This window comes from Arachis hypogaea, chromosome 16 (genome assembly GCF_003086295.3).
Source record: "Arachis hypogaea cultivar Tifrunner chromosome 16, arahy.Tifrunner.gnm2.J5K5, whole genome shotgun sequence".
NCBI lineage: Eukaryota > Viridiplantae > Streptophyta > Magnoliopsida > Fabales > Fabaceae > Arachis > Arachis hypogaea.
In genome coordinates this window covers 141,453,263-141,522,909 of record NC_092051.1, presented here as the reverse complement: position 1 = coordinate 141,522,909, position 69,647 = coordinate 141,453,263, and the positions used below count along the sequence as shown (strand labels likewise).

Here is a 69,647-nt window from a genome sequence, read left to right as displayed (position 1 = left end):
TATGAACTAACATAAAATTATAATACAATTTATTTACGAAAAAATAATAAAAAAATTAATATTAATAAATATAAAAAATATCCAAACATTTGATTAAAAGTATGAGTGGTTAATTATTATTCATTATTAATAACATTTTGTTCATAAGAAAAAATAAAAATATAATTATTCAGATTTAGATTTTAGAAGAATTAACGTTATAAGTTACAAATGATCTATTTTATTATAAATTAATGAATTAAACTAACTAATATAATGAATTATAATTAATTAATTGGTATAAATTATAATAAATTATATGATATTTAAGAAGAAAATAAAATGAATAGGAAGAAAATAAAAAGAAATAGAAAAGATAGAAGACTACAATAAAATAAATTGAATGTGAGATTTTTTTTTTTTTTGTAAATTTCATATTACATCCGTTTCAATAATAATAAATAAAAATACGTCAAATTGATATGTAAGAGAAAATGATGAAATAAAATCATAACATAGTTCTAAAGTAAAAGCTTAAATTAGACCATAATATCATTGTACAACACAAATTAAAAGAAATTTCACACTACAATATACCACACAAACAGGTAAATGACTTAATTTTAAATACGAAATTTTGTTTATTTATGCATACATGATAATACCATGGTTTATAAATGCTTCAAGAATAATATATCATATATTATTCTGAATGATGAGCACGGGAGTTGGAGAGTGTGTGGTGGTTTGTGTCCATGATAGTTGCCTTCTTGCGACGACGCTTCATAAGAAGAAAAAGAATTGTTATAAAAGTTATCTAATGAAAGAGTAATTGGTAAACAAATAATATTTTCTTCTAGCATATATGGTCTTTTATAGTGGTAAAATAAAAATAGAAGGAATAAAAAATATAATTAGTTGGTACAAATAATTAATTAGTATAATTGATTTTATTTGATTGATTGAATTCAAAAAAATAAATTAAGAAACAATTGATTGAATTAATTAGTTAATATAATTAATTTATTATAATTGATTGGATTTAATGAATTAAAAAAATAAATAGAAAAATATAGAAGACAATGATTTTTTTTAACTAAATTAATCTATTAATCTATATTTATTGTATTTAGTAATAAATCATCTATGTTATTATGTACCTTATAATTAATGAATTAAAATAGTTGATATAATAAATTACAATTAATTGATTGATATAATTATAATAAATCGTGTGATATTTAAATATCTAATCAAATCAATTAGTTGATATAATTAATTTACTGTAATAAATTGTATTCAATGAGTTATAAAAAATAAATTAAGAAACATGTTCAGAAATATGCCACGTCAACTATATCATTAAGTGCAGAAATCTAATTTTTATATAATAGAAATAAATTAAGAAACACGCTCAAAAATATGTCAAGTCAACTATATCATTAAGTGCAGAAATCTAATTTTTATATAATAGAAATATACATTCTTATATATGTTATCAAAATATGATTTATTCCATTAACTTGCCAAATTTTTTTAATTTGTCACATATATTTAGTGTGGAATTATAATTTTTTTTAAAAATAAATTTAGAAGAGAAAATGGTGCTTTTATTTTGGAGAGAAAATGAATTCATGAAGAATTGACACCTCACTTTCATTAGTTGATTATATATTAAATATTAATTTTATATAATTATAATAAATATATTTTTCTAAATTAATATAATCATGCATTATTCATTAAATGCTAATTGTAATATAATTATAATATAATTATAATAAAGATATTTTTTTCAAAATAAATTTAGAAGAAAGAATAGTTCTTTCATTTTGGAGGAAAAATAAATTTATGAGAAATTGACATCTCACTTTTATTAGTTAGGAAAAAATCTAATTTTAATATATTATTTAGTAGAAGTAGATTATTATTATTATTATTATTATTATTATTATTATTATTATTATTATTATTATTATTATTATTATTATTAAATGATTAAAAATATTTTTAATTGATAATTGGTAAGTAGTTTAATAATGACACTCCTCTCTCTTCTATTTGTAAAATATACATTCTCCTCCCTTATAACTCTTAAAAAATTTCTCTTTAATCCATTTTAAATTTTTTGTGTTAATTAATGTTAACTTCATCCATTTAAAAAAAAATTTATAAAAATATTCTTTAGCAAAAAATTTATTTTTTGTCATTAATTTTTCTTACCAAAATATTTTTTAATAAATTATTTTTTATTAATTAAATTGTATTTTACCAAAATATTTTTAATAAAAATTTAATAATTAAATTATTTTTTCCTTCAATAATTTTTTAATTATTAAATTATGATTTTACCAAAATTTTCGTTAACAATTATTTTTATATTTTATTATTAATTTTTTGATATTAATATATATTATTTTAATATTAAATAAAAAATAATATATATTGATATCGGAAAATAAGAGAAGAGAATGTACATTTTACAAATAGAGAAAAGGAGAGTGTTATTTTAGCATCTCTTAAAAAAAGAAGTGAAATTTTCTCTAAAAATTAATGTTTATTAAAAAAATTCAAGAATTTAAATGTTGAACTAAACAAATTTTTTAATTAAATAGTATTATAATATTCTATTTTTATTAAATTAATTTAATATATATTGTTCTTTGAGATAAAATTTAATAAAAAACTTATTATTGTGAGATTAAATTTAACAAAATATTTTTTTACACAAAAATTAATAACATAATTTTTTATTTTATATGGAAGCAAACATAATTTTATAATGAGTGCATAAATCTATATACAATATACATATATACTTTTTAACACTTTTTAAAAATGGTAGTGGGGCCACTTGCGCCCCCCACCCCCGGCTCTGGGTACACCCGTCCCTCGTATCCCCAGTGCCGGTTATGGAAAATAATTTTTTATTTTATATGGAAGCAAACATAATTTTATAATGAGTGCATAAATCTATATACAATATACATATATACTTTTTAACACTTTTTAAAAATGGTAGTGGGGCTACTTGCGCCCCCCCACCCCCGGCTCTGGGTACACCCGTCCCTCGTATCCCCAGTGCCGGTTATGGTTTCCGGCTTTGAAATGAGGATTTCGCTGGCCAGCTCCTTGCTTTAGGAGATCATCTAATTCCATTTGTTGTATAGTTCGTTGCCTCTTAACTGCAAGCATCATATAATACTTTCTTGAATCAGTTTACTGTGCTATGAATATCTCAAGTGTCTCCGTTCTAAGCCGAATTCAAGATATAGAAACGGGTTTCAGAAAAGAAATGACAAACCATTTTCGGCTGTAAAAGTTTAGGGAGCAGCTGTTGGAATAAATTAATTTCAATAACCCAGATCATCCATATTGAATCATCAAAAATATGTCATATCATAATGCGGAAGCGTCCTGAATTCATAAACATGAATCATACGATCGGAAGAGTTTGGATCTTGTGGTTCTTTCGATCTTCCTCAACCAAAGCCTTCTGTATTCCTAGGAGGCTGAACTGCAACTCTTTTGATGGGGAAAGAGTAACAAAGGCGGCTTTGGCATATTGGGGACCGAAACCCTGAAAGTCTATTTATATTTGAGCATGGCACCCATTAAACCCTTAAACCCAAATAAAATAGTATCTAAAGCCCAAAAGATAATATATCTAAAATCCAAAAAGATAATTATCTAAGGAACAAAAGATAATATCCGGTTTTATTCTCATTTAATTCCAAATCAAAAGTAATAATGACTTATTCAATTTAGCATTTATATAAATAAATGAGATCATCATTATATAAGTCATTTAATTTGAAATAGCATAATTTGTGATTATAATTAATATATGTATTGCCCACAAATAAGTTAGAAAATCAAATAATTTCCTAACAATCTCCCACTTGGGCTATACATATATTATTTATTGACATAATCACATCTTTATAAACTTTATGCGCGCATCTGAATGCTATTTCTCTCATTACTTTAACAATCTGGTCTGTCTCATACATTAGATATGGAACTATTGCAGCTTTTATCACATTAAATGCCGTGACTAAACCACGACAATCACCATCCTAATATACTTAACGACATAGATCAAATTTGGATGAGTAATATAGAAATTACATGCCAAGTGATCTCATGCATGTCTATTTTCAGCAGGTCCAACTTTATTGAGATCAAACACAATACAAATATTGCAAAATGAACATTTCATATAACATGAAATAAACCATCAACTTAATTCTGCAGAAAAAATAATTCAATTATCTGTCATAGGACATATAGCATAAAACTCCCACTAAACCAAGGCATCACAAATATTGACACCCATCCGAGCAGTGTGCTCATAAAAAAACTTTAGGGGTCAATCCCTTGGTAATGGGTCTGCTAGCATACACTCTGTTCCTATATGTCCTATGAAAATCTGGTTTTTTCTTAAACTTTCTCCTTAACAACTAAGAACTTGATGTCTGTATGCTTCGATTTTGTCAAGTTTTTATTGTTATTGGAGTATAATACTGCTGACTTATTGTCACAAAATATCTTTAATGGCCTTTCAATGTCATCTACTATATGAAGCTTAGTGACAAAGTTTCGCAACCATATGCCATGACATCGGAATCAAAGTACCTAATGATCTCCAAATTTTCTGATCTCCGATAAATAAGCATGTAATTCTTTGTTCTCTTTAAACAACGCATTACGCGTTTAACAGCTATCCAGTGATCCATATCCGGATTGCTCAAGTATCTACCCAACACTCCCACTATAAATGATATATCGGGATGCATGTAGACTTGAGCATACATTAAATTCCCTAGTGCTGATGCATAAGGTTTATCATGGATTGTTGTCTTCTTAAGATCATTTTGGGGCATTGCTTGAGATTAAACTTGTCTCCTTTAACTACGGGTGTGTCCATTGGTCTATAACTTTCTATGACATATCTACTTAAAATCTTTTCGATATAGCTCTTTTGTGACAATCCAAGAATACCTTGAGAGTAATATCTTAGTATCTCGATTCCTAATACAAAAGAGGCATCACCAAGATCTTTCATTTCGAATTTGTTCGATAGAAATTTCTTAGTTTCATGCAACAAGCCTATATCGCTACTGGCAAGTAGAATGTCATCAACATGTAAGACCAAAAGGATGTATTTACTCCCACTGAACTTGCGGTATACACACTCATCTATAATATTTACCTCAAAACCATGAGGTAATGACTTAATTAAACTTGTGATACCATTAACGGAAAGCTTGTTTGAGACCATAGATGGATTTCTCCTTTTTTCTATTGGATCTCCTTAATGACACTTCTTGAGATTGTTGAGCTTGCTGAATGGGTTGGGGTTGAGGAGGATTCTTATTATTTTCCTGTACTGTAGCAGTATCTTGAGCAACAACAATATTCTCATTGTTCTCTTGTACTGTAACTGGATTTACAGTAGGATTCTCATTGTGCTCTTGTACTATAACTGTATCTTGAACAATAATAGGCACAAGGTCCTGATAATTGTCAGTTATAGAATCCTCATCAAAAGCAACATTCCTAATATTTCCTTCCCCCCAAACTCAACATCCTCAAGAAATCTCGCATTTTCCGTCTCAAAAATAGACCTTGATGCAGGATTATAAAACTTGTACCCCCGTGAACGCTCAGCGTAACCAACAAAGTAGCAACTGATTGTCCTTGAGTTCAATTTTCTTTCATGCGGCCTATAAGGTTGCGTCTCAACTGGACATTCCCAAATATGCAAATGCTTTATACTTGGCCTTTTTCCAGTCCAAATTTTATATGGAGTTTTGTTAACTGCTTTGCTTGGCACCCTATTAAGGATGTACACTGCGGTCTTTAAGGCTTCTCCCCAGAGTGATTCAGATAAGGAAGAATGACTAATCATACTTCTCACCATGTCTTTAAGAGTTCGGTTCCTTCGCTCTGCAACACCATTCATGCTAGGTTTGCCTAGCATGGTGTATTGTGGAACAATACCACACTCCTCTAGGAAAAGAGCAAAAGGCCCGAGACGTTGCTCACCTGTACCATCATATCTTTCGTAGTATTCACCACCACGATCAGATTTGACAGCTTTAATTTTCTTTCCAAGTTGAAGTTCAACTTCAGCTTTGAAAGACTTGAAAACATCCAAGGCTTGGGACTTTTCGTGAATTAAATATAGATACCCGTAACGAGAGTAATCATCTATGAACGTAATAAAGTACCGTTGTCCATTCCAAGAGACAGTAGGGAATGGGCCACATATATCGGTATGTATCAGTTCTAAGACATCTTTAGCTCTCTCGGCACCTAATTTCCTTTCGTTTGTCCTTTTTTCCCTTTATGCACTCAATGCAGACTTCAAAGTCCGCCAAATTTAGGGGTCCGAGAATTCCATCCGACACGAGCCTCTGAATTCTCTGTTTAGAGATGTGGCCTAGGCGTTTGTGCCATAATGATGCCGAATTCTCATTCAGTTTTTGTTTTGTACCCGTTTGCAGTATTTCATTATTATAGGAATTTAAGTTAAGCCTATATAGATTATCCACCAAATGACCAGAGCAAATATTATTCGAATTGTAAAAGAGACTGACTTTATTGTCTCCGAATGTACAAAAATAACCTGATTTGTCCAAACGAGAAACAGAAACCAAATTTCGTCTAAATGACGGTACATAAAATGTCTCTAATAAATCCAAGTAAAATCCACTCGTGGAACATAATCTAAAGGTTCCTATAGCTTCGACTGCAACTATATTGCCGTCTGCCACGTAGATGTATCTTTCAGCATCACTTGGCGGTCGGCTCCACAGGCAACCCTGCATAGTGACACTTACATGAGTAGTAGCAGCAGAATCTACCCACCAAGTATCAATAGGTGCATAACTTAAACTAGCCTCAGAACAAACGAAAGTAAGAATTATACCCTTCTTTACACGCCAAGTGGCATATTTGGTACAATTCTTCTTCATGTGTCCCACCTTCTTACAGAAGAAACAGGTTGAAACTTGATCCTGTTTCTTAGCCTTTTCTGCTGAGAAAGCGCATCCGCAGTAGTATCACGCTTTCTTTTATACTGAGAAGATAAAGCCATGTGAGCACTGAATTTCTTAGTAAAGAATTTCTCAACATCCTTTAGGAACTGTTTGGCATCTTTATCCTCAGTAATTGAGCCCCGAAACACCTCAGAAATTGAGCGTTTCATGATCATAATGCTCATTCGATTGGATCTCTCCCACTTCTCTATTTTAACCTCATTAAGGTTTTCCGGAGTGGAAGTGGGTTTCTCCTCTCGAAGAGCTATATCTAGATCCATACAACCGAGGACAATCTCCACGGTATCTTTCCAAACTTTAAAGTTTGAACCATTCAGCATAGGAATACTGCTAATTTGTGCTGAAACATTGGCAGCTAAAGCCATAGTTTCTGGATTAGAACAAAAATAACATACAGTAAACATTAGTTAATTAATGGGAAAAAGATCCATATTGAGATATCTAGCACAACATTAATTTTCAATCTTTGGATAGAAAATTAACTGTAAGTGATACTCTCATTGCAGTAATCAAATATTGTCAAAATTCCTGTCACACATTAAGTCTTTCTTTGGACCGACTTAATGCGCACATGGAGACTTAAACTTCGCAACCTATTTATTACCGCATATATTTTCTATTAATTGGCCAAACAATAACCTTCCTTTGGGCCGATTATTGACTGCATAATTAATAAAAAATAAACAAAAGTGTGCAATGCTTATTATTTGGCCAAACAATAAACTTCCTTTGGGCTGATCATTGTCCGCATAAATAATAAGCATTACTTTATTCTTAATTAGTTACCCATATTTACCATGAATATGTGTATGTAATTCGGCCAAATATAGGTCTTCCTTTGGGCTGACCAATATTCGCATGAATTACATAACATCATATTCCTTATGTTTTGAATAAATCAATTTTCACAAAAGAGGCTACTTTGGCAGCATAATGTTGAATCAATTTATTCTAAAACTAAATCTTTGTAAAATAGATGGGTATACTAATCCAAATTGTTACTAATTTCCTTATGTAACAATAAAAAAAAATACTTTATGTAACAAAATTAAAATGCTTGAATAGCATAAAATCAATAAACACAATATAAAATAATCATATAATATTGTGACCTCCTTAGTTATACACATATTTAAATACGAAAATTGTCAATATTAGTGTGAAACAAAATTAAATTCACAATATATCATAAAAGGAATTAAATTTTCCATAAAATAAATATGTATAACACCAAAACAATAACAATAAAAAAAACTTAATCCTTAATATTCTTTAACTTTATACATTTAGACGTACCGAAATTATATACGTATAAAACTTAAATTCATATTAAATTCAAAGAGGTTAGTCGATTCAAAACCAAATTCCATATATTTAGCAACTTATTATCAATTGTTTTCTTCCTTTAAAAAAAACGAATCCATAAACAAATAAAAAAAGGTATATATGTCTGCATGATTATTATCTCCATATATATATTACTTGATCATGTGTTAGGACGCAGTGCATTCATATATACAAACACATCACTTTAATGAACAAATAAACCAATGTATAAAGAAAACACTAGAGTCCATGTGTGCACATAAAAAATAAATAATAAACTCATCAGATCCATAAAATTAAGTTGATCCAAAAGGAGAGCAACCACGCAAATATATATTGATCCAATGAGATTAAAATTTAATATTTTCAATGATTCAATTATGAATGGCTCTGATACCACTTGTTGGAATAAATTAATTTCAATAATCCAGATCATCCATATTGAATCATAAAAAATATGTCATATCATAATGCGGAAGCGTACCTGAATTCATAAACATAAATCATACGATCGGAAGAGTTTGGATCTTGTGGTTCTTTCGATCTTCCTCAACCAAAGCCTTCTGTATTCCTAGGAGGCTGAATTGCAACTCTTTTGATGGGGAAAGAGTAACAAAGGCGGCTTTGGCATATTGGGGACCGAAACCCTGAAAGTCTATTTATATTTGAGCATGGCACCCATTAAACCATTAAGCCCAAATAAAATAGTATCTAAAACCCAAAAGATAATATATCTAAAATCCAAAAAGATAATTATCTAAGGAACAAAAGATAATATCCGGTTTTATTCTCATTTAATTCCAAATCAAAAGTAATAATGACTTATTCAATTTAGCATTTATATAAATAAATGAGATCATCATTATATAAGTCATTTAATTTGAAATAGCATAATTTGTGATTATAATTAATATATGTATTGCCCACAAATAAGTTAGGAAATCAAATAATTTCCTAACAGCAGCAACTTTTGTGTTTTCTGGCCAACACTTAACTATCAAAATAAAAATGAGTGATCTCACACCATTAAAAACAATATTGATGACCAATTGATAGTTATAAAATATCAAAATTGCTGCCCTAGCATTCCTCTTTTCGGCTCCTCCATCTCTCTTCTCCCGAAGATTCTTCTTAGCGGCTTCTATCCTCGCAGCAACTTCCTCTAAGTACTTCGATTTCTGAAGTACAGGAAACTATTAGAGATGCCTATAATCTGTCAAGTTTTGCAAACTTGTGTAGAGATGTTTTACTTACAGCTTGCTGGTCGACCGGAGGCTTCATTGTGACTGTACCATTCTCTACTTCTTCCCCTGCCTTTGGCTCGACATTGCTTTTTGGCTGCATGCTTGATTTTGGTGGTCTGCCAGGACCAGAATCAGCGGCTACCGGTCTACTTGGCTTCACAGTGGGTTCATTTTGCCCATTTTGTGGAGGATCTGAAAAAAATCCTGATTAAGACATGGGGAATTCGAATACAGAACCGAAGAGTGAATGCTAGATAGTCTAAACATAAGAAATTGCAAAATCAACTCACTTCCGATATCAATCATGCCATCAAAGAACTTTACATCGTCCAGATACGAGACATACAACAAAGGGAAGTAGAAAAATATCAGTTTCTACATAAATCTAAGTTCAAAAAAGGGAGGAAAAAAATATTAGGGACAGGTAAAATACCTGTGAGAGTTCAATTGAACCCGTTGAAGCTACCAAGAAAGCTCCTTCGTCCATAGGAGGTGATGGAAGTCCTTCCTCTTCATAAACAACTGATGGATTTACAGAATCTGGAATGCCTTCTGATCCTATAAACATGTAGTAAATTCAAGCATGAATCAAGGTTCAAAACGCAAAAAAGCATCGGGTATTCGGGATTATCTTGATGGTTGTCACACAAAGCTAGATGAACGTTTGATACCTACAATAGCTGTGGCCTTGACCCACTCATCTACTATTTCTTTCCAATCTCTGTAAATCAAAGAAAAGATATTGTTACATCAGATAGTTGTTCACTTGTTCGGTATGAAAGTGAATATGTTAAACAGATTCTGCAATTCAACTAGTTCGCTAATACGAATCAAAACAATAATCGCCAACTTCAAAGCATACAAGATGTGAAGTATGAGTCATTTGCCTAAGCATCCCATCGTAGATTGAAAGATAGCATCAAAGTTGAGCATAAGGGACAGTGGGGGTAGACATGGTTTGGATTTTTAAAGATCCAAACAACGTCCATTCTAAAACTAGTTTTATAGTTCATGAAATCAAATTAAAACCGGATTAAAGAAAAAAACTAGTTTCTAAACTGATTCAAAAAACAAAAATCAGTTTTAAGTTAGTTTTAATATTTAAATACGATTTTACATACAAATCGATTTTAAATTTGATTTTTTTTTTAGTTCAAATTTAAAATCCAATTTTAAAATAAATTTTTTAAACAAAAAATACAATTTTAAAACTAATTTTTAAAAATTTAATTTCTAAACCATATTTTTTTCTACTAAAAATCCAATTTTAGAATTGATTTGCTTATTTATAAACCTAATAACAATAACTAATTTATATAATATTTAATTATTCTTAAAATATCAAAAAGAATGACATAAGGCATTCAAAATGAACATTCTGTTAACATAAGACATTCAAACTGATAATATAATATACTCAACAATCTCTGTGTGGAAAATTGATGCAGCCACTAACAAAAGGTTGATTCGGTCAGTTTCGGATACAAAAATAAAGTCAGCAGTTTTTTTATCAACTCCTTTTCAGCTTCTATGGATAACAGATTTATAGCTAAATTCTTTCAATATTTTTGGGGGACAATTAAAAATGATGTGATTAAAATGGTCTGAAATTTGTTTTTTGGAGGTAAAATTTTTAAAGCTTTTAATCATGTTTATATCTATCTTATTTCCAAAGTTGATAATGCTAGCTTTATGAAGTATATTCGACCTATAAATTTTAATAGTGTTTTTTTATAAAATTATCTCTAAAATCTTAGTACACCGAATATAACACAGTCATGAATATAGTGATTAATAACAATTAAAGTATTTTTGTTAAAGGGCGGCTAATTAGTGATAATGCTCTTATTGCTCATGAGTTTATGCATTTTCTGAAAAATAAGAGATATGGTGACTGTGACCTAACTCTAAAACTCGATATGAGTAAGGCTTATGATAGAGTCAAATGATCTTTTGTTTGGGCAATGATAAAAAAAAGTTGGGTTTTGCGACAGATGACTTGATTGGATGAAAGAATGTGTGACAACAGTTTCTTACTCTGTTACCGTGGATGGTCAACCACATGGTTATTTTAAACCATGTGGAGGGTGTGTCAAAGCGACCCTTTTTATTTATTTATTTCTATTTTGTGCAGATAGTCTCTTCCATCTGCTCCATAGAGGTAAACAGAGACAAGATTTTTCTGGTTTGAGATTGAATCATAGATGTCCTAGAATTATTCATATATTCTTTGTAGATGATTCAATTTTATTTAGCAAAACTACAATCATTGCCAAGGCTTACTAAATATCTTACAGATTTATCAGAGTATAAGTGGCCAAGTAGTTAATCTAGACAAGTTATTTGTTTTTTTTTTTCAACAGAAATACACCGCTTCAAATCCGAAACCAATTTGCTAATCTTCTTATGGTTCCGCATATTGGGAATCAAAATAAGTATTTTGGATTACCATCAATTGTTCAGTGGTCTAAGAGAACTACTTTCAACTATATTAAAGACAAGGTCTGTGAGAAACTCCAACCATGGAAACAAGCTCTACTTTCTCTTAATGGTAGAGAGATTTTGATAAAAGTAGTAGTTACAATAATTTTCATTTATACTCTAAATTGTTTTCAATTGCTTGATACTTTACTAGAGGAGTTATACTGCATTATCTTACAATTTCGGTGGGAACAAAAATATAAAAAACGTAAGATGCAATGAATAAGTTGGCAGATTACTTGTAGAACTAAAAATTAAAGAAAATTAAATTTTAAAAATCTAAAGACTTTCAATCTTACAATACACTAAACCGGCTGCTTAATAAAATCTACAAAAATAAATACTACAAATTTACAAATTTTCTAGAGTAGAGACACTTAGACAGATTGAATCGGACATAGTGTTTTTGGTAAGAAAGAGAATAACAGATTATAGAATTAAAAAGGTTATTTCCCCATTCAATTACATCTGAGCTTGATCTTTGTAAGATCTTTTTTAAATTTACCCTGTATATAATCCCTAGTGGATCGTTTATTACATTGATGAAATATTTTGTTGGATTAAAAAAAAAAATCCCTGTGTGGCATTTAACCCCACAAAATGAGTGTTCATAGATATGACAAAATGGTCCAAATGATCATTAAAGGTTTACAATATGATATCAATCAATCTTAACAGCAGATAAGAGAAAATCCCTTCTGTTTCTGGCACCATTCCTACCTCAATATTCATCACACACATGAAATCACTCATGTCAAATTGCCATCAAGAACAAACCAAACTACCAAACCATTCATCATGAAACGCAAAAAACTTAACAGCAAGTTAGATTCTCAATAGCAGGCCAATAACACCATACACAAATAATATGAATGAATGCATTCATCAATTAACCAAACGAATATTAGTGTTTCCTTATTGAGAAAGAAACTGAATGAGCTGAAAGAAAAAAAAGGCTTTTTGCCAATTAGGTAGAAAATATGCATCCATCTCCTGCGTCTCCATGGGGGCTATCATACAAGTTTGTTGCTATAGTCGAATCTGCCCGCCTCATCTGAAGTAAACTCTGGATCTCGCTTTGCTTCAGCTAGATGGGATTTAACGAAGACTTTAACTTCCTATTAGACTGCAACTTAGTCGAGGTAGAAGATGAATGGCTTCTCCTGCTTTCAACTTAAGAATGGACTTAAGAGCTGCTGTAGGGTCTTTAGTCTTAGGATGCTTTCAGGCTCTAACACCGTATAATCTTTAGCAATTAGCACAACGAAATGAGCAGATTAACAACTGAATCGGTGACGAGATGCTGAAGAACTGAATCGAGTAACAGTCTAACAGAGTCGCGCACTATACCTGAACGGCGGAAGGGATGGAGCTGGAGGCGAGCAGTGCTGAAATTGACGGCGACGAGAGGCAGAAGACGACGACAAGGCGATGGCAGGGCTCGCAGACGCAGAGTGGCGGACAGAGGAACTCGCAGCTTCAAGCTCTGGGAGGTGAGGAAGGGGACGTACCGTCGCAGCTTCAAGCTTCCTGCTCCGGTGCTGGATGCGGCGGAAACAACAAACGCCGGCGGCGGAGAGACCATGAAGGAAGAGAGCAAGACCAGAGTTTCAAATCTAAAATTAGGGTTTTTTCCTTAATTTTAGATTTTAATTTAAAATTGTTTAAAACTTTAAATGATTTGGATTAAAAAATCAAACTATAAAATTGATACAATTTGATTTTTTTTTAATAGTTTGGTTTAAAATGGATTTAAAATCTAAAAATCTGGATTATTTTGCAAAGCTGAATGTCACGGTCTTGGACACACTTCAACACTACCGTGCCGGCACTCGGACTTACTCAACCTCTTGAGCTAAGACCAAGTCAGCCTAACCCTCAATACTTAGCAAGAAAGCTAAGAATACAAGAGAAAGGAAACTTTGGTGGAAGAACACTTTATTGCTCAAGTGTGGTTACAAATGATTCACACACACAAACTCTAACTGTCATCCCTATTTATAGCCATCCACTTCCTCAATGGATGGTTAGGATTAAATCTAATCAACGGTCCAAATTAATCATCCAGAACCTTCTTTACAAATATCTATCCTACCATAACTCTCTAAATATTTCTAGATTATTTCATACCACTCTTTATACTTCTATATACATCTATACTTTTCTAGAATACCATATGACCTTCCAGAGTCTTCTAGAATCTTCTAGGGTATTCCGGGACCTTTTAGGACATTCTAGAACGTTTCGGAACCATCTAGAGTATTCTCAAACACTCCATAAAACTATACAAACACTGTTAAATCTAACCTTCTAAAATTTACCGTGACATTTTCCCCCATCTAATGCGCAGACGTCCTCGTCGCGTTCTGTTCATGATAGCGCTCTAGGTGTTCTTGGAATTGCCACAGATCTTCGCGAGTTTCCCAACTAGCTTCGGTTATCGGGAGCCCTTTCCACTTCATCTCTCATTTGAGGCCAATAATAAGAAGATTCAATGAGTGCCAAGGTCCTTTGCTGACCTTGGTGACCAGCCCACTTGGTGTCGTGGCATTCCCTCACTAATTTTCTTCTTAGATTTTCTCATTTAGAGACGTATAGTCTTCTCCCTTTAGTGTAGAGAAGGTCGTTTTCTAACCAAAATCTTTTGGTCTTACCTTCTCTAGCCAACTCCACCAACTTCTTGGCTAATGGATCGTGATGAAACCCTTCCTTGATGATATGCATAATATCTCCTTCAACCATAGAAATGGCCGCTAACTCAGCCTTGTGACTCAGCGTATCTGCTACCACATTAGTCTTGCCTGACTTGTATTCGAATTCGAAATCAAACTCAGTCAAGAAGTCTTGCCACCTAGCTTGTTTGGGGTTTAACTTCTTTTGAGTTTGGAAGTAGCTTGTAGCCACATTGTCTGTCTTGATGATGAAGTGTGAACCAAGCAAGTAGTGACGCCAAGTTCTCAGACAATGCACCACCGCAGTCATCTCCTTCTCTTGGACAGTGTATCGCCTCTCTGTATCATTCAATTTGCGACTCTCAGGCAATAGGATGTCCTTCTTGCATCAGAACTCCTCCAATAGCGTAGTCAGAAGCATCAGTGTGGACTTCAAACACCTTTGAGTAGTCGGGTAGTGCTAGTACTGGTCCTTCTGTGATAGCAGCCTTCAACTCATCAAAAGCCTTTTGACACTCCTTTGACCATTCCCAAGAGTGATTCTTCTTGAGAAGATCAGTTAATGGTGCAGCCTTGGCGGAGTATTCCTTGATAAACCTCTGATAGTAATTAGCCAACCCAAGGAATGACCTATATTCAGTTACCTTGTTTGGAGGTTCCCACTCTTTGATAGCCTTCACTTTTCCTTGATCCATGCAGAGAGTTCCATCTTTAATGATGTGTCCCAAGAAGTGGACTTCGTCCCTTGCAAAGGAACACTTTTCCTTCTTCACATATAGGTTATTCTCTCGCAAGATCTTGAACACGGTTCGTAAGTGTTCTACATGTTCTTCCAAAGTATTGCTATAGACAACAATGTCATCCAAGTATACCACTACAAACCGATCAAGGTAAGGTCGAAAAATCTCGTTCATCAAGGTACAGAAGGTCGCAGGAGCATTGGTCAAGCCAAAAGGCATCACCAACCACTCATATGATCCATACCTCGTGACACACGTGGTCTTAGGTTCATCACCATCAGCAATTCTCACTTGGTGATATCCTGACCTCAAATCTAGCTTTGAGAACCACTTAACTCTACCAAGTTGATCAAACAAATCGGCTATCAAAGGAATGGGGTATTTGTTCTTGATGGTTACCTTGTTAAGTGCTCGATAGTCAATGCATAGTCTCAATGAACCATCATGCTTCTTTTGGAACAAGACTGGTGCGCCATAAGGTGCCTTCGATGGACGGATGAAGCCAGCATCTAGCAAATCCTTGAGTTGCTTCTTCAACTCATCGAGTTCTGGCGGTGCCATCCTATAAGGTGTTGAGGCGGGCGGCTTTGCTCCTAACTCCAATTCAATCTTGTGGTCCACCTTCCTCCTAGGTGGTAGTTGTTTTGGCAACTCGGGAGACATCACATCCTTATTTTCTTCAAGGACTTCCTTGGTTTTGGGAGGAACGTCTTCTCTTTTGGATGTTGACTCCTCTTGTAATAGAGCCAAATATGTAGTCTCTCCATTCTTGAACCCTTTCTTGAGTTGCATGGCAGACAGTATCGGTGGCCCGCCAACTGTAGAGACTGTAGGGACCATGCATGGAGACCCTTTCTCCATAACGCATACTACGTCGTAGTATGGCATAGATATTATATTTGCTTTCCTTTGTAAATCGAGTCCGATGACTATTTTAAAATCGTCCATGGGTGCTACTGAGAAATTCACAAGGCCCTTCCAAGAACCAAGAGTCATCTCAACCCCTTTTGCTACTCCCTTAAGGGGTTCACCCTTGTTATTCATGGGTTTGAACTAGCCATTCTTTTCGGTGATCTTCAACCCAAGCCTCTTTGTTTCATCAGGCGTGATGAAGTTGTGTGTAGCACCAGTGTCGATCATAGCCATGACGGGTTTTTCATTGATAAAGGCTTTGACATACATCAAGCCTTTCTTTTCTATAGTGCTTGCCTCTTTGCCCTTCACAGCATTCGTGTGTTGGATAGATCCAACACACTCAGTTACTTGAGTTTGAGCTTCTCGTTCCTCGGCGATAGATGCCAAAGTCCCTAGCTTGGGACAATCCTTCATTTGGTGTGGTCCCTTGCGCACGAAGCATCCTCCTTTGGGCACGAAAGCTTTTTTCTGTTCTTCGTACTCTTTCTTTGAAGAGTATTTTCCTTCCTTCTTGGTTGAGAAACTCTTTCCCTTGTCTCTCCCACCTTTAGTAGAACTAGGCTTGGAGGATGACTTGGGTTTAGAGTCTCCCCTATGATACTCAATGAGTGATTCGGCCACCACGGTGGCCTCGTCGACATCCTTAACATTCCTTCTTTGTAGTTCTTGCTTTGCCCAAGGTTGGAGTCCATCAATGAAGAAGAACAATGCATCCTCTGATGCTAAGTTGGGAATTTGAAGCGTGAGAGTAGTGAACTCCTTTACGTAGTCGCTAATCGTACTCTTGTGCTTCAACTCCCTCAACTTCTTCCTTGCTTCATAAACCACATTCTTAGGGAAGAATTGTCTTTTCAACTCCCTTTTGAAATCTTCCCATGTGGCTATGTTGCAAGTACCATTTTCCATATCTACGCACTTTCTCCTCCACCACAAAGTAGCATTATCAAAAAGGTAGAGAGATGCAGTGCGTACCTTTATTGCTTCTTCGACCACCCCTTGGCCTTCGAAGTACCTCTCCATTTGCCATAGGAAGTTCTCCACCTCGCGAGCGTCCCTTACGCCCTTGAACTCCTTTGGCTTGGGGAGATCAATCTTTGTCGTCTCCCTTATAATGGTTGGTCGAGATTTTGCCTCCTCGAACCAAACTCAAACTTCCTCAAATAGTTTTAAGGAATTCTCAAGCTTCTCTTTAATTTGGAGCATGCTTTTTTTGAAAGCATCTAGTCCTCCTAACACATGAGCCTCGAGGGTCTCCTTATCATGTTCTATCCTTTGGAAACGCTCATCCATAGAGGATAGAACATTCGCCAACACAGAAACTCTCTCTTCTAGGAAGTTAGAGTCCTTACCTCTAGGCTCACTTGAAGAATGAACATTCTTGCCTCCCCATTGAGAAGGAATAGCATTCCTTCCCCCTTTGAGACTCAATATGCTCTATGGTGATACTAGAAGCCATACCCACAAATCACTTGTGCTCCCTCTCGAACCTTGCTCTGATACCAAATTGTCACGGCCTTGGACACACTCCAACGCTACCGTGCCAACACTCGGACTTACTCAACCTCTTGAGCTAAGACCAAGTCAGTCTAACCCTCAATACTTAGCAAGAAAGCTAAGAATACAAGAGAACACAAGAGAAAGGAAGCTTTGGTGGAAGAACACTTTATTGCTCAAGTGTGGTTACAAATGATTCACACACACACAAACTCTAATTCTCATCCCTATTTATAGCCATCCACTTCCTCAATAGATGGTTAGGATTAAATCTAATCAACGGTCCAGATTAATCATCCAGAACCTTCTTTACAAATATCTATCCTACCACAACTCTCTAAATATTTCTAGATTATTCCATACCACTCTTTATACTTCTATATATATCTACACTCTTCTAGAATACCCTATGACCTTCCAGAGTCTTCTAGAACCTTCTAGGGTATTCCGGGACCTTCTAGGACATTCTAGAACGTTCCGGAACCTTCTAGAGTATTCTCAAACACTCCAGAAAACTATACAAACACTGTTAAATCTAACCTTCTAAAATTTACCGTGACATGAAGCAAGTTCAAATATATGATAACATTAGAGTAAAGTACCAACCCGGTCCCTGTCCATTTTTCAAAATGACAAGACGAGCCTTAACCAAAAACACGTTCCATTACGGTTCCTGACCTTGTACTCCGTCTGCCAACCCGGTCCTTCTGTCAGTTTTCCGGCGAAAACTCGACGGAAATTGCTGACATGTCAGGTTAAAAAATGGACAGGGACCTAATTGTCTCTAAATTTAAATTGGTTAGGGATTTATTTGTCCTTATTATTCTTTAAACAATATTTTTAATTATATTTTTATTCATTATATTAATATTCTTTTTTTAATAAAGAAGTACAAATTAATTAATAAATTATTCAAATTTAAAAATATCATTTATTATGAAACCAAATAAAAGGGTTTGTCTCTAGTGGCAATAAAGATTGAGTGGCTAAGATGGCTAAGATCAAGAAATAAATAAGAATTTGACATGTGGCAGAGTTTGGAGTTGAATGAGTCATGATTTGACCCTAATAAACATGATTGCTAAACACAAAAAAAAAATAGCTACTTTTCAAAAAGATCTTAGTAATACTTAAATTTAAAATGAATAGATAAATATAAACCTGTGATTAAATAAATTAAAATGTGTAATTAATTATTATTTATTATTCTAATTAAATCTTTAATGTATAATTATATATTTATATATATTTTCATGAATTTAATTTTGATACACTGTTAATATAAAATAATTTATACGAACATTTAATAATTATATATTATCATATCAATAAAAATAATTATTTTTTTATTAACTGTAAAAATGATTGTCTAAAAAAAATATAATTAAACAACTATATAAAATATTTTATATTATCAATATAATAAAATTAAATTTAATTTTTATTAATAAATCTTTCTTTTAATATATATTTCACAAGTATGATATATTTAAAAAAAAAAAGATATTTCATCATCATGTCTTTCTTTTATTTTTATATTAATTATTAACTAATGATTAGTCAATTTTCTTGATAATATTCATAACTTTATTTTTTATTTTTATTTAATTTCTTAAGTTACATTATTATTAGTTTAAACATTTTTGCTATTTTCCTAAAAATTTAAATTCAACGCATATTTAGAAATTTTTTCATAATTTTTAAATCAAAATTTTAATTCAATTTGTTAAGTTAAATTGTTATATAAATCATCATAAATTTATTATCCGTATGTGTAAAATTTAAATTCAAAATTTTATTAAAAAATTTATCATAGTTTTTAAATTAAAATTTAAATTTACTTTGTTAAGTTAAAGTATTAGTTAAATCACCATAAATTTATGATCACTGTTTTTTAATTTTTTAAATTATAAAGTTACAAGGTATTAATATTTTTCTCTCTCTTTTACTGTTTTAAATTGTGTACTTTATACGTTAGTTTATAATACAAAATCTATCTACTAATGCTACATACCACATGTCATCTATTTATTGAATGGTCAATTCTTAATCATGTTTGGCCACCATTCTTTTGGCCACCAGAGACTCCCCCTTATTAAAATCCATGCATGGCAAACAAAAATCTATTAGAAATAATCCATACTCGATAAGCTTTCGTGCAAGTACGGATACCTTTGAAGCATGCTTTCTAAGAGAATTAACGGCCTTTCCAATCATAGTTGCGTGGCAAAGTGGCAAAGGTAACTCCAAGAATTAGAGAACTCGCCAAAAAACTAAAGCAAAGAATGATTGAATTCACAAACCTTGAGACAATCAACAGTGAGTTCCATCAGTTGCAGCCTCCTCAGTAATTCAAACAATACTGCATCAGACTGTTTTTACAAGAAAAATAAAATAAGGCCAGCATAAATCAGGATCTCCATAGAACACAAAAATTTAATAAATTATTTTTTATTAATTAAATTGTATTTTACCAAAATATTTTTAATAAAAATTTAATAATTAAATTATTTTTTCTAAGATACCCTTCAATAATTTTTTAATTATTAAATTATGATTTTACTAAAATTTTTGTTAACAATTATTTTTATATTTTACTATTAATTTTTTGATATTAATATATATTATTTTAATATTAAATAAAAAATAATATATATTGATATCGGAAAATAAGAGAAGAGAATGTACATTTTACAAATAGAGAAAAGGAGAGTGTTATTTTAGCATCTCTTAAAAAAAGGAGTGAAATTTTCTCTAAAAATTAATGTTTATTAAAAAAATTCAAGAATTTAAATGTTGAACTAAACAAATTTTTTAATTAAATAGTATTATAATATTCTATTTTTATTAAATTAATTTAATATATATTGTTCTTTGAGATAAAATTTAATAAAAAACTTATTATTGTGAGATTAAATTTAACAAAATATTTTTTTACACAAAAATTAATAACATAATTTTTATTTTATATGGAAGCAAACATAATTTTATAATGAGTGCATAAATCTATATACAATATACATATATACTTTTTAACACTTTTTAAAAATGGTAGTGGGGCCACTTGCGCCCCCCCCCCCCACCCCCCACCCCCACCCACCCGTCCCTCGTATCCCCAGTGCCGGTTATGGTTTCCGGCTTTGAAATGAGGATTTCGCTGGCCAGCTCCTTGCTTTAGGAGATCATCTAATTCCATTTGTTGTATAGTTCGTTGCCTCTTAACTGCAAGCATCATACAATACTTTCTTGAATCAGTTTACTGTGCTATGAATATCTCAAGTGTCTCAGTTCTAAGCTGAATTCAAGATATAGAAACGGGTTTCAGAAAAGAAATGACAAACCATTTTCGGCTGTTAAAGTTTAGGGAGCAGCAACTTTTGTGTTTTCCGGCCAGCACTTAACTATCAAAATAAAAGTGAGTGATCTCACACCATTAAAAACAATATTGATGACTAATTGATGGTTACAAAACATCAAAATTGCTGCCCCTAGCATTCCTCTTTTCGGCTCCTCCATCTCTCTTCTCCCGAAGATTCTTCTTAGCGGCTTCTATCCTCGCAGCAACTTCCTCTAAGTACTTCGATTTCTGAAGTACAGGAAACTGTTAGAGATGCCTATAATCTGTCAAGTTTTGCAAACTTGTGTAGAGATGTTTTACTTACAGCTTGCTGGTCGACCGGAGGCTTCATTGTGACTGTACCATTCTCTACTTCTTCCCCTGCCTTTGGCTCGACATTGCTTTTTGGCTGCATGCTTGATTTTGGTGGTCTGCCAGGACCAGAATCAGCGGCTACCGGTCTACTTGGCTTCACAGTGGGTTCATTTTGCCCATTTTGTGGAGGATCTGAAAAAAATCCTGATTAAGACATGGGGAATTCGAATACAGAACCGAAGAGTGAATGCTAGATAGTCTAAACATAAGAAATTGCAAAATCAACTCACTTCCGATATCAATCATGCCATCAAAGAACTTTACATCGTCCAGATACGAGACATACAACAAAGGGAAGTAGAAAAATATCAGTTTCTACATAAATCTAAGTTCAAAAAAGGGAGGAAAAAAATATTAGGGACAGGTAAAATACCTGTGAGAGTTCAATTGAACCCGTTGAAGCTACCAAGAAAGCTCCTTCGTCCATAGGAGGTGATGGAAGTCCTTCCTCTTCATAAACAACTGATGGATTTACAGAATCTGGAATGCCTTCTGATCCTATAAACATGTAGTAAATTCAAGCATGAATCAAGGTTCAAAACGCAAAAAAGCATCGGGTATTCGGGATTATCTTGATGGTTGTCACACAAAGCTAGATGAACGTTTGATACCTGCAATAGCTGTGGCCTTGACCCACTCATCTACTATTTCTTTCCAATCTCTGTAAATCAAAGAAAAGATATTGTTACATCAGATAGTTGTTCACTTGTTCGGTATGAAAGTGAATATGTTAAACAGATTCTGCAATTCAACTAGTTCGCTAATACGAATCAAAACAATAATCGCCAACTTCAAAGCATACAAGATGTGAAGTATGAGTCATTTGCCTAAGCATCCCATCGTAGATTGAAAGATAGCATCAAAGTTGAGCATAAGGGACAGTGGGGGTAGACATGGTTTGGATTTTTAAAGATCCAAACAGCGTCCACTTTAAAACTAGTTTTGTAGTTCATGAAATCAAATTAAAACCGGATTAAAGAAAAAAAATCAGTTTCTAAACTGATTCAAAAAACAAAAATCAGTTTTAAGTTAGTTTTAATATTTAAATACGATTTTACATACAAATCGATTTTAAATTTGATTTTTTTTAATTCAAATTTAAAATTCAATTTTAAAATAAATTTTTTAAACAAAAAATACAATTTTAAAACTAATTTTTAAAAATTTAATTTCTAAACCATTATTTTTTTCTACTAAAAATCCAATTTTAGAATTGATTTGCTTATTTATAAACGTAATAACAATAACTAATTTATATAATATTTAATTATTCTTAAAATATCAAAAAGAATGACATAAGACATTCAAAATGAACATTCTGTTAACATAAAACATTCAAACTGATAATATAATATACTCAACAATCTCTGTGTGGAAAATTGATGCAGCCACTAACAAAAGGTTGATTAGGTCAGTTTCGGATACAAAAATAAAGTCAGCAGTTTTTTTTATCAACTCCTTTTCAGCTTCTATGGATAACAAATTTATAGCTAAATTCTTTCAATATTTTTGGGGGACAATTAAAAATGATGTGATTAAAATGGTCTGAAATTTGTTTTTTAGAGATAAAATTTTTAAAGCTTTTAATCATGTTTATATCTATCTTATTTCCAAAGTTGATAATGCTATTAGCTCTATGAAGTATATTTGACCTATAAATTTTAATAGTATTTTTTATAAAATTATCTCTAAAATCTTAGTACACCGAATATAACACAGTCATGAATATAGTGATTAATAACAATTAAAGTATTTTTGTTAAAGGGCGACTAATTAGTGATAATGCTCTTATTGCTCATGAGTTTATGCATTTTCTAAAAAATAAGAGATATGGTGACTGTGACCTAGCTCTAAAGCTCGATATGAGTAAGACTTATGATAGAGTCAAATGATCTTTTGTTTGGGAAATGATAAAAAAAGTTGAGTTTTGCGACAATGACTTGATTGGATGAAGGAATGTGTGACAACAGTTTCTTACTCTGTTACTGTGGATGATCAACCACATGGTTATTTTAAACCATGTGGAGGGTGTGTCAAAGCGACCCTTTTTATTTATTTATTTCTATTTTGTGCAGATAGTCTCTCCCATATGCTCCATAGAGGTAAATAGAGACAAGATTTTTCTAGTTTGAGATTGAATCATAGATGTCCTAGAATTACTCATATATTCTTTGTAGATGATTTAATTTTATTTAGCAAAACTACAATCATTGCCAAGACTTACTAAGTATCTTACAGACTTACCAGAGTATAAGTGGCCAAGTAGTTAATCTAGACAAGTTATTTGTTTTTTTTTTCAACAGAAATACACCGCTTCAAATCCGAAACCAATTTGCTAATCTTCTTATGGTTCCGCATATTGGGAATCAAAATAAGTATTTTGGATTACCATCAATTGTTCAGTGGTCTAAGAGAACTACTTTCAACTATATTAAAGACAAAGTCTGTGAGAAACTCCAACCATGAAAACGAGCTCTACTTTCTCCTAATAGTAGAGAGATTTTGATAAAAGTAGTAGTTACAATAATTTTCATTTATACTGTGAATTGTTTTCAATTGCTTGATACTTTACTAGAGGAGTTATACTGCATTATCTTACAATTTTAATGGAAACAAAAATATAAAAAACGTAAGATACAATGAATAAGTTGGCAGATTACATGTAGACCTAAAAATTAAAGAAAATTAAATTTTAAGAACCTAAAGACTTTCAATCTTACAATACACTAAACCGGCTGCTTAATAAAATCTACAAAAATAAATACTACAAATTTACAAATTTTCTAGAGTAGAGACACTTAGACAGATTGAATCGGACATAGTATTTTTGGTAAGAAAGAGAATAACAGATTATAAAATTAAAAAAGTTATTTTCCCATTCAATTACATCTGAGCTTGATCTTTGTAAGATTTTTTTCAAATTTACCCTGTATATAATCCCTAGTGGATCGTTTATTACATTGATGAAATATTTTCTTGGATTAAAAAAAAGAAAAAATCCCTGTGTGGCATTTAACCCCACAAAATGAGTGTTCATAGATATGACAAAATGGTCCAAATGATCATTAAAGGTTTACAATATGATATCAATCAATCTTAACAGCAGATAAGAGAAAATCCCTTCTGTTTCTGACACCATTCCTACCTCAATATTCATCACACACATGAAATCACTCATGTCAAATTGCCATCAAGAACAAACCAAACTACGAAACCATTCATCATGAAACGCAAAAAACTTAACAGCAAGTTAGATTCTCAATAGCAGGCCAATAACACCATACACAAATAATATGAATGAATGCATTCATCAATTAACCAAACGAATATTAGTGTTTCCTTCTTGAGAAAGAAACTGAATGAGCTGAAAGAAAAAAGGCTTTTTGCCAATTAGGTAGAAAATATGCATCCATCTCCTGCGTCTCCATGGGGGCTATCATACAAGTTTGTTGCTATAGTCGAATCTGCCCGCCTCATCTGAAGTAAACTCTGGATCTCGCTTTGCTTTAGCTAGATGGGATTTAACGAAGACTTTAACTTCCTATTAGACTGCAACTTAGTCGAGGTAGAAGATGACTGGCTTCTCCTGCTTTCAACTTAAGAATGGACTTAAGAGCTGCTGTAGGGTCTTTAGTCTTAGGATGCTTTCAGGCTCTAACACCGTATAATCTTTAACAATTAGCACAACGAAATGAGCAGAGTAACAACTGAATCGGTGACGAGATGCTGAAGAACTGAATCGAGTAACAGTCTAACAGAGTCGCATACTATACCTGAACGGCGGAAGGGATGGAGCTGGAGGCGAGCAGTGCTGAAATTGACGGCGACGAGAGGCAGAAGACGACGACAAGGCGATGGCAGGGCTCGCAGACGCAGAGTGGCGGACAGAGGAACTCGCAGCTTCAAGCTCTGGGAGATGAGGAAGGGGACGTACCGTCGCAGCTTCAAGCTTCCTGCTCCGGTGCTGGATGCGGTGGAAACAACAAACGCCGGCGGCGAAGAGACCATGAAGGAAGAGAGCAAGACCAGAGTTTCAAATCTAAAATTAGGATTTTTTCCTTAATTTTAGATTTTAATTTAAAATTGTTTAAAACTTTAAATGATTTAGATTAAAAAATCAAACTATAAAGTTGATACGATTTGATTTTTTTTTAATAGTTTGGTTTAAAATGGATTTAAAATCTAAAAATCTGGATTATTTTGCAAAGCTGAATGTCACGGTCTTGGACACACTCCAACACTACCGTGCCGGCACTCGGACTTACTCAACCTCTTGAGCTAAGACCAAGTCAGCCTAACCCTCAATACTTAGCAAGAAAGCTAAGAATACAAGAGAAAGGAAACTTTGGTGGAAGAACACTTTATTGCTCAAGTGTGGTTACAAATGATTCACACACATAAACTCTAACTCTCATCCCTATTTATAGCCATCCACTTCTTCAATGGATGGTTAGGATTAAATCTAATCAACGGTCCAAATTAATCATCCAGAACCTTCTTTACAAATATCTATCCTACTACAACTCTAAATATTTCTAGATTATTCCATACCACTCTTTATACTTCTATATACATCTACACTCTGCTAGAATACCCTATGACCTTCCAGAGTCTTCTAGAACCTTCTAGGGTATTTCGGGACCTTCTAGGACATTCTAGAACGTTCCGGAACCATCTAGAGTATTCTCAAACACTCCATAAAACTATACAAACACTGTTAAATCTAACCTTCTAAAATTTACCGTGACATTCTCCCCCATCTAATGCGCAGACGTTCTCGTCGCGTTCTGTTCATGATAGCGCTCTAGGTGTTCTTGGAATTGCCACAGATCTTCGCGAGTTTCCCAACTAGCTTCGGTTATCGGGAGCCCTTTCCACTTCATCTCTCATTTGAGGCCAATAATAAGAAGATTCAATGAGTGCCAAGGTCCTTTGCTGACCTTGGTGACCAGCCCACTTGGTGTCGTGGCATTCCCTCACTAATTTTCTTCTTAGATTTTCTCATTTAGGGACGTATAGTCTTCTCCCTTTAGTGTAGAGAAGGTCGTTTTCTAACCAAAATCTTTTGGTCTTACCTTCTCTAGCCAACTCCACCAACTTCTTGGCTAATGGATCGTGATGAAACCCTTCCTTGATGATATGCATAATATCTCCTTCAACCATAGAAATGGCCGCTAACTCAGCCTTGCGACTCAGCGTATCTGCTACCACATTAGTCTTGCCTGACTTGTATTCGAATTCGAAATCAAACTCAGTCAAGAAGTCTTGCCACCTAGCTTGTTTGGGGTTTAACTTCTTTTGAGTTTGGAAGTAGCTTGTAGCCACATTGTCTGTCTTGATGATGAAGTGTGAACCAAGCAAGTAGTGACGCCAAGTTCTCAGACAATGCACCACCGCAGTCATCTCCTTCTCTTGGACAGTGTATCGCCTCTCTGTATCATTCAACTTGCGACTCTCAGGAAATAGGATGTCCTTCTTGCATCAGAACTCCTCCAATAGCGTAGTCAGAAGCATCAGTGTGGACTTCAAACACCTTTGAGTAGTCGGGTAGTGCTAGTACTGGTCCTTCTGTGATAGCAGCCTTCAACTCATCAAAAGCCTTTTGACACTCCTTTGACCATTCCCAAGAGTGATTCTTCTTGAGAAGATCAGTTAATGGTGCAGCCTTGGCGGAGTATTCCTTGATAAACCTCTGATAGTAATTAGCCAACCCAAGGAATGACCTATAATCAGTTACCTTGTTTGGAGGTTCCCACTCTTTGATAGCCTTCACTTTTCCTTGATCCATGCAGAGAGTTCCATCTTTAATGATGTGTCCCAAGAAGTGGACTTCGTCCCTTGCAAAGGAACACTTTTCCTTCTTCACATATAGGTTATTCTCTCGCAAGATCTTGAACACGGTTCGTAAGTGTTCTACATGTTCCTCCAAAGTATTGCTATAGACAACAATGTCATCCAAGTATACCACTACAAACCGATCAAGGTAAGGTCGAAAAATCTCGTTCATCAAGGTACAGAAGGTCGCAGGAGCATTGGTCAAGCCAAAAGGCATCACCAACCACTCATACGATCCATACCTCGTGACACACGTGGTCTTAGGTTCATCACCATCAGCAATTCTCACTTGGTGATATCCTGACCTCAAATCTAGCTTTGAGAACCACTTAACTCTACCAAGTTGATCAAACAAATCGGCTATCAAAGGAATGGGGTATTTGTTCTTGATGGTTACCTTGTTAAGTGCTCGATAGTCGATGCATAGTCTCAATGAACCATCATGCTTCTTTTGGAACAAGACTGGTGCGCCATAAGGTGCCTTCGATGGACGGATGAAGCCAGCATCTAGCAAATCCTTGAGTTTCTTCTTCAACTCATCGAGTTCTGGCGGTGCCATCCTATAAGGTGTTGAGGCGGGCGGCTTTGCTCCTAACTCCAATTCAATCTTGTGGTCCATCTTCCTCCTAGGTGGTAGTTGTTTTGGCAACTCGGGAGACATCACATCCTTATTTTCTTCAAGGACTTCCTTGGTTTTGGGAGGAATGTCTTCTCTTTTGGATGTTGACTCCTTTTGTAATAGAGCCAAATATGTAGTCTCTCCCTTCTTGAACCCTTTCTTGAGTTGCATGGCAGACAGTATCGGTGGCCCGCCAACTGTAGAGACTGTAGGGACCATGCATGGAGACCCTTTCTCCATAACGCATACTACGTCGTAGTATGGCATAGGTATTATATTTGCTTTCCTTTGCAAATCGAGTCCGATGACTATTTTAAAATCGTCCATGGGTGCTACTGAGAAATTCACAAGGCCCTTCCAAGAAGCAAGAGTCATCTCAACCCCTTTTGCTACTCCCTTAAGGGGTTCACCCTTGGTATTCATGGGTTTGAACTAGCCATTCTTTTCGGTGATCTTCAACCCAAGCCTCTTTGTTTCATCAGGCGTGATGAAGTTGTGTGTAGCACCAGTGTCGATCATAGCCATGACGGGTTTTTCATTGATAAAGGCTTTGACATACATCAAGCCTTTCTTTTCTATAGTGCTTGCCTCTTTGCCCTTCACAGCATTCGTGTGTTGGATAGATCCAACACACTCAGTTACTTGAGTTTGAGCTTCTCGTTCCTCGGCGATAGATGCCAAAGTCCCTAGCTTGGGACAATCCTTCATTTGGTGTGGTCCCTTGCGCACGAAGCATCCTCCTTTGGGCACGAAAGCTTTTTTCTGTTCTTCGTACTCTTTCTTTGAAGAGTATTTTCCTTCCTTCTTGGTTGAGAAACTCTTTCCCTTGTCTCTCCCACCTTTAGTAGAACTAGGCTTGGAGGATGACTTGGGTTTAGAGTCTCCCCTATGATACTCAATGAGTGATTCGGCCACCACGATGGCCTCATCGACATCCTTAACATTCCTTCTTTGTAGTTCTTGCTTTGCCCAAGGTTGGAGTCCATCAATGAAGAAGAACAATGCATCCTCTGATGCTAAGTTGGGAATTTGAAGCGTGAGAGTAGTGAACTCCTTTACGTAGTCGCTAATCGTACTCTTGTGCTTTAACTCCCTCAACTTCTTCCTTGCTTCATAAACCACATTCTCAGGGAAGAATTGTCTTTTCAACTCCCTTTTGAAATCTTCCCATGTGGCTATGTTGCAAGTACCATTTTTCATATCTACGCACTTTCTCCTCCACCACAAAGTAGCATTATCAGAAAGGTAGAGAGATGCAGTGCGTACCTTTATTGCTTCTTCGATCACCCCTTGGCCTTCGAAGTACCTCTCCATTTGCCATAGGAAGTTCTCCACCTCGCGAGCGTCCCTTACGCCCTTGAACTCCTTTGGCTTGGGGAGATCAATCTTTGTCGTCTCCCTTATAATGGTTGGTCGAGATTTTGCCTCCTCGAACCAAACTCGAACTTCCTCAAATAGTTTTAAAGAATTCTCAAGCTTCTCTTTAATTTGGAGCATGCTTTCTTTGAAAGCATCTAGTCCTCCTAACACGTGAGCCTCGAGGGTCTCCTTATCATGTTCTATCCTTTGGAAATACTCATCCATAGAGGATAGAACATTTTCCAACACAGAAACTCTCTCTTCTAGGAAGTTAGAGTCCTTACCTCTAGGCTCACTTGAAGAACGAACCTTCTTGCCTCCCCATTGAGAAGGAATAGCATTCCTTCCCCTTTGAGACTCAATATGCTCTATGGTGATACTAGAAGCCATACCCACAAATCACTTGTGCTCCCTCTCGAACCTTGCTCTGATACCAAATTGTCACGGCCTTGGACACACTCCAACGCTACCGTGCCGGCACTCGGACTTACTCAACCTCTTGAACTAAGACCAAGTCAGTCTAACCCTCAATACTTAGCAAGAAAGCTAAGAATACAAGAGAACACAAGAGAAAGGAAGCTTTGGTGGAAGAACACTTTATTGCTCAAGTGTGGTTACAAATAATTCACACACACACAAACTCTAACTCTCATCCCTATTTATAGCCATCCACTTCCTCAATAGATGGTTAGGATTAAATCTAATCAACGGTCCAGATTAATCATCCAGAACCTTCTTTACAAATATCTATCCTACCACAACTCTCTAAATATTTCTAGATTATTCCATACCACTCTTTATACTTCTATATACATTTACACTCTTCTAGAATACCCTATGACCTTCCAGAGTCTTCTAGAACCTTCTAGGGTATTCCGGGACCTTCTAGGACATTCTAGAACGTTCTGGAACCATCTACAGTATTCTCAAACACTCCAGAAAACTATACAAACACTGTTAAATCTAACCTTCTAAAATTTACCGTGACATGAAGCAGGTTCAAATATATGATAACATTAGAGTAAAGTACCAACCCGGTCCCTGTCCATTTTTCAAAATGACAAGACGAGCCTTAACCAAAAACACGTTCCATTACGGTTCCTGACCTTGTACTCCGTCTGCCAACCCGGTCCTTCTGTCAGTTTTCCGGCGAAAACTCGACGGAAATTGCTGACATGTCAGGTTAAAAAATGGAAAGGGACCTAATTGTCTCTAAATTTAAATTGGTTATGGATTTATTTGTCCTTATTATTCTTTAAACAATATTTTTAATTATATTTTTATTCATTATATTAATATTTTTTTTTTAATAAAGAAGTACAAATTAATTAATAAATTATTCAAATTTAAAATATCATTTATTATGAAACCAAATAAAAGGGTTTGTCTCTAGTGGCAATAAAGATTGAGTGGCTAAGATGGCTAAGATCAAGAAATAAATAAGAATTTGACATGTGGCAGAGTTTGGAGTTGAATGAATCATGATTTCATTGATTTGACCCTAATAAACATGATTGCTAAACACCAAAAAAAAAATAGCTACTTTTCAAAAAGATCTTAGTAATACTTAAATTTAAAATGAATAGATAAACATAAACCTGTGATTAAATAAATTAAAATGTGTAATTAATTATTATTTATTATTCTAATTAAATCTTTAATGTATAATTATATATTTATATATATTTTCATGAATTTAATTTTGATACACTGTTAATATAAAATAATTTATACGAACATTTAATAATTATATATTATCATATCAATAAAAATAATTATTTTTTTTATTAACTGTAAAAATGATTGTCTAAAAAAATATAATTAAACAACTATATAAAATATTTTATATTATCAATATAACAAAATTAAATTTAATTTTTATTAATAAATCTTTCTTTTAATATATATTTCACAAGTATGATATATTTAAAAAAAAAGATATTTCATCATCATGTCTTTCTTTTATTTTTATATTAATTATTAACTAATGATTAGTCAATTTCCTTGATAATATTCATAACTTTATTTTTTATTTTTATTTAATTTCTTAAGTTACATTATTATTAGTTTAAACATTTTTGCTATTTTCCTAAAAATTTAAATTCAACGCATATTTAGAAATTTTTTCATAATTTTTAAATCAAAATTTTAATTCAATTTGTTAAGTTAAATTGTTATATAAATCATCATAAATTTATTATCCGTATGTGTAAAATTTAAATTCAAAATTTTATTAAAAATTTTATCATAGCTTTTAAATTAAAATTTAAATTTACTTTGTTAAGTTAAAGTATTAGTTAAATCACCATAAATTTATGATCACTGTTTTTTAATTTTTTAAATTATAAAGTTACAAGGTGTTAATATTTTCCTCTCTTTTTTACTGTTTTAAATTGTGTACTTTATACGTTAGTTTATAATACAAAATCTATCTACTAATGCTACATACCACATGTCATCTATTTATTGAATGGTCAATTCTTAGTCATGTTTGGCCACCATTCTTTTGGCCACCAGAGACTCCCCCTTATTAAAATCCATGCATGGCAAACAAAAATCTATTAGAAATAATCCATACTCGATAAGCTTTCGTGCAAGTACGGATATCCTTTGAAGCATGCTTTCTAAGAGAATTAACGGCCTTTCCAATCATAGTTGCGTGGCAAAGGTAACTCCAAGAATTAGAGAACTCGCCAAAAAACTAAAGCAAAGAATGATTGAATTCACAAACCTTGAGACAATCAACAGTGAGTTCCATCAGTTGCAGCCTCCTCAGTGATTCAAACAATACTGCAGTTTTTACAAGAAAAATAAAATAAGGCCAGCATAAATCAGGGATCTCCATAGAACACAAAAAGAACCTTAAAACACTTCTCGATAATAAACAACATCACCACAAAAAAGTCAAAAGACTTCAAAAATCTCTTCAAACATCAAAATCACTATTAATGTATGAATATTACTGGTACTCTCAAGTACTCTCTCTTTTATTGGATTTTATTGGGTATTGTATGACATTAGTTGATCACAACTGTATAATGGAATATGAAGAGATAGCTAGTATAATTTTTATTTTTTCTTTTTTCTTTTTTCTTTCTTTTTGGCTATATATAGCTGTATCTTTTATCTCTGTAATTAAGCAATTTTTTACTAATGCAAAAGACACATTTCTCTCTTCTTTAGAAGCTTTTCACTAAGAAATCTGCAGCTCTGAACGGATTTCATCATGGTGCGGTGAGCGTGGAAGAGTGCAAATATTGTTAAGCAAGGATTGTGAACTTTACCCCTTCCTTCTGCAACATCCATGGCAGATCGAGAAGCTGGAGTAGATAATCCAGAAAATTTGCAACGACAAATATTTTCAGTGAGTGATTTACAAAATCTCACAAAATTGATGAATCAACTTGCCAGCCTTCAAACGCAAGTAAGAAGATCAACATTGAACCCGATTCAAGACCAGACAAGTCCCTTCTACCTCCATCCAAATGAAAGTCCAGGTTTATCACTAACTCAAACTCCTCTTACAACTCGAAATTATCACTCATGGGCGAGATCGGTTTGGCTATCCATCAAATTGAAGAACAAGTTGGGATTCATTGATGAAAGCATTCTGAAACCTGAAAAAACTGACTCAACCTATGAAGCTTGGGACAGATGCAACACATTTGTACTATCGTGGTTGCATTCTTCCCTAAGCACAGAGATTCTTCAGAGCGTTCTTTGGTGTAACGTGACCTCGAAACTCTAGAACGATCTCAAGCACAGATTCTATGAAGGTGATTTATTTCGGATAGCTGATCTTCAAGAAGAGATGTTTGCGATGAAGCAGGGAGATCTATCCATCACTGCATATTTCACTAAACTTAAGAGAATTTGGGAAGAACTTGATGAGTTCAAACCAATTCCATCCTGTGCCTGTGGAGCATCATGCTCATGTGGACTGAAGATCATCAGAGAATATAGAGACCAAGAACATGCTGTTAGAATTTTGAGAGGGTTAAATGAGTAGTATACAACAGTAAAATCACAGATTATGTTGATGGTGCCACTGCCCAGTGTGAATTCCATCTATTTTTTACTTTTGCAACAAGAAAGACAATTAAGCAACTCAGATTAAAGTGAAGAAAGGATGCTAGTTAATGTTGTCAATATTGGAGGAACTGGTAATAAAAACAATAGAGGATTTGGTATGACCTTGAATGCAAATTCTGGTATCATAAATCGAGGTGGCAGAGGCGGACGTGGCCGAGGCCGAGGCAGAGTTAGTAGTGGAAGAGGAATGATGAGAAGTTGTTCTTATTGTGGAAAGGCTGGACACACCATAGAGACTTGCTACCATAAGTATAGATTTCCTCCTCATTTGCAAAAGAAATTTGGAGTAGAAAATGTAAACAATATGATTGTTGCTGAAAAAACATGTGGAGATGGCAACGTAACTGATGTGCGTTCAACTCAAGAGGAGAATAATAAAAGCCTAGACAACTTATTTTTCGAAGATCAAAAACAAGCATTGATTTCTCTATTCCAACAACATAAAGGTGATCCTGCTCATAGTTCTCTTCAAACACAAGTCATAAACACAGTGATAGCTCTTTCAGTAGGTATACACCATATTTTATCAGTTTCCCACATTCCTTTGCACACACATGACTGGATAATTGACACTGGTGCCACTGCACATGTTACTTTTTCTCTTGATACTTTTCACTCTCATCACATAATAGATCCTGTGTTAATCAAATGTCCAAATGAAACTGAGACCACAGCAACAATTAGTGGAACTATAATTTTAACCCGTGATTTTTACCTTACAAATGTGTTATATGTGCCCTCTTTCAATTTTAATCTCATATCTGTGTCTGAAGCAACTGATTTTTTACCTTGTCAATTTTTATTTAACAATACACACTGTGAGATACAGGACAACCTTTCCTTGAAGATGATTGGTCATGCTAGACAAAGAGGTGGCTTGTATATCTTCAATACAGATGCAACTTATGTCAACTTAGGAGCAAAGAATAGAGAACTAGTCAACACCAGCAATTCAGTTAGTGTTGCTGCTGTTACAGACACTATAAATCATGAAACTTGGCATTGTAGGTTAGGACATGTCTCAATTGATAGGTTACAAGAAATGAAAAAGAGTTATCATTTTATTGTATGTCCATTAAAAGATGAACCTTGTGAACCATGTCATTATAAAAAACAAAGAAGATTGCCTTTTCATTTGAGTCAAACAAAATCTGTCAATTTATTTGATTTAGTGCACATGGATATTTGGGGACCTATTTCTACTCCATCTTTTGCTGGTCATAAATATTTTTTAACAATAGTAAAAGATAAAAGCAAGTTCACTTGGCTATTTTTTATGAAAAATAAAAGTGAAACTTCTTTTTTTATTCAACAATTTGTGCAACTAATTGAAATTCAATTTCAAACAAAAATAAAAAATATCAGAACTGATAATGGAGCTGAATTCATCGTGAATTCTTTTTATGAAAAACAGGGAATAATTCATCAGACTTCATGTGTTGAGACACCTCAACAAAATAGAGTTGTAGAACGAAAACATCAAGATATTTTAAATATTGCTAGAGCACTCATTTTTAAGGCTCATCTTCCTAAATTTTTTTGGAGACATGCTGCATCTCATGCTGTACATATTTTCAATAGAGTGCCTAGTTCATCTATTAATAATAAAAGTCCTTATCAGATTCTTTTTGGTAAAATGCCAAACATTCAACACTTCAAAATCTTTGGATGTCTTGCATTTGCTTCAACTTTAGTTGCAAATAGAAAGAAATTGGATAAAAAAGGAAGAAAATGCATTTTTCTTGGCTTTAAAACAGGAACAAAAGGATATCATAAATAACAAACAATTTTTCATATCTAGAAATGTAATTTTTTATAAAAAATTCTTTCCATATATGGATAATCAAGTTTCTCATCAATTTGAATATGTTTCCAATTCTAATAAAGACACTAAACCTACATTACATAATCATGATCCTATAGATGTCTTTGATAGCAGCACATTATCTTCCCATACCTTAGATTTACATCCCATTCAACATACATTGCCAAATACTCCTTCCAACACTATTGATGTTCAACCACAACCAACCTTACCCATGTCTTTGAGTTTACCAGGAGCACCAGCATTATGTACTACACCATCATATGATGAAAATCCATCTAATTCCCAACCCACTCATATTAATCTACCTCCTTCACTAAGAAGATCTCTTAGAGAAAGACACAAGCTAAGTTACCTTGATAATTATGAATGTATGCAAACCACTGTCTCTGATAACATGATCCAATCATCAATCACAAAAAGATATCCTCTTTTCAATTATTTGAGTTACAATTCCCTGTCACAATCACACAAAGCACTTTCCATTACAATTTCTACAAATCCAGAGCCAAGGAACTATGAGCAGGCTATTTTGAGTGATTGTTGGCAGAAAGCAATCAAAGCTGAGCTTCAAGCATTGGAGGAAAGCAAGACCTGAAAACTTACTACTCTACCGAAAGGGAAGCATGCAATCGGATGTAAATGGGTTTTTAAAACCAAGTATAACTCTAATGGTACTATAGAGAGACACAAAGCAAGGCTTGTGGCCAAGGGCTTCACTCAAATACAAGGGTATGACTATTTTGATACTTTTAGTCCTGTAATCAAAATGACTACCCTTCATGTACTCTTAGCAATTGCAGCCAGTAAGAACTGGTTTATTCATCAATTAGATGTGACCACTGCTTTTCTTCATGGTGATCTACTTGAAGAAGTCTATATGAAGTTGCCCCCTGGTTTAAATGCACAGTCAGGAATGGTTTGCAAGCTAGAACGATCCTTATATGGCCTTAAGCAAGCAAGTCGCCAGTGGAACTCCAAGTTATACTCTGTCTTGATTGCTTCAGGTTACTCACAATCAAAGGCAGATCATTCTCTTTTCACCAAATCTTCTCCAATAGGTTTCACTTCTATTCTTGTTTATGTGGATGATTTAGTTCTAGCGGGAGATGACATAGAAGAGATCCAACGTGTGAAGATGAAATTCAACACTTTGTTCAAAATCAAAGATTTAGGCGAACTAAAATTTTTCTTGGGCATGGAAGTTGCAAGGAGCAAAAGGGGAATAGCTTTATATCAAAAGAAGTATACTCTTGATCTCCTAAAAGAGTATGGATTATTAGATTCAAAACCAGCCAACACACCTATGAATTATTCAATTCATCTCTCAAAGTCATCAAGAACATTGTTGGATGATGCTAAGCCATATAGAAGACTCGTTGGAATGTTGATATACCTCACTAATACCAGGCCTGACATAAGCTTTGCTGTTAGCAAGTTAAGTCAATTTTTAGATTGTTCTACAGATGAGCACTTCAAAGCAGCTTTACATGTGTTGAAATACTTGAAAGGAGCTCCTAGAAAAGGATTACTTTTTGAGTCTGTTTGTGACTTGTCCCTCCGTGGTTTTTCAGATTCTGATTGAGGTACATGTCCGGATACCCGAAGATCAGTGTCTGGATATTGCTTCTTTCTTGGAAGATCTTTGGTGTCCTGGAAAATTAAAAAACAGCAAATAGTTGCTCGATCATCTTCGGAGGCAGAGTATCGAGCAATGGCTCTTGCAACTTGTGAAGAAATTTGGCTGATGTACATCTTGAATGACTTCAAAATCAAGTTACCAGGTCCTATGACACTATTTTGTGACAACCAATCTGCTAGATATATTGCGGCTAACCCAATGTTTCATGAAAGGACAAAACACATTGACATTGATTGTCACAAAGTTAGAGAAAAAGTTCAAGACGGTTCTTTAAAACTCATGCCAATTCCATCAAGAAAACAACTTGCTGATATTCTTACAAAGGCACTTCCACCAGGTCCTTTTGAAGAGTTATGTAGTAAGCTTGGAATGTATAATTTGTAGCTCAAGGAAGGCTATTAATGTATGAATATTATTGGTACTCCCAAGTACTCTCGGTTTTATTGGGTATTGTGTGACATTAGTTGATTACAGCTGTATAATGGAATATGAAGAGATAGCTAATATAATTTTTATTTTTTTTTTCTTTCTTTTTGGCTATATATAGCTGTATCTTTTATCTCTGTAATTAAGCAATTTTTCACTAATACAAAAGACACATTTCTATCTTCTTTAGCTTGCTTTTCACTAAGAAATCTGTAGCTCTGAACGGATTTCATCAATCACATCACAAAGGAGCAAGAACTGATAACCAAACAAAAGAATGATAAGAGGAACTAGCAAGAAACACCTCTTCTTGACGGTTATGGAGAATGTCTCTGATCCTCAAGACTCACCAACAAGCTGAGAATGTTCTTCCATTTCATCTGCCAATGCCTCAGTTTTACCAAAATTATAATTGCTAAAAACCTTATTTACATCCATGTTACCATGATCATCAATATCATCCCTTGAGCTACTCACCTTATTTTTCTTGCTTGCCCCAGTTTCAAACTCAACCTTGTCACCCACACACTTTGTTTGCTTGCAAGAGAAGAGCATCTCAGCAATCCTATCTCTTCTCAGCCTGAACTCCTTGGGGCCAATCAGAAACCGCCACCATAATGGTATGTTCAATTATCTCAAATATATCAGAAGAAGCCGAACAAAAGCTGAAGTAACTCCTCCATTGATCCAATAACTTCTTCATGTTCATTCCCAAACCAAACCCCCTCAAAGACTTCAATTCAGATTTCAGCAATAGGACAGCAAAAATACGTCACCAATGTCAACAAAAATAGATAATTATCTTCTTCTTTTTCTCCCAATTTTTTCTCTCGGTCTGATCTTTAAATGAAGTTTTTGGTGAGTAAAGATTTTCTTCAACAACAATGAATGCTTAAACTTTATAAATTTATTAACTTTTGGTTAATGACGGTGTGCCTTTGATTTGGCAAGAATGCAAGATTTGATTGTATTGGATTTTAATTGGCAATCAAAAGCAAAAATAAAAACCAAAGTCGTTGTTATATACATATACATATACATATATTGACTATATGATGGCAACTATAAAGACCAAAGTCGTTTTCGTGTGTCTCTCTTGTTGTTTCAGGTTTTTCTGGTGTTACAGACCGAAACCTCAACAGAATGAAATAAAATATACCATTATTAGTATGTTGTTGACTTGTTGAATTACAAAATAAAAAAAAAATTATACTAAAAAATTGAGTTAATGAATAAATGATAATTAAAATAATAAATTTTAATAATTTTTTAATATTTTTTATTAAATATATTATTAAATATAAAAAATAGCCAGTTACCAAATATATATATATATATATATATATATATATATATATAAAATAGCCATTTTATTATTGTGACTTCTAATGCAGTTTAGTACATAGAGTACATATGATATATAAAAAAAATTTTAAGTTTAGCACATAGAGTACATATGATATATAAAAAAAAATTTAAATAAAAATTTACGTGCAGTTATTTTTTTATAAAATTAATAGTTGAGATGGTTAAATAATTTGACATATTTAAAAATTGTTAAATGGCCATAATCAATTTACTAGGCGATAAGATAAAAAATAAATTAGATAAATGAAATGTTTAACAAAAAATGTAATAGGTATTGTTAAAATATAATTTAAGATAATTTAGGTTAAAAGTTTATGAAAATAAAATGTCTGCTTTATTTATATGTGATATTATTATTATTATTATTATTATTATTATTATTATTATTATTATTATTATTATTATTATTATTATTATTATTAGTTGATATTAAATTAAATGAGTTATCATTAATGTGTACCAACTATCTACTAATAAAATTATTACACATGAATGAGAATTAGAACTATATCAATTAATACAATTAGAATAATTAAAAATATTGATGATTGATAATTAGTTTAATAATGTATTGATACCTTACTTTTATTAGTTGATAATGTATTAAATATTAATTTTATATAATTATAATAAAGATATTTTCTTAAATTAGTATAATTATACATTATTCATTAAATGTTAATTGTAATATAATTATAATAAAGATATTTTTATAAAATAAATTTAGAAGAGAGAATAATACTTTTATTTTGGAGGAAAAATAAATTCATAAGGAATTGACACCTCGCTTTTATTAGTTGGAAAAAAAATCAGTTTTAGTATATTAAGTAGATTTTTTTACGTATTAGTTTTATATTTAATATTAAAACATGACAATTTACTATGTTATTTTACTATTACTGTATGTAGTATTACATTATAAAATATAAAACTTGAAGTGATTATTATATAGTTTAGATAGATTGGATTAAATATGAAAATATAAAATAGAATATTATTATTAAATTTTAGTAATTTTAATTAGTCAATAATTTAAAATAAGATAGAAGTGACTATTTATAATTGAATAGTTTTGGTTGATTAGACTAAAAGAATTGAAAAAAGCCAAATTAACTTTAATATTAAATTTATTAATACGATTTTAATTTTATATAATAATTAGATAATAGATTAGTAAAAGCAAATGGAATGATGATTTTAATTAGTATTCGATAAAATATTCATTTAGAATAATTAAAAAAAAAGTAAAAATATGACATTATTAAAAATAATATATTTTTATGTTTAAAAAATTATATTTAAATAAAATATTTGCAAAATATAAAATTTAGAATAACATAGCTTCATGAACATCAATCATTAATCAATTATGAACTAACATAAAATTATAATATAATTTATTTATGAAAAAATAATCAACAATTAATATTAGTAAATATAAAAATTATCCAAACACTTTAATTAAAAGTATGAGTGATTAATCATTAATAATATTTTGTTCATAACAAAAAGTAAAAATATAATTATTCAGATTTAGATTTAGAAGAATTAACGTTATAAGTAACAAATGATCTATTTTATCATGCATATTACAAATTAATAAATCAAACTAACTGATATAATGAATTATAATTAATTAATTGGTATAAATTATAATAAATTATATGATATTTAAAAAATAAATAAAATGAATAAGAAGAAAACAAAATAAAATAGAAGAGATAGAAGACTACAATAAAATAAATTCAGTGTGAGAGTTTTTTTTTATAAATTTCATATCACATCCGTTTCAATAATAATAAATAAAAATACGTCAACTTGATATCTAAGAGAAAATGATGAAATAAAATCATAACACAGTTCTAAAGTAAAAGCTTAAATTAGACCATAATATCATTACACAACACAAATTGAAAGTAATTTTACACTACTATATACCATACAAACAGGTAAATGACTTAAGTTTAAATACGATTTTTTTTATTTATGCATACATGATAACACCATGGTTTATAAATGCCTCATGGATAACATATCATATATTGCTCTGAATGATGAGCACGGGAGTTAGAGAGTGTGTGGTGGTTTGTGTCCACGATAGTTGCCTTCTTGCGACGACGCCTCATAGGAAGAAAAAGAATTGTTGTAAAAGCTACCCAGTGGAAGAGTAATTGGTAAATAAATGATATTTTCTTCTAGCATATATGGTCTTTTATAGTGGTAAAATAAAAATAGAAGGAATAAAATTTTGTATTTTTATATTAGGAATAGAATTTAAAATTTATCCTAATAAAATTAAATAACTAATTAGTTATAACTCATGTATTGAAATAAATAAGATAAAAAATATTTTTAAGAATTAATCAAATCAATTAGTTGATAAAAACAATTAGTATAATTGATTTTATTTGATTTGTTGAATTCAAAAAAATAAATTAAGAAATAATTGATTAAATTAATTAGTTAAAATAATTGATTGAATTAATAATAATACACAGATAATTGAAATAGTTTATATACGGGTTTTTCAAGTTATTACAAGTTATTATTATTATTATTATTATTATTATTATTATTATTATTATTATTATTATTATTGGATAATGAATAAGAATTAGAATTATATCAATATTTTTAAAATTAATATAATTAAAATGACTAAAATTATTTAAAATCAATGTGCGTTATTAATATCATAAGATTTGATCATTTTATGATTAGAATAAAATATTCTTATCATGATTACCATGACCGGTGACATTATCATATCACTATTATTATTATTATTATTATTATTATTATTATTATTATTATTATTATTATTATTATTATTAAAAGTATTTTCAATTGATATATAATTGATAAAGAATTTAATAATGCATTAAATATTGATTTGATATAATTATAATGAAGATATGTTTCTAAATTAGTATAATGATGTATTATTCATTAAATATTAATTATAATATAATTATAATAAGATATTTTTTATAAAATAATTTAGAATAGAGAAAAATGCATTTATTTTGGAGGAAAAATGGAGTCACGATGGATCGACACCTCACCTTCATTAGTTGGAGAAAACCCAATTTTAGTATATTAAGTAGATAGATTAAGTAGATAGTAGATATTTTTTTCTTTTATGTTTTTTCCTGGTCCCACCAATAAAATAAATGGTGAGAGATTACATTTTATCCTCTCAAATTAAAAAATTGAGAGAATTTAATTCCTTAATTATCTATTACTCTTATTTAAATACTTCAATGAAAATATTTTACTAGTGTGAACTGTTAGATAATACTAAATAAAAAATACCAAAGAACCATTAAAATTTATTATTTTTAGCCATTAGCTAGTTATTAATGTTTAAAAATATGAATAAAGTATATTGTTAAATTACAAGACTAAAAAAATTAAATTGATGACTAAACAACGATCAAAATAATAAATTTAGATGACCTTCTAATATTTTTCTATTAAGTATATTGAATTAAATATAGAAAAATAGCAATTAGTAAATTAATACTTACAAATGTATTTATTAATATAAACTTATATTTATTTAATATATAAATAATAATATACTAAATATGCACATGTGTATTAATTATGAAAAAAATGATAAAAGATAGCCTTGTTAAAAGTTCAAATCTTTAAATATGAAACTCTCGTAAACATAACGACAATTTACCCATTTAAAATAAATAAATAAAAAATTTACTCAATTATAACAATTAAAAATTGGTTATTTATTTGTTCTGATTCATTTCTATATAATTCATTGTAACTTTTCACGTTTTACAATTAACACATAAACCGCGGTAAGTTCTAATGGTTTATGAAAAAAGCATCATAAATATAAATTGTGATAACTTTTCACGATTTATAAAGAATTCAGTTTGGGCATAAACCGTCGTAACCTCCCACAAATTTTGAGTACCTATATATATACATTGACCAAGAAGTTAGTTATACTATTTTAGTCGTATCAATATTTTTATATTGGATGTTCCATATGTGTCAAAGTTTTGTGGATGTTATATATCTTCCTTAGTTATACTATTTTCACTTAAAAAAATTATAGGACTACATGTTTGTTGGCGTTATCTTTAGGAATATCAAATAAAAGTAAATAAAATAATTTCGTGTTAACTAATGTCATTATGTAATACTGGTGTTTGAAAAATCAGACTATTACCATTAAAAGAGGAGAACTATTAGCACGTTTATTATATTGATTTGTGTGTCTATTATTATTATTATTATTATAGAAAATTTAAAATAAAGATGAAAAATAACAAATGTGAATTTTTAATTATGAATAAAAAATATATAAGTCCAAGTTTTATATTCATATTATTTTTTAATTATATTTAATCATATTAATACTGCAAGTATGATGAGGAGTACATGTGATTTTAACGTTCTATACTACCACCACAACAATATAAATAATAAAATGATTAAATATTTATATATTTCACATTTAAATTATCCATATATAAAAATTTTAACTATATATACATATATACTTTTACATTGTACACAAATTTTATTCATAATTTTTTTTATTAGTGATTCAATAGAATAGTATAAAATTATATCAAATCTAATTGTTCAATAATAATTAAATGCGTATTTAATTAAGGCGAATTCTTTCATGTATAATGGGAGACAATTCCACACCTATAAAAATGTGCTGGAAATAGTTGGTGTATGACAAGTGTCCAAAACAGTGAAATTGTCTAAAATTTTTCACGTGATAGGTTAAGTTAATAGTTTGTTAATGTTAGAAAGTTCCGAGTAATTAATGTGGGATAATCAATGGACTTATAAATGGGCTTTTTTTGGTGCAAGGTAAATGAATCCGAATTTTTGGACGAAGTTAAATAGTTTTTACAAATTTTTAATTAGTTTGTTATTTTTTGGACGTTGAGATTTAATTGGGTTTGTGAACATGTGTATATTCAAAGGCTTGAGTTACACACTAAGTGGGCCAAAGGATATCTGACCCATATTTTTAGTAGATTTTGAGTTAGGAAAAAAAAAAAAAAAATATATATATATATATATATATATATATATATATAAATTTGTTGCACTCATGTAATTTATGAGGAGTTTATTAGTTTTATTTTGTATAAACAAAATTTGAGTATCTAATTTAAATAATTAGTGGTTAAAACGAATTTAATGAATGAAGTTATAGTTGATAATGTATTTCTAAAGGTGAGTAATTTGGAATTTTCAAAATTAGGATTTAAGATTCAGATTTAGAATTTATAATTTAGAATTTAAATAATTCACAAGAATCATGAATACAAACTATATAATATAACACTTGACAATAAAATTAATAACTGTAAACCATATATTACTATTTGTGAATCGAAAACCTATAATCATAAACACTAAATCCTAAAGTATAAACAATAATTTTGTTAAAGATAAACTGTAAATTCTATTTTGTAAATCATGAATCCAATAACTTAAATAATCACTAAATTATAAATCGTAAATTGATATATTGTAAATCCATAAACCATAACACATAAATCATAATTTGTAAACCTTAATTCATATATAGTAAAACATAAATCTTATGCATAAAATTTTAAATTCAAATCTTTAAATTTGTGAATTCTTTTTTTATATTAATTTAATATTTAAAATGTAGGATATAAAATTATGTTGTATCATTTGTTGTGCGTGTTGTTCTCTTATGAAAAGTAATTGTGTGGTTTATATTTTGATTTGTGTAGCTATTGTAATTGAGTAGTATAATGAGTAATTAACGTAGGTAGTTGAACGTGTGTATTGTTTTATTTTGTATAATGAAGGTTATATATATTTTTAGAGTAATTACTCAAATCAGTTCTCAAGAATTTTAAAAATGGATATTTTAATTCTTAAGAAAAATTAATACATAGATCAATCTTTAAGGTGTTACTCTAGTAGATAAATCAGTTCCCAATTCATTTTTCGACAGAATAACTACCCAGATCAGTCCTCAAAGATTTTAAAAATAGACATTTTAATCCCAAAAAAAAAATTAATGTACAAATCAATCCCAACGTTTTTTTCTATTAAACATAATACTATAATAGTCTTCCGTCTAAAAATAAAATAAAATAAAATAATAATAATTATTATTATTATTAATTGCCTAATAATATTGTACTATAAATTTTTGTATTTTTTGAACAAAAATAATAATAAATTTATTTATTAGATTTATATATATATATATATATATATATAGTCACTTATTAATAATAATAATAATAATAATAATAATAATAATAATAATAATAATAATAATAATAAATAAAATTATTAGAGATTATTTTTCAAGAAATTTAAGGTTAAAATATTTGATATTTTTGTATTTAATATAATCAAAAGATGTCATATTTTAAAAAACATGTATGTATTAAAAGAAACATGTATTTAATATAAATTCAAATTAAAATATTTTCTTTTAATACATGTTTTTTAATACAAATATATTTTTAAAAAAAAAAGACATCTTTTGATTATATTAAATACAAAAATATCAAATAGTTTTAACTTTAAATTTTTTATAGAATAATCTCTAATAATTTTATTTATTATTATTATTATTATTATTATTATTATTATTATTGAGTGACTATATATATGTAAGAATCTAATGAATAAATTTATCATTATTTTTGTCCAAAAGATACAAAAAATTATAGTACAATATTATTAGGCAATTAATACTAATACTAATAATTATTTTATTTTATTTTATTTTTGGACGAAGGACTATTATGTCTAACGAAAAAAACGTTGGAGATTGATTTGTACATTAATTTTTTTGGAGACTAAAATGTCAATTTTTAAAATCTTTGGGGACTGATTTGAATAGTTACTCTGTCGAAAAATGAACTGGGGACTGATTTGTCTGCCGGAGTAAAACCTTGGAGATTGATCCGTGTATTAATTTTTCTTAGAAACTAAAATGTTCATTTTTAAAATTATTAAAGACTAATTTGGGTAATTACTCATATTTTTATTTTCGTTTAATAGTTTATATATATGGACCAGGCATATTATGTAGCAAAATTATTTAGGTGTGTGCACTTCCAAGTTCCAACTAGGGGTGTGCATGGCCTGGCCCGACCCGAAGATTCGGTCCGGTCCCGAACACTTTAAGGCTATTTTGGTGTGATTTCACTGGGTTTAAGATCGAGTAAGGGTCTCAAAAAATAGACTCGGTCATTATTTCGGGTCGGGTCCGGGTTATAGTTCATGTCACCCGAACTCGACCCGGTGGTCCGGTCATCATACACAATTAATATTTTGTGTTATTAGTGATGGATGATGGCTATTCTTATGTGGAATTTAAGTATTGTAAATATTAATATTTTGTATTATTAGTTATTATAAGTCTATAAGTTAATGTTTTATGTTTAAAATACATAAGATTTTAGACTAATGCATAATATTGTGTTATTTGTATTGATTTAAATATTTGGTGTTATTAGACAATATTAGTATTGATTATGGTTATACTTTAATTTTAGAGAAGAGTTGGTTCTTTTATATTTTTCTAAGTGAATTTTACCATGTCAAATAATAGTTGGAGTCTTGAAAATTTAGATATTTTCACATGCTAGCTTATAAGAAGGTATCAAGGTAATATAATGTTAACGGCCCGATTTTCACCCGGTTTTAACCCAGTATAATCGTGGCCCGAAAGTGTATAGATTTCATCGGGTCTAGGACCGAATTCGGGTCTAATAATAGGTCCAGTATATATTTCGGGTCGGATCTGGGTCACATCAAACCCGGTTTCACCCCATCCCATGCACACCCCTAGTTCCAACTGTGAACCTTAAAGAGTTCTGTCAACCCATATACACTTATTATCTAGGGGTCTATTAGTCATAGTAGTAGAAATCTTTCAAAACACCTCAATAGAGTTTTTTTTTTATTGAATTTTTTAATACATTTTTTTCATTTTCTCCCGCATGTTTTTGTTCAAATCCTAGCAACCACAAAGTCCACTAAATTTTTAGCTCCTACAATTTATAAGAATCATTCCACTTATGCAAAAGGCTCAATAAAACGATACCCAACTAAAATTCATACTAATTAACTTTCTTTAGTCTAGTTAATATAAGCTAATAATGTTCCCATGTCACGTGAAGTTAGTAGTAATTTTTAACTCAGAAGGAGACCATTGCTACAACTTGTCACATCTGTTTTTTAAGTCATACACTTGTTGCACACTACTAACTCTACGCTATTTTTATACATGTAAAAGCCACAACACTTTTTACACAGGAGACTTCGTCATTAAGTAATTAATTTAATTTTTAGCATCTACTTAGGTGCAACATCAAATTTTTTTAAAAAGTTATCATACTATGTTAGTACTGTTCAACAAAAAGAAAAAAAAAATCATTATTTTATTAATATATAGAGAGAAAAAAAACTGACATAGTGTTACATGTTTTAACGTTTTGTAATTATTGGCATATTCTTAAATTTTTATTGATTAATTATTATGACGATGTTGGATGGCGACATGCCAGTTACCTTGAGAGGATTGGCTTCTTAACTAAATAGTAAAAAGATCACGCACAACTTATCGTTATCTAAAGTACAACTGTATGACAGCTTAGCCCTTAGAATGAGCAAAATAAAATCTCCAATTTAACAGATTCTTTGCTCTTCTCTTACCTCCCCTCTAAGAAAGGCTATATTGAAGAAAGAAGAGAAGGTAGCCAGTAAAAAAATTAAGGCTTTGTTTGGATATAGGAAAGAAAATAAGAAGAAAGAAAATAAAAAAAAAGTAGAGTTATTTGTGTGTTGTTTGGATGAAGAGAAAATGAATAGAAAGAAAATAGAGAGAAAAATTTCTTTTGTTTGGATGAGAAGAAAAGTGAGAAGAAAAAAAATCATAATGGTATAAAGTTACATTAATACCCTTATAATAAAATAAACTATAAATATTTTTATTTATTTATATTTTATTGCATTTTATGAATATTATAAAATATTATAATTTTATAAATTATTTATCTAATACATATATAATGTTTAAATATAAATATTTATTATAATAATGTATTAAAACTATTAAAACTAAATTTATATTAATAATTATTAATAATAATAGAATTAAAGGTAATATTATAAATACACGAAAAGTAACATTTTTTTTATTTTTTTGCTTCTAATAGATAGGAAATTTTTTTGTGGGACCCACAACAAAATTTTTTTTCCTTCCCATTTTCTTTGGTATCCAAACAAAGAAAAATAAATTTTTTTTACTCATTTTCCTTTCACCACTTTTCTTTCCTCTTATTTTCCCTTAAACCAAACATAGTGTAAAGGAGAGTGCTTTAATAAAAATTATTTGAATAGAAGTTATATACAAAAAATAATATTAAAAATAAAAATGTATTATATTAAATAATCTAATTATTTGTCATGATAAGGTAAATGTAAACTTATATGTATAATGTATATACTTTATATTTTTCTTTTCATGAATTCTTTCTATTTCAATCTATACACTTCAAACTATATGTATAATGTATCATTGTAAATCAAAAGTCAAAAGGTATTGTCCTTTGTTTTTTGGGGATTTTTTGGTCAAAGGTATTATACTCGTATTTGTTGTCTAGTAATGGACCTCTAAAAAGTTATAAGGCCCTATATCATTAGCAATTCTAAATTATTTGCATGATTTGGAAATAATGTTTTTATTAAATAAGCTTTTAATTAGCGCGTTAAAATAAATGTAAAAATTGTTTCTCTTCTAATTAGCGCGTTAAAATAAGTTTCCTGTTATTTTTTTTTTGGGTTTATTTTTAAGGAAGGGTGTGATAATTCTACAGTTAAAATTGCTTATATTTTACACATATTTTAAATTTCAAAGTGGAAAAACAAAATGAATACGAGTTATAGTTTTTACTTTTTATTTTTTACTGGATAAATGTGAGATGAACTGAAATATGTATAACTAATCAATTAATTTACCAGATGAGTGAATATAATTGACCCATATAACTAATCAATTTATTTATAATATTAAGAAGAATTAGGTTCTATAATTAAATAAAATATTTAATAACTAAGTTCAACTAAATTATTATAATCTTGGGTATTAGAAATAATTATTTACTCTATGTGTATATTGTCTTTTGAACTTGTTCAACATGTATCATGCATCAAATATAATAATAAATGTTTTATTCACATGAGATGCTTATTTTTTTGGTGAGTGCATGAGATGCATTATCTTTTTAAAGCATTGATTTGTTTTTCCCTTTTTGTTTGTTGTTAGGAGGGAAAAAGAAAGAAACAATGGGAAATAGGGCGTCGTTTTGGTTGATTATTTAACATATAAAGATAGATTTATTATTTAACATATTATTTTAGATAAAAAATTTCTCTTTATTATAAATAAGAAAATGAAAAAATATTATTTTTTATATATTTTTAATACTATCCTTAGTTATATTGTTATTAATAATTATTAATATAAGTTTTAATAGTTTAACATATTATTATAATAAAGATTATATTCGTATTTGAACATTATATGTATTAGATAAATAATTTAAATTAAATATATAATATTTATAAAATATAATAAAAAATAAATAAATAAAAATATTTACACTTTATTTTATGTTAAAGACAAATTTATTATTTAATATATAATATACATTTTAATTTACATATAATGTAGATATGAGTATTAATATAATTTTATTCTATTATTATCTTTTTTTTATCTTTTTTTTAATCAAAACAAAAGAAATTTTTTTATTTATTTTTATTTATTTTTTCTTCATCCAAATAATAAATAAAAAAATTATTTTTTTTATTTTTTTTCTTATTTTTTTCACTCATTTTCTTTTTTTCTATGTTTCGCCAATAATATTTTATACTACCACCCAAGAACGGATCCACCTATATAAGGGTGAAGGCAATTGTTCCCATTGAATTTTAAGAAAACACATAATAAATATATGTGTATTTGTAATGCCACTATTATAATAATATATTTGTCCTCACATTTAAATTTTTTTTATTTATATGTGAAAAAATTAAATATTAACACAATAATAAAGAATATTGTATTATATAAATTTAAAAAAAAAAGTATAAAAAATAATTTTAATTATTTAATATTAATTTATTTTAGTGTTAGGTTTATAATTTAATATTTAGAATTTAAAATTAATAATTTTAGGTTTAGATTTTAAAATAAATAGAATAATTTTAAAAAATTGGCTGATGTTGGCTAAAAAAATTAGTTAATTCCGTAAAAAAAATTATAACATAAATATTATAGAGTGTCAACTCAGTAATTAAATAATAAAAAATATTTGAATAATGATTTAATAAAAAAAAGGACATTGCCTATAACTTTATATAAAGGACCTGTGATTTGTTTGATATTTTAATTTTTATTTTTTACATAATTTTTTATTATCTCATACAATTGTATTAAAAAATCAAAGTTAGTCCATTTAAGTTAGGTTCTTTATAGATTTTTTTTTAATATTAAGGTATAATTTTTTTTATTATATGAAAAATAATCAATAAAAATAATTTTTTATGGGTATAAATTTTTTAACAAAATTCTAGTATTAAAATAAAATATTATGCAATATATTAAAAAATTGATTAATATATTTTAAATTTTAGATATGTGAATATATTGTTATTTTTGCCTTCATTACTAAAATTTGTTGTATTCATCATTGCTATCACCACAATAATATAAATAATAAAATGATCAAATATTTTTGTATTTCATATTAAAATTATCCTTCAATAATAATAAATGCGTATTTAATTAATTTATTTTTTAGCATCTACTTTAAAGAGGTGCAACATGAATTTTTTCTAAAAAATTATCCATGCTAGTACTGTTCTAGTTTAAGTTAGATAATTTATGATATAAAATAAGTATAACTATCATTATTTACATATAAAGAAGTCTAATAGACGTGTGTTTTTCTTTTGACAAAATTAAAGAAAATTAACCAAAAAAAAGGAAAAAGAGAAAATTTATTATTTTATTAATATAGAAAGAAAAGCTTAAAGGTATTACATGTTTTGGCATTTTGTAGTTGTTGTCGTATTCGATATTCCTAAATTTTTATTGATTAATTATTATGACGATGTTGGATGGCGACATGCCATTTAGTGTGAAAAGAATAATAGAAAATACTTACCATGAGAAGGATTTGCTTCTTAACTAAGTAGTGAAAGGATCATACACAATTTGTCGTTATCTAAAGTATAACAGCTTAAACCTGTAACACTATGTTTGTTTCGAAGGAATATAGAGAAAAAAAAATATAGAGAAAGAAAATGGAGGTGAAAAATCAACTTTTTTATTATTTGGATCACTAGAAAAAATAGAGAGAAAAAAAAAAAGTAAAGTGGGGTTAACTTAAATTTTTTTTGTCATCTTTACGATGAAAACTAACAAGGAGGAAAAAATAATGAGACAATTACAAATTTATCCTCTACTTAATAAAAAAAATTAAATTTTTCAGTTTATTTTTTTTTAAATCTGAAAACTCATTTCTTGTGTTTTTTTCAGTTTTATAGTACCATTAAACTTCATCTTTTTTTTAAATATAATTAATGAAATTAATAATATAATGTATAAGTAATTTTTATTAGTTTTTTATAAAATTATTTATTTGTATATATTTAAAAATAATAATACATCTTTTTTGTTTACCACAATTAAAAGATAATAAAAAAAAGATAATTTTAAAAAAGTGTTGTTATTAAAAAAATAATATATTAAAATCTTAAAATACAATTTAAATGACTTTTTTTATTGAAAAAATAACTTAAATACATTAATAAATTATAATTTATATATAATATAGATAAAGATATTAATGTAATTTTATTTTGATATAATTTTTTTTATTCAAACAAAAAAAAATTCTTTTTATTTTCTTTTCATTCATTTTTTTTCGTCTAAACAACAAACAAAAAATTAATTTTTCTATCTATTTTTTTCTTTTTCTTTTTTTCTTTTTATTTTCTATTTTGGTCCAAACAATGAATAAGCAAAATAAAATTCCAAAGTTTGTTAATTAATGACTCACTTTAACTACAGAAAGAAACAGCAAAAGAAACAAAGAGACTAGATAACATGCATGTCCATGTCCACTTTATTCGTTGATTCCATATAGTGATGATTGATGCGAGGATGAAGCTATATTTTGTAATTGGTAGTCAACATTGATAATTTTTTTATATTTAGTTTATTTTTATGAAAATATTATTTACAACAACTAAAACAAAGAAAAAACTATACCTAACAACTATACCAAAAATTAAAAAAATTGATATTAATAGAATATTATGCAAAGGTCCTACTAAGAAAGAGTAATTATATTTTTAATTAATATATATTAATTTTTTTATTTCAATATAATAATAATAATAATAATTAGTAAAAATGAAAATGAATAATAACTCTTTATATTGAACTTAATTCATTACGTGTCATCTCACTATATTTGTTATTTGTACATGTGGCAGTGATATTTTATAATTTTTGATAATAAATTTTTTTTATAAATTTTTTTTTATATCAATATATATTAATTGTTATACATATTAACAGTGGTAAATTTTTTTATTTAATATTAAAATAATATATATTGATATCAAAAAATTAATGATAAAATATAAAAATAATTATTAACAAAAATTTTAGTAAAATTAAAATTTAATAATTAAAAAATTGTTGAAGAGTATCTTAGAAAAAAAATCTAATTATTAAATTTTTTTAAAAAAATTTGATAAAATATAATTTAATTAATAAAAAATAATTAATTAAAGGATATTTTGATAAGCAAAATTTAATGACAAAAAATAAAATTTTTGCTAAGGGTATTTTTGTAGAAAATAATTTTTTTTTTTGAAAAATGGACAAAGTTAACATTAGTTAACACAATTTAAAATGGATTAAAGAGAAGATTTTTTAAAAGTTATAAGGGAGGAGAATATACATTTTACAAATAGCGGGGAGGAAAGTGTCATTTTAACATCTCTTTAAAAGGAGAGTGAAATTTTCTCTAAATTTAACTAAATAAAGACATAAACAAATGCTAATTAATTATATTTGCACATGTTACGTAACTAATTAATCCATCAATAATAATAATAAACAACAAAACTCTACCAAAAGTACCCATGAAGTTTACGAACGCTGACAAAAGTACCCATAAACTAAGGAAATTAACGTTGTACCCATGAAAGATGGGTTCCGTATGACAAAAGTATCCAAATTCTAATTTTTTGTTGATTTTTTAATAAAATTCCTAAACTACCCCACCCTAACCTCATTCTACCGTCACTCCCTCTCTTCTCTTCTTCCTCTTTCCTCACTTATCCCTCAAAAACCCTCACAGAGTCACAGAAACTCTCCTCCTACCTCCTCATTGCCGTCTGCCACTCACCTACTCCATTACCGCCAATCTCTTCCCCTCTCACTGCTTCTCCCTCTCACTATTAAGGTGACTACAACACCTTCATGGCACACCTGTGACCCAATCTGAGGAGAATGCTGCCGTGGCGCGCCTGTTGCAGCCGAGGAGAACGTCGTCGTGGCGCGTCTGACCCAGCCGAGGAGAACACCGTCGTCGCACACCTGAGAAGAGAGAGGGATCGTGGTACTCTTGCATGCAGAAAGCGGGTTCGGTAAAGAGAAATCAGAGAAGAAAGGGAGGCGACACTGTGGATGGAGGTTCTGCCATTGACGATGTTACAGTCGGCCGGCGAAGAAAATGCTATTTCTTTTTTTTAAATATTTTTATTTTATTTTTCTTCTTTTCAGAAATTGATTTAGTTACTACTAAAATGATACTGTTCTATTTTTTTAAATCTACTTCTATTTTTTATGAAGGTTGAGATTGATTTACAAAAGATCCAGTTGATGGCTACTTTTACTTCTGATTTTTGCTGAAATAAATTTTAAATTGGATGAATGGATTTGTTGATTTTTTTATGGTTGATGGCTTTTTCTATTTCTAGTTTTGCTAAAGTGAATTGAAATTGGATGAATGGATTTGAAAATTTTTATGTTTTGAGTATTTTTTGGTGTTTGATTAATTTGGTTTGGGTATGGATTATAAACTTATGAGTGAATCGGTTGAGGTCCGATCCTCTACCACCACCATCACTACCATTGATTTCGGTCTGGTTTGTTGTAGGAGTAGTTTTGGACTCCATGGCAAGAGTTGGTGCAAATTGAGTTATGAAAGGTTGAAAAAGTGAGTTGAGGTTGAGTGTAGGGTAGTTTAGGAATTTTATTAAAAAATCAACAAAAAATTAAGATTTGGATACTTTTGTCATACGGAACCTATCTTTCATGGGTACATCGTTAATTTTCTTAGTTTATGGGTACTTTTGTCAGCGTTCGTAAACTTCATGGGTACTTTTGGTAGTTTTTCCTTTAAGAAATTCCGGTGCATGCATAGCCTCCAAATCCAATACACGCATGAAAGATGGTTCCTCAAACGGATGTTGGTTTGCTAGTATATTTGTCACTTCTGTCACATCTGTCTCCATAGTGTCGTCAGCTTAATCTTCATCTCCATCTGGACCAACAACCTCGTAGTTGCTTTCAAACTCTTTCTCACTGTCATTATTGTAATTTTTTCGTTCAATATTTCGATCATCTATAGATTGTTCGAACTCAATGTACAACTTAATGAACATCTAGTAGCGACTTTCAATATACATTGAAAACATCTCTTGTATGCTTGCTTCATCAGTTACATATTTGGTTTGAAATTGAACGAATTCGCCAAATACAGATATAGAATACCTGTATAAAATATATGACACTCTCCTTAACATTTGTGAATCTATCTTCTCAAAAATCAGACATTTTAGTTCTTCAAATGAGATTGTGAATGAAATAACAATATATAATGTATTCTCGCATACAAATTTTACTCCTTCAAATGTTTATAATAAAATCTAACTAAAATAATATGCTTTCAATACAACTCTATCATTTATTTTTTTCTCACCTCAAAATAAATTATAAAACTGTAATATTTTAAAATAGACATAACAATCCAGCCACAAGAAGAGAGAATTCTTGGCAGCTGAAGAAAGAAGACTCAATAAAAAAAGAAGAAGAAAGATCTCAACAATTAGATAACAGGATGAAAATTATATATATATATATATATATATATATGAAGAAAAATTGATTGGTCCGATTTTAATTCACCAATTTAAAAACAATGAAAACTAAGTTTATACTATATCAATTGAAATAAAATTAAGAAAAATTATTAAGAGTTATAACTCATTTTTTAAATTATTTTTTTAATTTTAAAAAAATGAGATTTTAATTTTTATATTTTTATATTTTAAAATATATATATATATATATATATATATATATATATATATATATATATATATATATATATATATGATGGATAACTGAGAGGATGACCTCCTAACCATTACGCTAAAAGTAAATCATCAAAGTAAATAGTTATTGTAACAGATTCTGACTTGGCATTTTCTTATAATTTTGTTGATTAATATTGTAATTACATCAATATTAGTGTAAACCCTAAACATATACAATCCAATCTCTGTGGTAGCGTTTGTTTTCAGAGATAGGACACAGAGACATAGACAGTACATGTTTAAAATATGTTTGAAAGCAGAGACATAGACACGGAACACATTGTCTTCAAGACAGTTTTTTATATTTTTGTGTCCACTCTTTTACGAAGGACAATGATGGACACGGAATTTAGAAGAATGGACACGGACTTTTTTATAAATTTTGTTTCTCTTTTTATCCATAGATATTTTTTATTATTCCACTATTATCCCTTCTTATTTTTTCTATAATTAGTCTTAAAACTTTTGAAAAATAAATATTATTAAAAGTAAAATTGATCTTTTAAAATGCTAAAAAATACTTTATAAATTATAATTGATTTTATATAATTTAAAAAAAATCAGTCTTTAGATTAAAAAAATTTGGTTTTCTAAATAAAAATAGATTTTTATGTGCAAAAACTTTTTTTTTCATGTAAAAACGGATTCTTTTTTAAAACTGATTTTTTATTTAAAATTAATTTGGCATATTAACCTAAACAAAATTTTTTATTAATCAAACTCAGATCTATTTTTATATTAATCTTAACCATATATATTCCTACATATTAATAATAAATTTAAAAATAAAATAAATATATTTATAATTTTTATTTTAATATAAATACTATTATATATTTTTTTATTAAAATTTTTGGTCTCTTCAAACGTTTTTTCAAGTTTCGTCTGTACTCCTACCTACTCTCATTTTCTATTAAGTTAGTTTGTACTTGATGTAGAAAATTTGGAATCATATGGTTATTTTAGTCATTTCATATAATATTTTAGCCTTCTCCATGTGTATCCAAACATAATACTGGACATTACATTAGTGTCTTGTATATCGTATCCAAACACAATACACAAACAATAATTTTTAGTGTCTCCGTCCTATTGTCTCTGATCCCAGTGTCATGTTCTGTCCTGTCTCTGAAAACAAACGCAGTCTAATATTTGTATAGCTAACACTGAAATTGATCTTTACCAAATTTTTATTATTCTATAAATTTTAGTTATTTTCGTTGGACAAATTGGTATTTTATTATTTTAATATTAAAAAAAATAATTTATTTTATAATAATATTTTTTGAGACTTATTTATCTTACAATAAAATTTGATAAAAATTTATTTGTCTAACACAAATTATAAAAATTTTAATTAAAAATAACAGAGAGATCAGTCTATTTATAGAGAATAATTTTTGAAACTTATAAAATAATAAAAATTTATTAAGGATAAAATGTCTAATTTAAAATTTATTAGCAAGCAATTTAATTATGTGTTTATCTTATTTTTAAAATATACAACTCGGTATTTAACTAGAATAAATTATTACTATCTTTAACCGTTAAAAAAAAAGATTATCTCATAATTATGGGTGTTCTGTGTACCCATTTGATTGTGAATTAACTCTGAGTGCAGCCATTGGTATAGTTTCATTATTGCAGACAAGACATAAACTACTACCAATCTACCATGGCCTATGTTCAGTGTATTTTTGTTGCTACATAATTTATTACATAATTGTTTCACTTTTTTGTACACTCTCTTTTAATAAAAGGGACCAAATTAAGTCCTCTATTCTTCAATTCACCCCAATTCGGTCCTCTCTATGCATGTTATTACTGCATGCAAATGATACCTTCAATAATCTCTTATTTACGATTAATAACCTATATGTTGGATTTATTAGTTATTATCCTCTAAAAAAATTTAATTGATATAATAGAAGATGTTGATTATTAATTTTTAGGGTAAAGTATATTTTTTGTCCCTGAAGTTTGACAAAAGTTTCAAAAATACCTCTAAGTTTTATTTTGTTTCAATTTTGTCCCAAAAGTTTTCGATTTGCATCAAATATATCCATGACGACTAATTTTTCAAAAAATTTAAGACCAAGTCAACAATAATTTCATAAGAATAATCCTCAATACAAGCAAATCAAGCATAATTTTCATGCATTATTGTTAGATTGGTCTTAAATTTTTTTGAAAATTTAGTCGTTGAGGGTATATTTGATGCAAATCGAAAATTTTTGGGACAAAATTGAAACAAAATAAAACTTAGGGGTATTTTTAAAACTTTTGCCAAACTTTAGGGACAAAAAGTATACTTTACCCTAATTTTTATTATTTCTGTTTGTGTAATGATGAATCTATGGTACGGTGGTGGTTGATATGCGTAGTGATAGTAGTCCTGCTGGATAGATGATAGTCAGCTGGTCATCAGAGGCGAATTTAGGGGAGGACTAATATGGGCCATGGCCCCTAAATTTTCAAAACTTAAAATACATTACATATAATGTTTAAAAATTTTGATAAATATATTTTCTAGTTCAGTGGTTAAAGAGAGATACTTTATCCTTCAAAGTATGGGTTTAACTCCCATATCATTCATTTAAAATTTATTTTTTTTGTTCTTTTAAGTTTTTTTTTATAATTTTTTTATCTATTATTATATAAAAATACTTTAGTTTTTATAATAATTTTTAATTGAATATAATAAAAAAATATATACATAAAAATAAATTAGATTAAATTTTATTTTGTATAATATTAAAATCAAAATATATTAAGTAAATTATTTATTAATATGAATATATCTTATATATTATATTTATTAATTTATTTTAAATACATATATTAAAATTATTAGAGAAACAAATTTATATTATTTATGTTATATCTTTTATAATAAGAATAAAAATAAAAATTTTATGAAAAAAAACTTTGATATAAATGATTTTTTTTTAAATTAATTTTAGTTTAAAATAATATTAAAATATACAATTATTTTTTTTTATTAAAATTTCAGTTTTAATATGGCACTTTTAATTTTTTTTATTTTCGGCTCTCTCTTTATAAGATTTCTGGATCCGTCACTGCTGCTGGTCATGATGAATTTTTTTTTCTTTCTTTCTTAATATTGGAGTGATTAGACTTTCTAGGCTTTATATGTATGTTATACCTTGTCTATTAATCTTACCAATATATAATATATATAAATATTAATAATATTTTGTATTATGTCTTTTGTGTTTCTCTTAATATATTTATTAGTTTTCTTTACTATATTTTATTAGTGTATTAATAGATATATATTAACATGACTAATTGATTCACACTCTTATTTATTAATTGTTTGATTAGCTGCTGAATCAAATAATAATTGTAGTAATAACATTTAATAATGATCATGTCTCCAGCATGCGGGAATTTCATAAATTTTGGATTTAGTTTCAGTCTAACAGTTGCTGAATTAAATTTATTTTTATTAGTTTGTTCCTTTGAAATTTAAAGACCATAAAAAATTAAGAGATAAAGACAAAGATACTTTATTAACCTAGGTTGTTTGATAACAGAATTTCAAGTTTTCAAATTTCAACCCTTTTATCATTATCGTGGATCCCTCATGTTTCATTTAATTAAAATTAGGATTATTAAATAGTATATAATAATTTTATTATTGGTAGTTATCTTAAAAATTTTTATGATATGATAAAATGTTTTATGGGAGAGAATATTATTAAAAAATTAGTTGATAAGATTATTATTATAAGTATAAAATTAGTGCTTTAATTTTTACTGGATAAATTACAGGCCAAAAGAAAAGACATTGTAATCTTTATTGATAACAAAAATATAATAAAGTAACTAAATAAAAAGAAAAATATATATGAAAAGTAATAAAACTTAAAAAGTAAAATTCATAGAATAAAATATTTGGTATAAAATATTGGAGTTAAGTATAGAAATACCGATAATTTTAAGACAAAAAAAAAAATAAGAGAGTGTAACTGTGACAAATAATAACTATTAAAAAAAATAAATTACATAAATATAAGTACATGATAATAAAAGTGAGATAAATGAGATAAGTATATGAACATAATTTTTCATATATTAAATATATTTTTAATTATTCAATTTGCAAAAAAAAATAAAAAATATAAGCCACATGGCATCATTTATTTTTATAAATAACTGTACTAAAACAGAGAAGATGATGGTAAATTTTTTATCATAATTTTTTATCATTGGATTATTTTTTTATTTTTTTTGAATAATTATATTATATCATTTTTGATTTCTTATTATTAAATGAACCATCAGTCTAAGCATAGCAAAATGATTTTTCAAATTCTTACTCACAACTACTCAAAAAAAAAAAAGAATAATAAAAAAAGCATGTAGTGAAGGTTCATTTAATATAACCATCTTAATTTCTACTGTAATCACATGACAACGTTATTTTAGTTCGGTCCCCCACAACCAACATACCATTAGTGTTCACCGTTTACAGATATAGATATTAGAATTTAAAATTTAACCTTCCAAATTCTATTTCATAGAATTAAAGCGTGTTAAAAAAATGAAAAATATTACTTACATTTCAATGACTTCTCATTCTCTCTCAGTTCCTTACCTTCTTCTTCCAAGTATTCATCAAACACACCTCATTGATGATGATAATGATCTTATTACCGTTGATCGAAGCATCTTCAATTTATCAGAAAACAGGTGTTATGAATGGAAGAACATATTGAACGGTCATGTTGGAACATGGTGTGTTGGTTCTTCTCATGGCTGGATTATACTTTTGGATCAGAATGGAATTCTACTCCTTCTAAATCCTTCTTCTTCTACTACCATTAACCTACCACCTTGTTGGTGGGTCCCCAACCAAGTAGGGCCCACAAGTTTTAAAAAGAAAAAAGCCTTCATTTTGAAAAAAAACAAAACAGTGAGAGAGAGAGAGAGAGAGAGACAGGAAGCACGAAGCTTCATTTTGAATGAAAGAAATGAAATAGGGTTGCAGCGCCGAAGAGAAGAAGAATTGGGGGGAAAAGGGCATACCAACCTTGATCACATTAACCTGGTAAATTTGCTCCATTTCTTATGAAATTTTAGTATGTTATTCCTGGTGTAGAGATAAACATTAGGATATAACTTGTTAGTTGTATTGCCTTCTCTTTTTCTTGATTTGAGATACCCACTTTGTGGAGGATTTATGTTGATTCCACCAGTTTTGGTGATGTATTTTGTTGATTGTTGAGATGCCCTAGTGTCACTAGGAAGACTGTTTGTGTACCCATTATTCTGATAGTAGAAGATTTTTTTGGACTAGGTCCTGTAGATTTTTTGTCCCTCTTTTGGAGATTTTTCCATGTTAAAATTCTGGTATCTGGTTATTTAATTTCTGCCATTATAATTGTTGCTTGAAGTATCTTTGGTATTGCCTATTTAATCGCACAGGTTGTGGGAAAATTATTTCTGTTGCTTCCGCTGTTAGACAGGTTCTTATTTTAACCCTGTGTTGAGTTTTCCCAACAAAGTGGTATCAGAGCCGATGGTTAATCGGTCTGGTGGTTTTAAGGGGTATTCAAGGTGAAGTATCGAAAGTCTTCCCGGCAAAGGTGGTCTGAGCAGCGTGTCCCGTGGTGATTTGTGGCGATGTGATGTACGAATACTCGTGGTGGAGGAGCTAGAAAGAGGGGGAGTTGACGCTTGATGTAAAGGCTCACACTTGAGGGGGAGATTGTTAGTGTTGCTAGTGTGAGGAGTATTGAAATTAGTCCCGCATCAAAGAAAGCAAGGAAGAGTGAGGAGTTTATAAGATAAGAGACCCATTAACTTGACACCTTAAGGTTTTGAGTTAGATGTGGTGTCTTCTCATCTTATGTTCTCTCACTTGATACCTCCCCGAAATCTCTCCGGTTGTCGAAAGCTCGCCACGATTTGCCCAACAAGTGGTATCAGAGCTTTGGTTGTTTGTCTCTGTGCTGATTAAATGGAGAAAAATACTCATGGACCGAATATGGTCAAATTGAATTCCCAAAATTATTCAATTTGGAAGATCCTCATGTAAGATATGTTGTATAGCAAAGACTTGTATGATCCTGTGGAGGGAGATAAATCCAAAGGTACTAAATCCGATGCTGAATGGAAGAAGCTGAATCGGAAGGCAGTTGCTTTGATTAGGCAATGGCTTGATCTTAGTATGTATCTACATGTTGACACCGAAACGAATGCTGAGAAGATGTGGAACAAATTGAAGGAGTTATATGAGAGGAAGAATGTGCAAAACAAAGCATTCTTGATTAGGAAGCTTGTCAATATGAAGTATACTGAAGGTAAATCAATGTCGGAGCACTTGAGTATTTTTCAGGAGACAGTGAACCAATTGACAAATAATGAAATCACTTTGAATGATGAGTTGTAAGCCTTGTTGTTGTTGAGCTCTTTGCCTGATAGTTGGGAAGTTCTGGTTGTGACACTGACTAACTCAGCTCCAAATGGGAAGTTGACGTTAGCAATGGTTAAAGAGAGTATGTTGAATGAAGAAGCCAGAAGAAGAGAGCGAGGTTTGACTAATGCCTCCTCCCAGTCAGAAGCACTTATTTCAGAGTCACGAGGGAAAAGTCAAAGTAGAAAACCTCACAGTTCCAACAGGTCAGAGAGTTGAAGCAAGTCAAGAGGAAAGTACAAGCCAAGAAAGGAGTTCATTTGTCACCATTGTAGCAAGTCGGAGCATATCAAGAGATATTGTAGGTTCTTGAAAAGAGAACAATCAAGGGGAAGAAACGAAGACAAAGGTAAAGATAGTGATAAAGAGACTGCTACTATTGTTTATGAAGATGTTTTTATCATATATGATGAAAATTATGTGAATCTTGTCTGTGATGATTCCACTTGGATTATGGACTCTGGTGCCTCATGTCATGTCACTCCGAGGCGTGAATTTTTCACTTCCTATACTGCTGAAAATTTTGGCAAGATCAAATTGGGAGATAAAGGAGTGTGTGATATCATTGGTATGGGTGATTTGTGGCTTGAAACCAACATGGGATGCAAGTTGCAGTTGAAGAATGTTAGGCATGCGTCAAATATGCGGTTCAATCTCATTTCAGTGAAGGCATTGGATCAAGAAGGGTATTGCACTTCCTTTGGTAGTGGAAAATACAAGATTACCAAAGGGACTTTCATTGTTGCTAGAGAAGACAATAGTCTCACTACTCTCTACCGGTTGCAAGCAAAGTTGTGCAAAGAAGATGTGAATGTAGCTGATGATTCCTCTTTTGATTTGTGGCATATACGTCTTGGCCAAGAAGCACTCACTTCCAGTGAAAGGTACAACTTTAAATACTTGCACTCATTGTTTTGTTGGAAAGCATGCTAGAGTATCATTTCATAATTCTGGACTTCATAGGAGATCACATATTCTAGATTTAGTTCACACTGATGTTTGCACTATGGATGCTAAGACACTAGGTGGTGCATCATATTTTGTTACTTTCATTGATGATTATTCTCGAAAAGTGTGGGCTTTTGTTTTGAAATCTAAAGACCAGGTGCTAGGAATCTTCAAACACTTTCATGCAAGTGTTGAAAGAGAAACAAAAAGAAAATTGAAATGTGTTCGAGCAGATAATGGCGGTGAATACAGGGGTCCGTTTGAAGAGTATTGTAAAGGACATGGGATCAAACTTGAGAAGACGGTTCCTAAGACTCCTCAACACAATGGAGTTGCTGAGAGAATGAATCGTACTATCAATGATAGAGTCAGGTGTATGCTCTCTCATGCAAAGTTGCCTAAATCCTTTTGGGGTGAAGCGATGAGGACTGCAGTATATCTGATCAACCTTTCTCATTCAGTTCCACTAAATGGTGATGTTCCAAAGAAAGTTTGGAGAGGGAAAGATGTCTCCTATAGTCACTTGTGAATGTTCGGCTGCAGAGCTTTTGTTCACATTCCAAGAGATGAAAGGTCCAAACTTGATGGAAATTCAAAGTAGTGTATCTTCATGGGTTATGGTCACGAAGACTTTGGTTACAGATTATGGAATCCGGTGAGCAAGAAGATAATTAGAAGCTGAGATGTGATTTTTCTTGAAGACCAAACTATTGAAGACTTGGAGAAGACAGATAAGCCTACAATAAATGTTAGACATTCTGCTAGTGATGAGCCTGGTCCTTCCACTAGACCTCTTGTTGATGGGAGAGATGTACAAGTTGATAATGTTGGTAATGATTTGCATGATGAACCTACACCTCAACCTAATGTGCCAGATGTTGAAGTTCCACCTGAACCACCAGTTGAGCCTGAATTGAGAAGATCTACTAGAGAGCGTCATCCTTCTCAAAAATACTCTCCCCATGAGTATGTGATGAACACTGAGACTGGGGAGCCAGAGAGCTACCAGGAAGCTATGTCTGATGAGCATAAGGAAGATTGGTTGAAGGCCATGCAAGAAGAAATGAAATCCTTGCATTAGAATCATACTTTTGAATTGGTGAAATTGCCGAAGGATAAGAGAGCATTCAAGAATAAATGGGTGTTCAAGTTGAAAGTAGATGAAAATATCTCACGGCCAAGGTACAAAGCTCGATTGGTTGTGAAAGGCTTTGAGCAAAAGAAAGGTATTGATTTTGAGGAGATTTTCTCTCCAGTTGTGAAGATGTCCTCTATTCGAGTTGTGCTTGGATTGGCAGCTAGCTTGAATTTAGAGGTTGAGCAGCTTGATGTGAAGACTGCATTCCTTCACGGTGACATAGATAAAGAAATTTATATAGAGCAACCAGAGGGTTTCGAAGTTAAAGGAAAGGAGCATCTTGTATGCAAGTTGAAGAAAAGCTTATATGGGTTGAAGCAAGCACCAAGGCAGTGGTACACGAAATTTGATTCCTTCATGGAAGGTCATGGGTATAGTAAGACTTCTTCTGATTATTGTGTATATGTTAAGAAATTCTCTGATGGTGATTTTATAATTCTCTTGCTTTATGTTGATGACATGTTGATTGTTGGTCATGACACTAAGAAGACTGAAAATCTTAAGAAAGACTTGAACAGATCCTTTGCTATGAAGGATTTGGGTCCTGCAAAGAAAATCCTTGGCATGAGTATCACTCGTGACAGGAAGAATGGGAAACTGTGGTTGTCACAGCAGAAGTATATTGAGAAGGTTTTAGAGAGGTTTAGCATGAGCAATTCCAAACCTGTTAGTACTCCACTTGCTAGTTATTTCAAGATGAGTTCGCAGCAATGTCCTACAAGTGAGAAAGAGAAAGCAGAAATGAAGAAAATTCCATATGCATTTGCAGTTGGCAGTTTGATGTATGCTATGGTTTGCACCAGGCCAGATATTGCTCATGCCATTAGAGTTGTTAGTCGGTTTCTCTCTAATCCTGGCAAGGAACATTGGCAAGTAGTGAAGTGAATTCTCAGATACCTTAATGGTACTTCCAAAGTTTGTTTATGCTTTGGGAGTGGTCAACCTGTGTTGGATGGTTACACAGATGCGGATATGGCTGGGGATCTTGATTCAAGAAAGTCTACTTCTGGTTATATGATGACTTTTGCAGGGGGAGCTGTGTCGTGGCAATCTCGACTTCAGAAATGTGTTGCTTTGTCTACTACAGAGGCAATATACATTGCTATTGTTGAAGCTTCTAAGGAACTTTTGTGGATGAAGAAATTTCTACAAGAGTTAGGCATCAATCAAGAGAATTTTGTGTTATTTTGTGACAGTCAGAGTGCTATCCATCTCAGCAAGAATCTGACGTTTCATTCCCGATCGAAGCACATAGAGGTGAGGTATCATTGGATACGTCAAGCGCTTGAGATTAAGTCATATGCACTTGAGAAGATCTATACTGATGATAATGATTCAGATATGATGACTAAGAGTTTACCTGCAGTGAAGTTTGATTCCTGCAAAGAGAAGGCGGGCTTGGTGGAGCAGCCTATCCCCACTTGAGTTGGTGAGGGTGAGATTTGTTGGTGGGTCCCCAACTTCAAGTGGGGTCCACACAACTTAAAACAAAAAAAAATAAATAAAATAATGAAAAGAAAGTGGCATATAAGCCACGAGAGAGAGAGACAGGAAGCACGAAGCTTCATTTTGAATGAAAGAAACGAAATAGGGTTGCAGTGCCGAAGAGAAGAAGAATTGGGGGGGGGGGGGGGAGAAAGGGCATGCCAACCTTGATCACATTGACCTGGTAAACTTGCTCCATTTCTTATGAAATTTTAGTATGTTATTCCTGGTGTAGAGATGAACATTAGGATATAACTTGCTAGTTGTATTGCCTTCTCTTTTGCCTGATTTGAGATACCCACTTTGTGGAGGATTTATGTTGATTCCACCAGTTTTGGTGATGTATTTTGTTGATTGTTGAGATGCCCTAGTGTCACTAGGAAGACTGTTTGTGTACCCATTATTTTGATAGTGGAAGATTTTTCTAGATTAGGTCCCGTAGGTTTTTTATCCCTCTTTTGGGGATTTTCCCACATTAAAATTATGGTGTTTGGTTATTTAATTTCTGCCATTATAATTGTTGCTTGGAGTATCTTTGGTATTGCCTATTTAATCGCACAGGTTGTGGAAAAATTATTTCTGGTGCTTCCGCTGTTAGACATGTTCTTATTTTAAACCTGTGTTGAGTTTTTCCAACAAAGTGGTATCAGAGCCGATGGTTAATCAGTCTGGTGGCTTTAAGGGGTATTCAAGGTGAAGCATCGAAATTCGTCCCGGCAAAGGTGGTCTGGGCGGCGTGTCCCGTGGTGATTTGCGGCGGTGTGATGTACGAATACTCGTGGTGGAGGAGCTAGAAAGAGGGGGAGTTGACGGTTGATGTGGAGGCTCACACTTGAGGGGGAGATTGTTAGTGTTGCAAGTGTGAGGAGTGTTGAAATTAGTCCCACATCAAAGAAAGCAAGGAAGAGTGAGGAGTTTATAAGATAAGAGACCTATTAACTTGACACCTTAAGGTTTTGAGTTGGATGTGGTGTCTTCTCATATTATGTTCTCTCACTTGATACCTCCCCGAAATCTCTCCGATTGTCGAGAGCTCCCCACGATTTTTCCAACAAGTCAGAGCTTTGGTTGTTTGTCTCTGTGCTGATTAAATGGAGGAAAATACTCATGGACCGAATATGGTCAAATTGAATTCCCAAAATTATTTAATTTGGAAGACCCTCATGGAAGATATGTTGTATAGCAAAGACTTGTATGATCCTGTGGAGGGAGATAAATCCAAAGGTACTAAATCCGATGCTGAATGGAAGAAGCTGAATCGGAAGGCAGTTGCTTTGATTAGGCAATGGCTTGATCTTAGTGTGTATCTACATGTTGACACCGAAACGAATGCTGAGAAGATGTGGAACAAATTGAAGGAGTTATATGAGAGGAAGAATGTGCAAAACAAAGCATTCTTGATTAGGAAGCTTGTCAATATGAAGTATACTGAAGGTAAATCAATGCCGGAGCACTTGAGTATTTTTCAAATCCTTGCTCACAACTACTCATAAAAAAAAAGAATAATAAAAAAAGCATGTAGTGAAGGTTCATTTAATATAACCATCTTAATTTCTACTGCAATCACATGACAACGTTATTTTGGTTCGGTCCCCCCCACAACAAACATACCATTAGTATTCACCATTTATAGATATAGATATTAGTATTTAAAATTTAACCTTTCAAATTCTATTTCATAGAATTAAAGCGTGTTAAAAAAGAAAATTGAAAAATATTACTTACATTTCAATGGCTTCTCATTCTCTCTCAGTTCCTTACCTTCTTCTTCCAAGTATTCATCAAACACACCTCATTGATGATGATAATGATCTTATTACCGTTGATCGAAGCATCTTCAATTTATCAGAAAATAGGTGTTATGAATGGAAGAACATATTGAACGGTCATGTTGGAGCATGGTGTGTTGGTTCTTCTCATGGCTGAATTATACTTTTGGATCAGAATGGAATTCTACTCCTTCTAAATCCTTCTTCTTCTACTACCATTAACCTACCACCTCTTTTCCTTTCATTCTTACACCCTGTTACATATTCTTACTTTGCTGAATATTTAAGAAAAATCTTCATAGTCAAAGCAATTTTGATGTTTTGTTCCTCTTCTTCAAGCTACACTCTTGCCATCATATATGGTTCCGACTGTAAGATTACTTATTGCAATTCTACAACTTGGGTTGAGATCTCTCATGATAAGCAATCTTATTTTGATATTGTGTTCAGCAACAATTATCTTTTTGCTTTGACACAAGATGATTTTATTGATGAGCGGATAATTTATACGCTTTTTGGCATTGTTTTTAGTATGTTTTTAGTAGGATCTAGTTACTTTTAGGGATTTTTTTATTAGTTTTTATGTTAAATTTATATTTCTGGACTTTACTATGAGTTTGTGTATTTTTCTGTGATTTCAGGTATTTTCTGGCTGAAATTGAGGGACTTGAGCAAAAATCAGATTCAGAGGTTGAAAAAGGACTGCTGATGCTGTTGGATTCTGACCTCCCTGCACTCAAAGTGGATTTTCTGGAGCTACAAAACTCAAAATGGCGCACTTCCAATTGCATTGGAAAGTAGACATGCAGGGCTTTCCAGCAATATATAATAGTACATACTTTGGCCGAGTTTAGATGACGTAAAAGGGCGTTGAACGCCAGTTCTATGCTGCTGTCTGGAGTTAAACGCCAGAAACACGTCACAAACCAGAGTTGAACGCCAGAAACACGTTACAACCTGGCGTTCAACTCCAGAAAGAGCCTCTGCACGTGTAAACTTCAAGCTCAGCCCAAGCACACACCAAGTGGGCTCCGGAAGTGGATTTATGCATCAATTACTTACTTCTGTAAACCCTAGTAACTAGTTTAGTATAAATAGGACTTTTTACTATTGTATTAGACATCTTTGGATTATCTTTTGATCATTTTTAGATCTCTAGACCTCCATGGGAGGCTGGCCACTCGGCCATTCTTACCCTATATTCACTTATGTATTTTTCAACGGTAGAGTTTCTGCACTCCATAGATTAAGGTGTGGAGCTCTGCTGTTCCTCAAAGATTAATGCAAAGTACTACTGTTTTTCTATTCAATTCAACTTATTCCACTTCTAAGATATTCATTCGCACTTCAACATGAATGTGATGAACGTGACAATCATCATCATTCCCCCACGAACGCGTGCCTGACAACCACTTCCGTTCCACCTTAGATTGGATGATTATCTCTTGGATCTCTTAATCAGAATCTTCGTGGTATAAGTTAGATTGATCGCGGGGTTCATGAGAATCCAGAAAGTCTAAACCTTGTCTGTGGTATTCCGAGTAGGATTCTGGGATTGAATGACTGTGACGAACTTCAAACTCGCGAGTGTTGGGCGTAGTGACAGACGCAAAAGGAGGGTGAATCCTATTCCAGTATGATCGAGAACCTCAGATGATTAGCCATGCCGTGACAGAGCATTTTCACCATTTTCACAAGAGGATAGGATGCAGCCATTGACCATGGTGATGCCTCCAGACGATTAGCCATGCAGTGACAGCGCATCGGACCATTTTCCAGAGAGGATAAAAAGTAGCCATTGACAACGGTGATGTCCTTAAATAAAGCTAGCCATGGAAAGGAGTAGGATTGATTGGATGAAGACAGCAGGAAAGCAGAGGTTCAGAGGAACGAAAGCATCTCTATACGCTTATCTGAAATTCTAACCAATGAATTACATAAGTATTTCTATTCTTATTTTATGTCTATTTATTATTTATTTTCGAAAACTCCATAATCAATTATTATCCGCCTGACTGAGATTTACAAGATGACCATTGCTTGTTTCATACCAACAATCTCCGTGGGATCGACCCTTACTCACGTAAGGTTTCATTACTTGGACGACCCAGTGCACTTGCTGGTTAGTTGTATCGAAGTTGCGAATGAAAAACGATTTATTAAGACGTGCGTACATAGTTTTTGGCGCCGTTGCCTGAGATCACAATTTCGTGCACCAAGTTTTTGGCGCCGTTGCCGGGGATTGTTTGAGTTTGGACAACTGACGGTTCATCGTGTTGCTCAGATTAGGTAATTTTCTTCTTATTTTGTTTTCAAAAAAGTTTTCAAAAAAATTTTCAAAAAAATTTTCTTCTTTTTCGTTTTTCCAAAAAAAAATATATTTTCAAAAAAAATAAAATATATTTTTCTTCAGAATTTTTAAGAATGAATTCTAGTGTTTCATGAAGCATGTTGAAGCCTGACTGGCTGTAAAGCCATGTCTAAATTTATTTGGATTGGGGCAATCAATTTCGAACAACAATTTAAGTATGAGTAACAAATCATCATCACAAGAGCAAGCTAGAGGTTCCTAATCCACCTGCTGTTGTATGATTGATTT

General features: G+C 31.0%; 1 protein-coding gene and 1 pseudogene across 1 annotated transcript; both read right to left on the bottom strand.

Moving 5' to 3' along the window:
- Positions 1–9,247: 9,247 nt before the first annotated feature.
- On the bottom strand, positions 9,248–20,339 carry LOC140173133 (uncharacterized). The gene is made up of 6 exons (XM_072220752.1): positions 20,222–20,339; positions 10,288–10,337; positions 10,050–10,174; positions 9,907–9,934; positions 9,627–9,808; positions 9,248–9,550 (listed from the first exon to the last, which is right to left on the bottom strand). The coding sequence occupies exons 3-6, from the start codon at positions 10,101–10,103 to the stop codon at positions 9,248–9,250; spliced, it is 567 nt and encodes a 188-aa protein (XP_072076853.1). The 5' UTR covers positions 10,104–10,174; positions 10,288–10,337; positions 20,222–20,339.
- LOC112757724 (probable mediator of RNA polymerase II transcription subunit 26b) lies at positions 20,192–38,131 on the bottom strand (annotated as a pseudogene).
- Between the last annotated feature and the right edge of the window lie 31,516 nt (positions 38,132–69,647).

Coding starts and splice junctions, on each gene's coding strand:
- LOC140173133 (XM_072220752.1), bottom strand. CDS start 10,103: ATGGACGAAGGAGCTTTCTTGGTAGCTTCAACGGGTTCAATTGAACTC. Junction 9,809..9,906: donor TGGCATGATTGATATCGGAA/GTGAGTTGATTT, acceptor GATTTTTTTCAG/ATCCTCCACAAAATGGGCAA. Junction 9,551..9,626: donor CTCCGGTCGACCAGCAAGCT/GTAAGTAAAACA, acceptor CCTGTACTTCAG/AAATCGAAGTACTTAGAGGA.